The 62,337-nt window shown below is 41.5% G+C and overlaps 5 protein-coding genes and 1 pseudogene across 5 annotated transcripts; 4 read left to right on the top strand and 2 right to left on the bottom strand.

Annotated features, from left to right (window-relative positions):
* Positions 1 to 7,571: 7,571 nt before the first annotated feature.
* Positions 7,572 to 9,518, top strand: LOC137276701 (uncharacterized). The gene has a single exon (XM_067808325.1). The coding sequence runs from the start codon at positions 7,572 to 7,574 to the stop codon at positions 9,516 to 9,518; it is 1,947 nt and encodes a 648-aa protein (XP_067664426.1).
* An 8,414-nt stretch (positions 9,519 to 17,932) lies between these two features.
* LOC137276691 (uncharacterized) lies at positions 17,933 to 24,181 on the bottom strand. Its single transcript, XM_067808313.1, has 3 exons — positions 24,069 to 24,181; positions 23,794 to 23,852; positions 17,933 to 20,436 (listed from the first exon to the last, which is right to left on the bottom strand). The coding sequence occupies exons 1-3, from the start codon at positions 24,179 to 24,181 to the stop codon at positions 17,933 to 17,935; spliced, it is 2,676 nt and encodes an 891-aa protein (XP_067664414.1).
* Positions 24,182 to 26,831: 2,650 nt separating this feature from the next.
* On the bottom strand, positions 26,832 to 28,694 carry LOC137283675 (uncharacterized). Its single transcript, XM_067815325.1, has one exon. It carries the CDS (start codon positions 28,616 to 28,618, stop codon positions 27,164 to 27,166), a length of 1,455 nt encoding a protein of 484 aa, XP_067671426.1. The 5' UTR covers positions 28,619 to 28,694; the 3' UTR covers positions 26,832 to 27,163.
* Positions 28,695 to 32,143: 3,449 nt separating this feature from the next.
* LOC137298458 (uncharacterized) lies at positions 32,144 to 35,076 on the top strand (annotated as a pseudogene).
* A 7,780-nt stretch (positions 35,077 to 42,856) lies between these two features.
* LOC137283670 (uncharacterized) lies at positions 42,857 to 44,429 on the top strand. The gene has a single exon (XM_067815311.1). It carries the CDS (start codon positions 42,903 to 42,905, stop codon positions 44,136 to 44,138), a length of 1,236 nt encoding a protein of 411 aa, XP_067671412.1. The 5' UTR covers positions 42,857 to 42,902; the 3' UTR covers positions 44,139 to 44,429.
* Positions 44,430 to 44,865: 436 nt separating this feature from the next.
* LOC137298501 (uncharacterized) lies at positions 44,866 to 61,651 on the top strand. The gene is made up of 6 exons (XM_067830797.1): positions 44,866 to 44,937; positions 58,066 to 58,128; positions 59,370 to 59,518; positions 59,843 to 59,971; positions 60,500 to 60,537; positions 61,488 to 61,651. The coding sequence occupies exons 1-6, from the start codon at positions 44,912 to 44,914 to the stop codon at positions 61,596 to 61,598; spliced, it is 516 nt and encodes a 171-aa protein (XP_067686898.1). The 5' UTR covers positions 44,866 to 44,911; the 3' UTR covers positions 61,599 to 61,651.
* Positions 61,652 to 62,337: the final 686 nt, after the last annotated feature.

The following is a 62,337-nucleotide window of genomic DNA, read 5'->3' as shown; positions in this document are numbered from 1 at the left end:
ACTAGAATAGAATAAGTCCCCAAAGAGATTATATAGTGTTTCCGTGAACATGGAGATGTCTGATAAATTGCCTCCACACAATAACTGTCTGCAGCATGAACATACGTGTTAGTTTCATAACAAAAACATACCATTGTGAGGGAGTGAGGTAAGTGTTACACCGTACTCACACTCATGGATTACAGGCTCAAGGGGACAAGCATTTTTGAAGAATGGAGACTTCAAAGCGTCCTCGAGCTTTAACTATAATTGTTCAGGGCGAAAGTTTGTTTTATGGCATTGCACATCGTGGTCGAGTGAATTGCCTTTCTTAGACAGGTTTGTGATGTCATATCAATACAACATGGATATGTTTTTTTCACTCATAAAAACTTCAGACCACGAGCAATAGTGACTTTAGTTTTTCGCCACGCTCAGTAGTATTTCAGCTACATGGCGGCGGTCTGTTAATAATCGAGTCTGGACCAGACAATCAAGTGATCAACAGCATGAGCATTGATCTAAACAATTGGGATACGAGGACAAGTAAGTCAGCGTAATCACCCCATTTTGTTTGTCGAATCGCACGACAAGGATGGGTTACTGAAGATTTGTTCTCACCCGGATCGTCACGAGTAAACTAGAACAAAACGTTCTAGATTTAATAGACGTGTATTGATACTGCTTGAGCTTGTACAAAGGTGATATCTGGGTTATATAAGCCACCTCGGCATATCACCTATAGATTGATGTACTTTGGCACTGCTGGTCTGTCTCAAAGTCCCTGAACCCCATTCTTTCCCTGCTACCTAGCCCTCTTTGCAGTGCTAAAGCCTTAAATGAAACAAGTCTATAAACAAGTCCGTTTTTTAAAAATAACCCTTCATCTAGTAATCCAATCGATCTCAAACTTTGCAAGTGGATGTTTCGTCAGACGACCTAATCACATTGTAAATCACACACTTTAAACACTTGTATGAAAGAATTGTCAACAAAATAAACAGCAGAACGCAGACTGATTGCAAACTATAGATTCCTAAGGTTCGGGTATCTCTGGTCTCCCCTCGGCTCCTTTTCAGTTTGTATGGGTTTGTCTATCACTTTCAAAATTATGTATATTCAGAGACTAAGCGTTTGTCTATGACACTTGAGCAATGATACCAAGCTTATGTAAGCCATCTAGGCAAGTCAGCGATAGACAGATGTCCATTAACACTTCTTGAACTTGTATGGCCTTGGTTGACCAGCTTGTAGTTACATGTGAACCCGTAGTTAACATGTTAAAGAAATAGGCATGGTTTGTAATGCCACAAAAGTAGTAAAAATAAACCACAAAATGAATTTTGTGAAAATTACCCATGCAACAGACTTGTAATAGTCATAGTAAGCCATGTTACCAATATGGCTTGGTTAACCGTGCAACAAATATGGATTATTTAGCAATGATTCAGATATAGCTTTGCTAACCATTTTCCAGACGTGTAACAGACGTCGCTTAGCTATCCATGTAACAGACATTGTTGGTTAACCAGTTAACACAAGCAAAAATTAACCATGTATCAGCGATGACCTATCATCGAGAATTATTAGTTAACATAGATAGCATGGTTAACCAGTTAACAGAAGTGTATTTGTTAACTTTAGCAATGTCTGCAGGTGGAACAAGGCCGACTTGCTGACCAGTGGCTTTGTTAACCATATAACAGAATGACAAGCATCGCTTAGTTGATCGGTAACAGAATGGCAGGCATCGCTTAGCTGACCAGGTAACAGGATGGTTTAGTTAACACAGAAGGTTTAGTTGACCATGCATCAGCCATGACTAAAATGGCTTAGTTAACCAGTTAACAGAAATGTATTTGCTAACGTTAAAGATGTCAGCAGGTGGAACAAGACTGACCTGCCAACTAGTGGCGATATAACTCATTATCACAGGTGTCAAAAGGGCCACACTGGAACTGCCATTGTACTTTGCGCTATTTGGGACATTTTACATGGGTGAAGTACCCAATCTCCGTCAGGTTACTGTGAAGAAGTGATGCATAGTTGATGTGACACGACACGGAGGGGGTGTCAGGAGTAACAGATTCGACGTCTTCATCAACGTCTTCATCAGCTACATGGACAGACTCTATGACATTGCATCATCAAGTACTCGCAGAGACAGTATTTGAACTTAAGATGGCCCAAAGGCCATCGGATTCTTGTGGAGGCAGATACGGATGTCGGATGTGTGCATTATTCCATGCTGACTAAAAGTAAGTGATTTTATCGAAAACAGAGATTTCAGCTCCATCTGCACTCTGGGGCAAAGTATTTGTACATACGGTCTCATTCATTTCATATTGTAAGAGGTAAATATTAAGACCTCATATGCATTATGCTTTCACGAACATAAAGGCAACTGTATTTATGCTGCTTGAAAATTGGCATCGAGGGCTTCCGAAAGATACTGCCAGTCGAGTTTCAGATATATCGGTTGGCCTAAAAGCCAAATATTCAATCTACTGTTTTTCATAGTTATTACTGTTCCTCATAGTCTTACCATTCCTGGGTTTTGTGTAATTGCTCACCATTCTATTTAGGGCTGGATGAAGAGATCGATAAAAGGAAATATCGTCGATAGGAAAAAGTGTTAATGATTATCGATATGAAAACTGTGCAATCGATAATATCGGACATTAACTTTTGTGATCAACAAAACAAATCTCACACTATATACAAATAATAATAATGATAATATTCCATGCAAACACATTACAACTCACCAGTGGTGTGAAATATGTTCAGTTCTTACAGATATCTCATCAGACGACAAAGAGTTTTACCGATAATCGATCGATGTGTAATTAACGATTATCGATTGTTATTATTTTCATCGATAGCCAGTCCTAATTTCAATAGCCGTTTGTGGGCCAAGCTAGCACAGGCAAAATTGACGTAATGGTGTCATTCTTTAAGTCACTGTTCAACGTCGTTTCTCAAGTGTTATTATTACTCGCCCGTTGAAGATACTGCAGTGTAATATTTTCACTCCAATATTACACTAGTGTAAAAGCGCTTGACGTATGACGTCAAAATTGTTCAAAGTTGTGACGTCACAATGCTAATATTGATGTCGCGATTTTACTAGACCTTGCTTGACTTGAAAGCTGAGAGGCCTCACACTGTAGGCAATTTCGCCGCAGTTTCTGTCAGTTTTTGTTGGCGAGTAATAAACAGAATACTAAACTCGCTTCCGTGAAATACCATTTTCATTAAACTCGTTAAAGATTTAGTATCAAACTCGCTTTCGCTCGTTTGATACCAAATCATTAACTCGTTTAATAAAAATGGTATTACACGGAAGGTCGTTTAGTATCCTCTATTTATCTTTCATTACACGGGTCCGACTGTTGACAAGATGCCACACGCCAATCTATTTAGCAGCTAATAATGAACGAGACTACAACCGGGTGAATGAGAGAGAGGGTGTGATGAGGATAGATATGTGTAAAATTAATTTGGCTCGTTTAGATTAATATCTGATTTGTCCATCATGTTGGACGACCTATGCCCAACCCCTTCATGGTTGAGTGTTGATTAAAATGGGTACGATTGTCCTTGGTATTGCCTTTCTACCTGAAGCGCTTTTCAAAGTTGATCCACGCTGACGGGAGATGGTCTCTGGCTTGTTCTCTCCGTCCGGGAATTTCCCACAGATACTTTACACGTACGTCCATGTCGGGTCTATGTAGTTTACCATCTTGACGGAGGTGATCAGTCAAATATCGCAATCCAGTCGACCTAACCACACTCACCAACATGAATAAAGAGATTTAAAAAACAAACACACACACGATAAAAGTACACACTCACCAGCTCGGTTCACGTTATGTATGACGCTATTCCCCACTGACAATACCGCGCCCATAACAACTGTAGTCACGAATAGTTGCCCAGTGATCAGAATAACGGCCTGCCCGTCTGCCCGAGACTGACATCTTTCGTGTCGGGATGTCTGAAAAAGTCTCCGCCGGTGGGATTGCCTGACTGATAATTTTAAATACATCCCTTTTGAAAGCTACGTATGAATAACTTGCGAGAAGATATATTTGAGGAGGGTATCGCTCTAAACTGACGCTATTAAACTTTTTCCGAAAATGTATCAGTTTGATGATGTAAACCGATAAGCGGAAATTGCATGTTTAACGGGCTCTTTTCAGATGTCACAGGATGAGCATGTGACTGTGTATTTAATTTCATGCCTGTTGTTTTTAATTTGCTGAATTAATTCACATTTGAAACAATGGTACTTGTTTGATTTTGTAAAAAATATGCAATTCATGAGGCAAAAGTGCGGGCAGGCAACTTTCAAGACGGACAGGCAACATTTATTGGTCGCCTGCCCGACTGTCTGGTTGAGCTTGAAAATTATTTCGATTGCTGCTATCAATGTTTTCGTCCACGAACTCATCGAAGGCACAAGTGTCGTCTGTAAACACGGACGCACTGACGCACCGCCCGTGCCTAGTGTTGTCTTGGTCACCCCAGGTCATGCCGAGTTTGCTTCCTGTGGCCAGGGCGTTGGCTTTAAGGATGACAGGCTTTAAGGCGACGGCTGGATCTTAATAGGAGGTGTCCAACTTAGCTCTCTTGTTAATGTGTGATGAAGTCTATTTTGATAACGAGCAGAATTGAATTTATCGCCTAGTGCACTTCATGTAATGGGGTGGTGGGGTAGCCTAGTCATTAAAGCGTTCGCTTGTTACGACTAAGACCGTTGGTGGAATCCCCACATGGATTCAATGGGTGTAGAGAGAGAGAGAGAGAGAGAGAGAGAGAGAGAGAGAGGCGAGAGAGAGAGAAAGAGAGGACGAGAGAGAGTGAGAGAGAGGTCGTGTGTGTGGCACAGAGTGAGTGAGTGAGTTTAGTTTTACGCCGCACTCAGCAATATTACAGCTATATGGCGGCGGTCTGTAAATAATCGAGTCTGGACCAGACAATCCAGTGATCAACAACATGGGCAGCGATCTGCGCAATTGGGAACCGATGGCATGTGTCAACCAAGTCAGCGAGCCTGACAACTCGATCCCGTTCGTCGCCTCTTACGACAAGCATAGTTGCCTTTTATGGCAAGCATGGGTAGCTGAAGGCCTATTCTACCCCGGGACCTTCGCGGGTGTGTTGCACAGAGAGCGCGAGAGAGTTAGCCTGAGAGGGAGAGACAGAGAATGAGAGACAGAGAGACAGAGAGTCAGAGAGTGAATAGAAGTAACCGTTGTTCGTGTGCTCATGTATATGTCAAGTGTGGATTATTCACAAGATCAATAGCCAGGCGGCCAGACTCCCGAGACAGGTGTTGCCTTACTACAAAGGGGACTTGGTAATGGAAAACAATATCAAGATGTGATGGTTACTGGCAGCAATAATAGAACGTACACTTAGGGTAAGTTGCTGCGTTTCGTTAAAACTGTCTCGTGACGCGCTGCCGTACCCTGTCAATTAAATGTCACTTTCAATTATTTTCATTCATTCAGATATTATTTGCTTTCAAACGCTTACTGAGGCAATAAAATTAAGCTAATAAAATTACGCTAATTTAATTTCGCAATCTCACATAACGTTATGCACTTAACTATGAAACATATTTCGTTCTTCGTTACTTAATGTGAACCTAACCACATGGGAGGCAGTGAGGCCGGTGTCGACTGCCGTCCTTTTAACAAGCGTGAACTAATCGTGAGTTCGAATCTCAGTTAATCCTAGACACCAGCATCACTTTGGGCTTTCCTGCAATATAAGACTGACGCGTCGTACGAGTAGTAGTAGTAGTAGTAGTAGTAGTAGTAGTAGTAGTAGTAGTAGTAGGAAGAGGAGGACAGAAACAGCAGCAACAGCAGCAGTAGTAGTAGTAGTGGTAGTAGTAGTAGCAGCAGCAGCAGCAGTAGCAGCAGTAGTGAGTGACCGAGTGAGTTTAGTTTCACGCCGCACCCAAGCAGCAGCAGCAGCAGTAGTAGTAGTAGTAGTAGTAGTAGTGGTGGTGGTAGTAGTAGCAGTAATAATAGTAGTAGCCGTGGAAGTCGCAGCAGCAGTATTAGTAGCAGTAGCAGCAACAGTAGAAGTAGTAGTGGTAGTAGAAGTTTTAGTTATTTCAAAAAGTAATATAGCCCATAGGCCCAGGTTACTCATCGAGAATTACAGAGCGTGTTATAATGAAGGAGCGTGTTATAATGTCTCGGCAATGTAGTTAATACACCTATTTATAAATATTTTAAGATGCTTCAATGGATGATTGCATAAACATGCGTGAGTGAGTGAGTTGAGTTTTACGCCGTTTTTAGCAATATTCCAGCAATATAACAGCAGGGGACACCAGAAAAGGGCTTCACCCATTGTACCCTTGTGGGGAATAGAACCTGGGTCTTCACCGTGACGAGCGAATATAAAACTTGTGGATTGTTTTATATTCATATAAATTTTCTAAGAGAATGTACAAACATTGCAATGATGGATGTTACTAATAAGAAAGAAGCGATATTCATCTGTTGTATAAAGAGGCAACATTCATCTTTTGTATCTGGCAGTTTACAGATATTGCATAATCTGTCGTTTGTAGCTTCTCTGACCCGTGAGGATCCGGGTTACAATAGATCTTCAACAACCCATGTTTGTAGCAAGAGCCCACCTACAGGATCGGGTGGTCAGTGTCGCTGACTTGGTTGACACGCGTCATCGTATTCAAACTGTGCAGATCGATGCCCATGCTGTTGACCACTGGTATGCCTGGTTCAAACTCGATTATTCAAAGACCGCTGCCATATAGCTGGAACATTGTTGAGTGGGGCGTAAAAAAAAATTCACTCAATCATTTCTCCAATACACCTGACAGTTTCTATTCGTAGCTGAGCAGGAGCACGTCTATGTTTAGAATAATTGACTGTGGGGATATTTGATGTAACATCGCAAGAGTGATCACTATTAATTGTACAAAGTTCCAAGCACCAAACTCATTCACCTACTCACCCAGCCACCTAAACAGGTATATACTTAATACTATCATCTTCTCTTGACTCTTGGTAGAACAACAACCACAGAATCTTTCGTTATCCAACACTAATATGTGTAGTTATAGGATGTTATTTGTTATAATGTGCATGATGTAATTTGTCCGGAGTTTAATTGTCTTTGGTTTGTGAGTTCAACAACCATTCTTATGGGCAGTCTGTTTTGTTGAGTGCGTTGCGGGGGCGTTTCAATGACCTAGGCAAGGATTGCAGGATGGCGACCTCCACAACTGGGTGACATGTCCTATAATTTCTATAAAGACATTCAAAAGCTTATGGACATTTTCGTGTGGGATCGAATGGTCAGACTCGCTGATTTGGTACATTGCTATGTGCGGCTTTGAATAACAAACAAATCAAACAAAAAGAATATAATTTGTATATCCCTCAGGAGGCACAGTTGGTATAATTATATGATAAGGTCCTGCTTTTGGACTTTCATCTCAGTTTCGTTGTAATATAATTAAAGAACTCTGAAAAGAAGACATACAACAAATAAAAGTACTCATGCTTCTTATGTTACAGACTGACTCACTCTGTCATAGCATGGATGTCCGTCACACTTTCTTCCTGACTGCCATCCTTCTTGCAACGTACCACTTAAGCGATGGTGCCCTGGGAGAGAAGGCGAGATGTGACTTCCCAGACTTCCTCCAGACGCCGCCAACTAAATCCTGGCTGTTGAACCACAGCCACACAGTCGTCACTTATGATGTATCTGGGGGTGTTCTCACGGGCTTCGATTGCCGCAAGGACAACACAGAATGTTCCCAGTACAGCCGAGTGTGCTGGAATCGCTACAGCCACAACAGAGTCCTGGTGAAACATCTGGAATCCGACTTCCAGAACAAGTTTCTGTGCATCCAATTCATCCAAAGAAGCATCAGTGTCATTCAGATAAAGATATCTCACACTCAGACAGGACATGTTGGCAAGTACCTGTGCAACTTTGAGGATCTGGACCTGGACCCATGGCCCTGGATATCAGAAGAACACTTTTCCTCCTCATCCACTTCATGTCCCTTCATCGGTGGCTACAACTTTGATTTGTTCAAGTTTAGTGATCACCACAGGAAGAAGATACAAATGAAGTGCATCAGTGCCATCCCTCCTGTGCGTGTTGAAAGCGACTGCGAGCAGGGCGAAGGGATGACGTTTCAGTTTCGGAATTCGGCCTGTCTACACAGAGAAGGAAACTTTGACATGACCCAGAATACCAAATGCATGGCATCATGGTCACACGGGAAGGAACATTTTGGAATTCTTCGTAAGGATTCCGACAGATACTTCTGGTGTGTCAGGGTGAAATTCGGACAAGGGAATGAAGTTTCTAAGTTGATAGTGTTTCTGGATTTAATATGTGATCACACTCTGAACTTCACACTGACCCAACGCTACATCGAACTGGAGAAGCTAGAGAAGCGTAAAGTGTCCCATATGTGTACGGACGAATACTATGGCTGTGAGGTGATGAATGAGCTATGTACGGTTCTGTCTGACCTCTGTGCAAGAACTTGCGGAGGTTGTAATGCAAGCCACAAAGCAACTCCTTGTAACTTTCCAGAAAGAGTTCAAGGGACATGGCTACATTCTGAAAAGGACGAGAATAAGCATGTGGAAATATCCAAAAATGCTATAAAACTCCCCAAGTCAGGAGAATACGAATGTGTAACCTTCCAGGACTTTGTCAGACCTTTAAGAAGGGTCATACTGCGTCGTTTTGCAAACGGTTGCTATCCTAGATTCATGTGTATGCATTATAACTCCCCGTCACCATCCGTAATGAGGTTCAGATTGGGCAATTTGGACACGTGGCCTACCAAATTATCGGATGAATCAATTTGTGATGACAAGAACTTTATGACCTACCCCAGTGTCCGTAGCAGCATCAATACACCCTATTACCGACCTTATAAGAGCTTAATCAGACTTACGCCTGATCCTCGAGCCGTTACTTGCAATCTTCCAAGGATTCTACCCAGGGCTCTGACAGTCTATGACGACTATGGCATAACGTCCTGTCTTATACACGGGTCCTTTGCCTCTCCTAGAGAATTAGTGCTAGCAAAGACTCGCAATGGGTCTGTCCTTACTCCAATAAAATACACATGTCTTGGTTCTTTGACATTTATCGGAAGTTTCAAATCAATAATAACGATGACTCAGGGGAAAGAAGACGAATATCTATGTTGGATAATTGTTAATCGTAATTTTCTTCTTCAAGTGAAACCTTCATCGTGTAACACTCTAACGGCCAAGTTCATCATGGCTAGGAAAAAGACCTTCGAGGAAAAACTCATAAAGAGTTTCTATGTCACCTACTCCAAGTCAAGCCATGTCTGTGATGATTACTTTCATGAGCATTATGCGTACAAGCCACATTGGCGTGTTAATGTATTGCCGTATTCGGAGGAGAGCTCATCCGCCAATCGCCAAGTCCGAATGGCTAGTGTAACGATATGTGTATTTCTTATATTACGCGTTATTTCATGATTGGACACTTTGCAACAGATATCTGCAGTCAGGTATTTTCATAGCGAATGTGCTTATAACGGATACTGTCGTTTTGTGTCTATTTTAGTTAAAATGTTTATAACAAACTCCTTTTTAATTCGTGGATGAATTTGTTTGAATGAGTAATAACGCGTTTAGTTCTCTGCTTAGAATGTGTTTACTTTTACATTTCGGCTATTTAAATTTTTGGGTGGATTTTCAGACATATCAGTAAACGATGTTAACGATTTTAAAAGGACCTGTACACATTTTTTTAAATAGCAGAATCTGTTAAAGAAGGTACAAAACGTCAACGTTACAATAGAACGTGGTGCCGAATAATTAAGCCATTTGACTCTTTGTCTCACTGTCACCGCCATTACACATTATCATGAAAATACTTAGAGCTTACAGATATTTATACGATGTCCTCAGCAAGGATAATTCTTTATATATCACTTAGTGATACTGCATCCCACCTAGTGCTATCTCTATGTCATTGAGTTTGGCTTAGCCCTTGATCAGTTCCTTTTATTTACTATCCCACTTCACAAACCTAATTATCTTATCGATGGCTCTTATGACCTTCGGGAATGCTTATTTTATTATAAGTACAATTTGAATTTCATAACCACATCTTTTTCGTGGAACGTTTTGCCAGTACCCATTAGGAATTGGCATAAGCACTCCGTCGGGGAATACAAATTGTATTAGGATTCGTTGCTGTCTCTGTTCAGTCTATGGTCTAAGCGTTGTATATGTGCACAGTTCGTATATATGCATGATGGTGTCTCTTCGAGAATATAACATCTCCTTTTGTGGTACACTAAATAACCTTTCAGCAATGTATATAGTTTCATCCGTTTCACATCTTGCCATGTAAACTACAATCCCTGCAGAGTTGCAAGGCCTCTAACAGCACGCAATGGCCAGACATTGTGACTCACGTCCATCCTGTGCCAGTTGCAGTCAGATGTTGAGTGTAATGTCGTTCTGAGTGAGTATAGTTTTACGCCACTTTTATTTTTCCAGCAATATCATGGCGTGAGACACCTGAAATGGGCTTCAAACATGGCACCCATGTAGGAATCGAACCCTGGTCTTTAGCGTGACGAGAGGACATTTTAACCATTACGTTACCCCACTGCCTCAGTGCCTTTTCATTATTCAAGTTTTATCTCGGCGTGTCTGCTTTATATGGGAAGAAAACCCGGGGTGATGTTTATCACCCGAAGACGTTTATCACTTTGGTAAAACAAATGCACGGATGTTGTGTTGACCGAATTGGAACCATATTCAGAGCAAACCGGGAATCGAACTCGAGACTGCTCAAGGAACGCAATCCTGCACAAAGAATTCCATGACGTATAACAGGAACCATCTAATAAAACGGTCTCTGCTTATGGATTACGTTTGATAGTTATTCCTAGTTATAATGACGACAACCAAATTTAAAATTTAAAACTTCAACCAGTCTCGAATAGCCAGCGATACAGAATTACTGGACTCGCAAAGCGAAACAGCAGTGGAGTGAATGAGTGAGTTTAGTTTTACGTCGCACTCAGCAAAATAATCGAGTCTGGACCAGACAATCCAGTGACCAACAACATGAGCATCGATCTGCGCAATTGGGAACCGATGACATGAGTCAACCAAGTCAGCGAGTCTGACCACCCGATCCCGTTAGTCGCCTCTTAGGAAAAGCATAGTCGCCTGTTATGGGAAGCATGGGTTGCTGAAGGCCTGTTCTACCCCGGGACCTTCACGGGTCCAAACAGCCGTGGAAACAACTGAGAGCTTATACTCTGCGTTGACACAATGCGGTTACAAAGATAGGGTAACATGTCCTGCTGGTAGTATTTCCTACACGCCAAGAAAGCGTGACATGAAAGCAGCTATCACCATTGGATACAGACATTGGAATCAAACAAATAAAGGAGGAGAAATATTTTGTCCAAAAGTCTGACAACTGGCGCTTTCTCTTTGCTAAATCTTTAAATGTTTGACTCATTAAAACATATAATACAACGACATATTCACCAAATGCAGCAGTGTTGTTCAGTATAATGTGTTTCAGCCTTGTGGAAGAGACTCAGAAGCTCTTTCAGGTCTTAAGGAATATGGCACATTTGAGACATATCTATAAATAGCATTTAACTGTAAAATGTTCTATTAATACTTCCACTACTGCCCCTCCGTCCAATGCCATTTTTTCTGTTAGATCTAATAAATACATTTCTGTGTGGTGGTGAATGTAGCCCATCGCTAAGGTGTTCGCTCGTCACGTTGAAGACCTGGTTCGATTCCCCACACGGGTGCAATGTGAGACGCCCATTTCTGGTGTCCCTTTCGTAGTATTGCCGGAATATAATAATACTTCAACTCCACTTCCTTCTTCGGCCCGGGGGCCCTGTAATAGAGAGTCTGCCTATAAATCTGAAACATGCAGTTCTGGTCTTACTTGTGAATGATAATTTTCATTTGATTTCAAACTCTCATATGTCATTTGACATGTTCTTATAGAGTTGGGGAAAAGATAACTTCAAAGAGTAAAGCCCACGAAGATGTTTTACTTACAAAACAAAAACCTCAAAAGTTGCAAACAAGAGATGACCAAATATGTAGTGAAAAGCACACTTCAGGTTTATATATTTTCCTGCAGTTCTGGGTTTGGTGTCTACATTGCAAATCCTTTGACATGTGCATGTCCTTTCTGTGAAGCGCGTTATGTCGTCCGTGCTCATACACACTTGATGTGGTTCCAACAGCCTAGGCTTTGGTGAGCGGTAGGGTAACCTAGTGGTTAAAGCGTTCCCTAGCCACTCCGAATACCCGGGTTCTACTCCCGACACGGGTACAATGTGTGAAACCCATTTCTGGTGTCCCTAACCGTGAGATTGCTGAACTATTGCTAAAACGGCGTAAAACTAAACTCACACCCATGCCTTAAGTAAAGCTGTCCAAACGTTTCCAAATTTCCAAAGCTGTACAAATTCCTTTGTGACTTGTACTACGTATTCCCTTTTACATGAGTTTTTCTTGAAGAATGTTTAACTGTGAGGATGCATATAATTTATCAATGCGAAAACCACTGTGTTATAGCATGTACAAGGTCAGTTGACAGCTTAAATGTGCCCAACAATGCAAAGTGTAAATAATAAATTCTGTTCAAACGTATCTGAGATTGAACGAGGCCTACGACAGGAGCAGAATTCGTTGACATACAACAGATTGTACTGACACTGTCTCACCTTAATCCACGAAACTGATGGTCACAGCCAATGTTGATGTTGGTAGCTGAGTTGCTACACCACCCTATCGTTATGGGAGCGAAAGTTGTAACGACGTTTTGTGTCCACCATCGGCACCAAGACACCTGTGCAAGACACCTTTTTAATGTTCGTATATTCTTGGTGTATTCTGTGATCGTGATCACGTTGTGGAAGACGGAGTCTAGTTCATCATTAAAGACCGCAACAGAAACTTTTTTCTGATCCCAAACTTTTACAGACTTATAATCTGAGGAGTCAAGGAGACAGATGTTTGCAGTCTGAAGAACCTTACGTACCTCTGCAAGAGCTCCATCGTCATCGGCTTTAACATGAAATTTTCCCCTGTGATTCTGTCGACCGCCTACCTCTTGTCGATGCATCTGGATCCACCATCTCCCCCGTCAAGACTGTACCTGAATGTATCACTCAGCTTTCAAACGTTACTTCGTTTGCTGAGTTTCTTTGTCAAAACGACATGTCTTAACAATTCCATCACTGGCTTACGGGACTTTCAGTATGTTGTATTTAGTGAGTTCCGACAACAAACGAAACTTTTCCTCAGATCTTTCCATCAGCCAGTGGTGTCGAGACATGGTCTTCAATGATATTTTACGTTGTTTTGATCAGAACACGAATACTTTCACGTTTTAAAGCTTTTGCATTAGGATGAGGAATTAGCCCAGGAGCTATTCCTATTGGTCCACATATTCCTGCCACATATTTGCCCATACCGAGTAGCGATTATTGTTGATTATACACCAATACCTGCTACACCAAGCCCCATCCTAGTTACTTTAAGCATGCGATCAACACCTACAAGAACATTCCCATTATTTAATGCGAATCGTTCATCACTGCCCTTCTCTGGATGCTGTTATTAATTCACATGTTTGGTGTAAACGAAACTCATCGACACTTTATAACTTTTCAGATACTTTATCTAGTACGGGGTATAATCTCATGTTATAATATATTTTATACAAGAGTGTGTAAATAGTTCTCCCTCAACCCTTTCAGTCTCTGTTTCAACAGGTCTAGTCACATTCATATCAAAGGTAACTGAAGAATAGCCAATCAAAGACGTTGAACTTTCGAGTAGCTTAAAGTGCGTGACTGAATTTAGTTTTACACCACACTCACCAGTATTCTTGACCAGACAATTGAACAATTGGGATACGATGACATGTGCCAACTGATCCCGTAAGTCGCTTCTTACAACAATCATAGGTCACTGAAGGTAAATTCTTCACGGGTACCAAGAACTATAATTTCTAAATTATTCTTACCCATTTTGGGAAATTTTATTCTGACGTACATGAAATCTATACAACTAGTATGTGTCAGCCAAATAGTTATCAATTGGTATACATGCGCCTGACTGACTGATTCATGTCTCAGTTCAGGTTTAATCAAAGTCTGCTAGTTTCAGTCATCAGAAGTGTGCAATGTGACCGAACTGGTGGAAAATCTACTTAAATGCATACTTTGTCAGTCAGCCGTATCAAAAGGGACCAATCACTGGACACACACACACACACACACACACACACACACACACACACACACACACCACACCACACCACACCACACCACACCACACCACACCACACCACACCACACCACACCACACCACACCACACCACACCACACCACACCACACCACACCACACCACACCACACCACACCACACCACACACACACATTGTAAATATGAAAAAAAAATAATTGTATAAATTTCCAGCCAATTGACTCCTGAGTGAGAATTAGGAATGTCAGCTGACAACATCTCGGCAATACAGCAGTTGTTGAAAGAGCTGTTAGAGAAGACTTTGGATGAGAAAATCAGTGCTTTTGAATCCCAACACGAACAGTTTATGGCCGCTGCAATTTTGCATGGTTAAGCTTCGTGCAGCAGAACGTCGTGTGGTGACCGCTCTCGTCTTCATCTATGATGTTAGAACGTTACCCATCACATTCACGTTTTCCCAGCAGTATCTGTCTTTAAGTGGATTTATTTGAATCAGGTCTGACATTAAGTCCTCCTTGATTGTTTTGAACTTGAACTTCACGGTTAATATCGCCGCTCTCCTGTCTCCGAGTCTGCTTATTGAGGTTTGTTGTATCATCCAATGGATAACTTACATCCAGGAGAACCTCATGGTGCTGAACCAATTTTAATGGTCACAATGCCAAATGACACACAGAACATAAAAAACACTTTCTTTATTCTCGCATCCATATTCTCGGTTTTCTTCCGATGCTGCTGAGAACCTAAATGTCAGGGTCTTTTTTCCTTTCAACCTGTTGTGTGTTACCAGAAGAATATATTCTGATGCGCTCGTCCTATAACACGTCAATGTCAGGCAATCTACAAGTACTTGGTTTGATCTCATGGAATCCTTTCTTGCATCTGTTTCTCACCCATTAGTCGTATCCACCACTTCAACAGTCTGCTATCTGCAGAGATTCATTCTAATTGTGGTTATCTGTTATTTGTTATTAAAAAGACAACAAAGGCCTTGACATAAAGCTAAAAAGGAAGCGATTTATACGTCACCTACACTTCACGTTCACTCATGTTCCCATCCGCGAGTTCATTTCAGAAGCGGTTCATTTAAACACTGCCAAATATGAAATGAAATGTCAATCAGTAAACAAGCTCAACTGTAGCTCATGAAGCAACGCTCTCATCTCTGACCCATAACAGCAGCTACATCCTCCGTTGTACACTTTCTTGAACATGTTGTCTGTTCTGTTCTGAAGTACCGTTGATGAACCGAAACAGGTTCTTTATGTTAACACCCTTCGATTTAAGCTTTTCTATAACTTAAATGTTCTGAAGATGTTCTGTGGACAAATATTTGTTAAGCTGTCCACTCGCCACTACTCCATGACTTTCGTGCACAATGAAGTCAGCGCTACGGCTATCTTAAGCTTATGTTGGGAAATGGAAGTTATAATCATTGTAGCGCTAAAGTGTGGAAGTGGAAGTGTACCCAGGTACTTCTAAAACAATGCCACTAAACACTTGTGGATGAGGTCAGAGGGTAGTGGTTCAGCAAGCTAGCCACAGCACTCACCTCTAGTCCAGGAAATCAGGCACATTCAGTCATTGTCTGGTTATATTTTCTCGAAAGTTTTCTGATCGCGATATCAGGATAATGATTCAGCAGCCTGTTCATACTAAAGCAGAGGCACTCATCATGTCTGTGAAACCATTTCTGGTGTCCTACAGCGATTACAAAGACGTTATTAGATGATACATGGGACACCCAGTAGGTATGAATACATTACATGAAGTTAAACCAACTATTCGTAAAACCCTCTTGGTTGGAGTTCAGATTTGAGAAAGTCATTATACGACGTTGTCGTGTTGGTCACTCAAGACATAATCATGAATAGCTGCAAAAACTGGGAATCTTCAATGCTGTATCCCTTTTCACGGTAAAATTACAGACAATCCTGTTCCGCTTCCTTAGATATCAACGTGTCGGATATGTCTCCCCACATCATGACACTCTCACCACCATATCGGCCAACCCTGGAGACACTCAAAACCGTTCTTTTTGATGTAGATATCGAGAATACTACACTCGGTTTCGCTGGGTCAGATACCGTAGGGAGGACTCCTTTCTTGTAATTCGTATGTAATGAGACCGACTGTGACATTTTATTTATTACCTACGTTTTACATGCATGAAACTGGCAAAATAGCGTATCTTAAGTCTTTGGTTTCAAACCGAAACCGGTTTCAGAAAGACGTCGTGGAAGAATGTTCTACTGTTGTACACTTTTAATGACATCACTACGTCTGCCAAAATTACACGAAATAGCTGATCCTCTGAGTCATTTCACGAAAAAACTGATTTCACAATCTGATTGTAGCATATATACAGCAAGCTGTCGGGGAAAACTCGCTTTATTCGTGTTCGATACTAACTGTTCCTACACATTTCGTTCTCCTTTCAGCTGCGGGCTGCGGACTGCGGACTGCGGACTGCGGACTGCGGGCTGCATGATAAGCTAGTGGTTAAACTGTTCGCCCGTCATGGTGAATGTCCGTGTTTTCCCCCACATGGGCACAAAATGTGAAGCCTATATCTGGTACATCCTGCTGTGATATTGACGAATATTGCTAAAGGCGGCGTAATACTATACTCATTCGTTCATACCTTTGTCCGTATGCAATACAGTATATCATCTGAATGAATACAAAAAGGAGCACAATTCCTCAAAATTTGCTCTAAATGATGCATGTTTCAGATATTTAACATTTGTCTGAAAATATGGGCCACATGTGTGGTGCTGAAAAACCTAGAATCCATGATATGTGTAGGACTCATCCAAGGGACGCAACTCTGCACAGAATACTATTCGAAGAATCTGTTCTGTATTGACATCAGCTGCGAAGAGTGAACCAGTTCTTGGACCTATTCAGTGGATAATATCACTTAACACATGCATTTAAACAGACTCTTTGAAAGAAATACCGGATTACCGGAATTATGCCAGTCGTTTTTGTTTTCATAAACAGGCATCGTCATGCCTTGTCTGAACACAAGTGCATGCACGAACCTGTTGAAAGGGCTTCTCCGCCAAGTATCAGGTACTCAGTTGTGAAACCGTCAGACCCTGGAGATTTATTGCTTTTGTACTGCCCGTGCTCTTCTTAATTCCTGAAACTAATGGCGCCTTGAACATCCGGGTTGCAACTGGTCTCCAGTATCCCTTTCTTGTCGTAAAATGCGACTAAAGGGATATAGTGGTCAGGCTCGCTGGTTGATACACGTCATCGTGCCACAGGTCCTTGAGTCGATGCTCTTCATGTCAAACACTGGATTGTCTGGTCCAGACTTGCTTATTTACAGACCGCTGCCACTCACCTGGAATACTGCGGGGTATGGCGTTACACAACAAAGAACACCCAGCTCCAGTAACGCCCCAATCTACTATCAGTTGTTATGAGACAAGGGAAGTCTTTGGTGGTCATCGTGGTGGTGGGGTAGCCTAGTGGTTAAAGCAAACACTCCTCATGCTGATTCTACCTGTGGGTACGCCGTGACATTGCTGGAATACCATAAAAAGCGGCGTAAAACAAGAGTCATTCGCTTTGACGGTCAATAGTAAGAATGTCTGCAGTGTTTAGTGGTAGTTATTTCTTGGGGTAGGGACCAGGGCGAACACGAATAACAGACCTGTTGAGTTACGATCAAAATAGGACGTTCCCTTCTGTTTGGTTACAGTATCATAGGACGTCCAGGTCTCTTTCGTTAGAGCAGTATAGGACGTCCAGGTCTCTTTCTTTACAGCAACATAGGACGTCCAGGTTTCTTTCGTTACAGTAGCAAAGAACGTCCAGGTTTCTTTCGTTATAGTGGCATAGAACGTCCAAGTCTCTTTCGTTACAGTAGCATAGGACGTCCAGGTCTCTTTCGTTAGAGTGGCATAGGACGTCCGTGTCTCTTTCGTTACAGTAGCATAGGACGTCCAGGTCTCTTTCGTTACAGTAGCATAGAACGTCCGTGTCTCTTTCGTTACAGTAGTAAAGGACGTCCAGCTCTCTTTCGTTACAGTAGCATAGAACGTCCGTGTCTCTTTCGTTACAGTAGCAAAGGACGTCCAGGTTTCTTTCGTTAGAGTGGCATAGGACGTCCGTGTCTCTTTCGTTACAGTAGCATGGGACGTCCAGGTCTGTTTCGCTACAGTAGCATAGGACGTCCAGGTCTCTTTCTTTACAGTGGCATAGAATGTCCAGGTCTCTTTCGTTACAGTAGCATAGGACGTCCAGGTCTCTTTCGTTACAGTAGCAAAGGACGTCCAGGTCTCTTTCGTTACAGTAGCATAGAACGTCCGTGTCTCTTTCGTTACAGTAGCAAAGGACGTCCAGGTCTCTTTCTCTACAGTGGCATAGAATGTCCAGGTCTCTTTCGTTACAGTAGCATGGGACGTCCAGGTCTGTTTCGCTACAGTAGCATAGGACGTCCAGGTCTCTTTCGTTACAGTAGCATAGAACGTCCGTGTCTCTTTCGTTACAGTAGGAAAGGACGTCCAGGTCTCTTTCGTTACAGTAGCATAGAACGTCCGTGTCTCTTTCGTTACAGTAGCAAAGGACGTCCAGGTCTCTTTCGTTAGAGTGGCATAGGACGTCCGTGTCTCTTTCGTTACAGTAGCATAGGACGTCCAGGTCTCTTTCGTTAGAGTGGCATAGGACGTCCGTGTCTCTTTCGTTACAGTAGCATAGGACGTCCAGGTCTCTTTCGTTACAGTAGCATAGAACGTCCGTGTCTCTTTCGTTACAGTAGCAAAGGACGTCCAGGTCTCTTTCTTTACAGTGGCATAGAATGTCCAGGTCTCTTTCGTTACAGCAACATAGGACGTCCAGGTTTCTTTCGTTACAGTAGCAAAGAACGCCCAGGTTTCTTTCGTTATAGTGGCATAGAACGTCCAAGTCTCTTTCGTTACAGTAGCAAAGGACGTCCAGGTCTCTTTCGTTACAGTAGCATAGAACGTCCGTGTCTCTTTCGTTACAGTAGCAAAGGACGTCCAGGTCTCTTTCGTTAGAGTGGCATAGGACGTCCGTGTCTCTTTCGTTACAGTAGCATAGGACGTCCAGGTCTCTTTCGTTAGAGTGGCATAGGACGTCCGTGTCTCTTTCGTTACAGTAGCATGGGACGTCCAGGTCTCTTTCGTTACAGTAGCATAGAACGTCCGTGTCTCTTTCGTTACAGTAGCAAAGGACGTCCAGGTCTCTTTCTTTACAGTGGCATAGAATGTCCAGGTCTCTTTCGTTACAGCAACATAGGACGTCCAGGTTTCTTTCGTTACAGTAGCAAAGAACGCCCAGGTTTCTTTCGTTATAGTGGCATAGAACGTCCAAGTCTCTTTCGTTACAGTAGCATAGGACGTCCAGGTCTCTTTCGTTACAGTAGCAAAGGACGTCCAGGTCTCTTTCGTTACAGTAGCATAGAACGTCCGTGTCTCTTTCGTTACAGTAGCAAAGGACGTCCAGGTCTCTTTCTTTACAGTGGCATAGAATGTCCAGGTGTCTTTCGTTACAGTAGCATAGGACGTCCAGGTCTCTTTCGTTACAGTAGCAAAGGACGTCCAGGTCTCTTTCGTTACAGTAGCATAGAACGTCCGTGTCTCTTTCGTTACAGTAGCAAAGAACGTCCAGGTCTCTTTCTTTACAGTGGCATAGAATGTCCAGGTCTCTTTCGTTACAGTAGCATGGGACGTCCAGGTCTGTTTCGCTACAGTAGCATAGGACGTCCAGGTCTCTTTCTTTACAGTGGCATAGAATGTCCAGGTCTCTTTCGTTACAGTAGCATAGAACGTCCGTGTCTCTTTCGTTACAGTAGTAAAGGACGTCCAGGTCTCTTTCGTTACAGTAGCATAGAACGTCCGTGTCTCTTTCGTTACAGTAGCAAAGGACGTCCAGGTCTCTTTCGTTACAGTAGCATGGAACGTCCGTGTCTCTTTCGTTGCAGTAGCAAAGGACGTCCAGGTCTCTTTCGTTACAGTAGCATAGAACGTCCGTGTCTCTTTCGTTACAGTAGCAAAGGACGTCCAGGTCTCTTTCGTTACAGTAGCATAGAACGTCCGTGTCTCTTTCGTTACAGTAACAATGGACGTCCAGGTCCCGATTTCTGGAAACAAAATAAAGTCTGGGTTTTGACTTAATTCAGAGGTTTTACTCAAGACGGGAAAACGCATAAAATTGCATTTCCCAGAATGAACTGAAATCGATGTTAAACTCAAACATAGTAGGCAATTTGAGTTGGGTGGGTACGTTATTTAAGTTATTTGGGCCTTTGTATTCTAAAATGCAGTTGATCCTAAATTCAGCTGTTTCAGTTGCAAACCTCTGTTTCAGATTTTAGTGTTAACATACGTTTGTTTCGAGAATTCGGCGTCATGTCTTTTTGGTTACAATAACATAGAACTACCCGGTTTGTTTGGTTATGTAGTTTCCAGCAAAATAATGAGAGTTTTTCATTCAACGTCTTGATGTAATAATTGACATATTTCTTTTTGAAAATGTGCACTCATGTAGACATTGCAATGTTAAATCTTTCACAATAAGTCAGTAGTCAGTCACTCCACCATTTCGCTCCAAACACTCTTCAATCGCCCGAGGCATAGAATGTAAAAGGTTATCTATGAGTACCTCAGGCAGCGCGTACCATGTTTCATGAATTCTTTTAAAATCTGCTATGTCTTCCGGTTCCAACTTGGTTCAGGTCTGGTGAAGCGGCCGGAAAATCCACTAGCTGAATGCAGTTCCGATGAAGCCAATCGTGAGTGTGGGCGGGCGTCAAGCCAAAGTTCCCGATCCCGCCCCACACCATCACAAAAGGCAAGAATGTTTGGCACATCTTTTTTTCCATTTCGACACCACCTTTTCCTTGTAATTCGGAAAAACTGGAAATTCGATTAATCTGTAAATATCCACTATGAAAAGTCAGTGTCCCTATTACGTTCACACCACTCCCGTCTTTTCCGTTAGTGCTCTTGCGCCATCAACGGAACCTTTGTCGCCACTTTCTTCACGATTCCTGATTCGTTTTAACTCCACCTAACGGTCCATTCAGATGCTCAAGTACTCATTAAATCCATGGCATGCTCACCCAGTTGTTTAGCTGACCAGTTTGTATGCAATGCCGTCCATTGTGCGAGTCGTCATTACTATGGAGTTTACGAGGACGCCCCGATCCCGGCTTACTCTGAAAACTGTCAGCAGCTTGAAATCTGGCACTAAGTTCGCAAATGTTAGGAAGCCCCAGTATTTTCCTTAACTTCTGAACTGATTTACACCCTGCTTCGTATAAAACGAGTAGTCGATATTTCGCATTAGATTTCGACATGACGTCGGTAACTAGACGACCGTCTGCTACTGCGTCATCACGTGACCCGGGGCACTGACAGGGGCGATAATGTTAAGAACATCACACTGTTGTCAGAGGTGCAAAATATTACCCGGACAAGTTACGATTCCCTGCTCGACGATCAAAACGTCGGCTGGAGGCTCGGTCTGTTTGGCTACAGTAACAATGGGCGTCCTGATTTGTTTGGTTGCAGTAACATAATACGTCCTGGTCTGTGTAGCTACAATAACACAGGAGGACGTCCTAGTCTATTTGGTTACACTAGCATAGGATGACCTGGTCTGTTTGGTAACAGTACCATAGCACGTCCTCGTCTGCTTGGTTACAGTAACATAGGACGTCCTCGTCTGCTTGGTTACGGTAACAAATGGCGCCCTGGTCTTTTTGGTTACAGAAATACAGGACGTTTAGGTTGATTCGGTTACAACATTGGACGCCCTGGTGTATTTGATTACTGTAACACAGGATGTTCTATTTGGTTACAGTAACATTGGACGTCCTGGTCTTTTTGGTTACAGTAATACAGGACGTTTAGGTTGATTTGGTTACAACATTGGACGTCCTGGTGTATTTGATTACTGTAACACAGGATGAACTGTTCTATTTGGTTACGGTAACAAATGGTGTCCTGGTCTTTTTGGTTACAGTAATACAGGACGTTTAAGTTGATTTGGTTACAACATTGTACGCCCTGGTGTATTTGATTACTGTAACACAGGATGTTCTATTTGATTACTGTAACACAGGATGAACTGTTCTATTTGGTTACGGTAACCAATGACGTCCTGGTCTTTTTGGTTACAGTAATACAGGACGTTTAGGTTGATTTGGTTACAACATTGTACGTCCTGGTGTATTTGATTACTGTAACAAAGGATGAACTGTTCTATTTGGTTACAGTAACATAGGACGTCCTGGTCTTTTTGGTTACAGTAATACAGGACGTTTAGGTTGATTTGGTTACAACATTGGACGTTCTGGTCTAGTTGATTACTGTAACACAGGCCTGGACTATTTGGTTACAGTATCATAGGTTGTCATGGTCTATTTATTTTCAGTAACATTGGACGTCAAAAACGTGTTTAACATAATACTTCCCTGCGATTATGGTTACAGAAAGAATAGACATCACTACACATTTAGTTAAGGTAAAATAAGACGTCAGTTTGTATTTGGTAACCGTAACATAAGAGGAGATTGCGTATTTGTTTACCCTCGTATAGGGCTTAATTTTCCTCTTTGGTTACCGTAACATAAATTTAGTTCCAGTAATATATATCTCGTCACTGTACATTTAGTTCCAGAAACACAAGACGGTTACACACATTTCTGTACAATAATTCTCCCCGAACCAAATCGATGAGAGAAGTGTTTATTGGAAGATTGAAATACAAGATATATTAATTCTCTCCTGGAGTTTTTTTTCTAAATGTTTACCATGAACAGTTCATGGAAAATGCAGCAATGTTTTCATTGTTTTGTTTGTTCAATGCCCTATGTCTATATAACGTACATTCTTGTAGGACAAAATACTGATACCACAGACCGTTGCGTAGGTACCTGTTGCCCGTATCTATTGGTCCGGGCGTTTCGCCATGGCTTTGACAGGACGTATTTTATGTATTGCACAAATACAGTCGGTGGTGCCAGTCCAAAAGATACCAAAGTATGCTCAACAATGCCCATGAGTCACAGATCAAAACGTTGACGAATCCAGGCCAAGACATTGGAGTTAAATTTATGATCCGATGACACGTGAACTCTATGTGAATCTACGAACCACGTATGACAGTGGCCGAGTTTAGGTAGACTGTGATCAAGTACGATTCGCATTTGATGCCAAATCTATTCATCGCCATCCCCATCTTGATTATTAACTTCTCTTCTGTCTTTTCTGGCTTTTGCTATTTTCAAAGCCAGGTCTCTCCTCCCTATATGCTGCAAAGCTGACTCTATATCCTTTATGACGTCAGTATCATCCCTGGTCCCCCGGACACCTTGGCACCATGTCAGTAACAACAGAAACTCCTCCGACATGTCCTTCTTATTTGCTTCTCTCCTGATGATAGCGATTCTGTCTGTGGACATACCTAAGTCTATCATCACCTTTTGACATACCTCCATTGTAAGTAAGGATGACAACCTCATGAGACTCCTCTGTGAAAGCAGGGGATGGCCTGTGAAACAACCAGACAGTGCAGGAGTGAGGATTCGTTTTAATTAATTATTTCAGTAACATGAAATAACCCTGGATGAGTGTGAACGTACGTTGTTTTCATCAATAACCCAGTGATGCCAGGGATTTCTCAGAATGATGTTCTCATGTGTATTAATGTGAGCATTCAAACCCCGTCCTTCGGTGTGACGAGCAAACACTCTTACCACAATGCTACCTGTAGCCATATTTCAGCTGCCGCGTGGGGAAAGGGGGCGGGGACATCAGAATGAGTTTCAAATGGGAAATCAAGCCCAGGCTTTCGCCGTGATGAGCAGACTCTTTAACCATTGGGGTACCCTGCTATGTCAATACCATATTTCGTTTATTTTCCTTTTACACTGGGATACACATCTGATGTAAACCTGCAATACCGCATCATGGATCATCGTGTGTATGTGTGCGTGTTCATTTTATAGTAACGTCTGGATAATTAACAAAAATCAATTTCAGATCGTTTCGTAGCACACACATACATACATGTATGCATACATACACACACAAACACAGACACAGACACAGACACAGACACAGACACACACACAGACACACACACACACACACACACACACACACTGTATTTAGGTCCTCCGTCTAGCCCACTTTTCTCTTGACGCACTACTTGATCATTCGACAGTCTCGCTGCGTGTGATGTATTTTGGCTCTCGGCCAACATGTCCCTGGTGTGGGTTATCTTGTTTTGTACACAGTATGTATTTGGTGACATAGATCAAAAACAACAACAACAATAACAACAGCAAAGCAACACGTGTAACTTCACCTACCCATAGCCTACTCTTCATGTCCTATGTCAGTGTTTATACGGACCCTACTTCCTGGTTACCACGGGACCACGTGACAACAACACATGGTTGCTATGCTGCCATTGTGTACTCTGCACACGGGACGCCTCGGGTAAATGTGTGAACGACAATCATTAGTACGTGGAGCGTTGACGCTTTGCAACAGAAGCCATTCCGGAAAAGAAGTAGGCGTGTGTGATAAATTTAATGTATCAAATCGCACGTATTGTGTCATGTACAACGCAGGTGTTATCGTATGCACTAGCGAAATAAGGGAGAAACTTATCAGGCGTGAACAAATATGGAATCCCGCTTTCAAATCGGTTGAGAGAATTTTCAGGTGTAAGTCACCGCCGTAATTCCACTGTGTTGGACTAAAACTGATATTTAAAGTGATAGGCATGGACACTGAAAATTTGTCCACTTCTGTATTATGAGGCACATGGCGTTTCGGAAGATGTTCTTACTCTTTCGTGAGCTAATTTGAAAATGGAAGCGGGTTATCATCCTGAACTGTGTTCCACAGGAGATATCGTTTGTGTGAGATCAAACGATATCCTAGGAAATATCAGATTCAGTACAATGCCCGGACATCAGGAAGTTGATGACGTCACAATGCTATGACATCGTTGTACTGCAAGTCTAATGGTAGTACAGTGTTGAGAGATACACATTTTTCATTAAATATTGAAGTAATGAAGAATGATTTTTGATGATAAATAAGATCTCATCTTCGTGTCTACTGATATCAATTACATCAACGGTCATTGATAAAGTTAACAATAATTAAAAATAATTGTGACTCTATCAACTCGTGTTGATATAATTGATATCAGTAGATACTTGTATTAGATTCTTTATTCTGCATGTGAAAAAGCAACAGCGGTAACGTAACAATGGTGGGCACTTAACAAATACCAGATTGCTTCCATTGACTAAAAAGACTGAATATGGCCGTGTTCTAACCTTCATGGATTCATGGAATATCAGGGGCATTGAAGTAGCCTGGTGGTTAAAGTGTACACCCGTCACGCCGAAAGCTCGGGTTCGATTTCCCACATTGGGACCATATGTACATGTTGCCCGCCGTGATGTTGCTGGAATGTTGCTACAAGTGACATACATTCACTCACTCGCTCGCTCATTCACTCACTCGCTCACTCACCCTCCCACCCACCCATGAAATAACATCGCACGGAAATGAGTTTATATAGCGCCTGTTGAACGTCGGGAGGTGGAATCGTTTTAAAAAGCGACTGGAATTTCATATTGCTTCTTCATGAACTTTAATATCTAAGTGTGACTCTAGGGGACTTCTATCTCAAAACTCAAAAATTATTTCTTGCATATTTTGTTTTCTGCACTTTGTGTTGCATTTATTATAGATTTGTGGGCTTTTCTACGGCACTAAGATTAAAGGTAAAACAAAGTGGGGAATGGTGAGACTAGAACATGGTAAAACCAAATTGCTTGAGCTTGATAGAAAACATATGGAAAAATAACATATGAAAATAACTGAAGTTGTATCGTTTTCTTGGTGATTCTACATACTTTTGATCGCAACTCTTAGCTGACACAAACTACCTTCCTAATAGATGTTATAAACTACCTTCGTAGTAGATGACATAAACTACCTTCCCTAATAGATGACTTAAACTACCTTCCTTATAGATGACACAAACTACCTTCCTGATATACCCGTGAAGATCCGGGGTAAAACAGGTCTTCAGCAACCCATGCTTGCCATAAAACGTGACAATGCTTGTCGGAAGAGTCGTCTGACGAGATCGGGTGGTCAGGTTCGCTGATTTGGTTGACACATGTCATCGGTTCTCAGTTGTGCAGGTCAGTGGTCATGTTGTTGATCACTGGATTGTCTGGTCCAGGCACGATTACTTACAGATCTGGATGGAATATTGCTGAGTGTGGCTTAAACCTAAACTCACTCACTCACTAACCTAATTGATGACATAAGTTGCCTTACTAATTGATGAAATGCACTACCGTCCTGATAGATGACATAAATTACCTTCCTAATTAATGGCATGCACTACCGTCCTGATAGATGACAAAACTACATTTGTATTATTTACTGTGATCACATCAGTAATGTCCCGTGCAATGCATAACACCTATTATGACCATGATAATGCTTTATTGCGACTACTTCAGGAAAGGATAATCAGCCAGGCCTTGTTGCTATGAGGAATCACAATACAATCATTACAAAGTCAAAACGATAGTCAAGTTATACTTCAAGGAAGGTTCAAGGAAGATGAAATTGCAATGTTAATTTCAATTTGAATGTAATTCAGTCTTCTTTAAATGATAACATAATTTGTTGGACATAAGGACACGAGCTGTGTTTCGTATTTTACGAATATCTTCTCCAGAAATGTCCATACCATTAACAGTTGTAGTTAATCATGTGGATAGGAACATTTATGTTTCGGAGCTGTGCATCCAGGACTTAAGGAATCAAACACATGAGTAAAGAACTAGCGGCCTTCATTGATATTGACTGCATACGGTACTGTGCAATGTTATATGTCACGTTGACAAAACCAACGGTGCCAGTGTTGATCCAGTAATCACCATAGCTGCTGTAGTAAATGGCTCCTCTGTACAGTCTCATGTTCCAAGGGATAACGTCCAGTGAGGTGACCGCTGTACTCACATTGTTGGACACTGTCATCTTCATCAGCTTCTTCTCATTGTTGTAGTACACCACTCCCGCTGTCTGATCTACAGTCACAGAAAACATGTGGCTTCCTGTTGCTAATGTCGATAGCCCTTGACCATCATATGTTACCGTGAACATTTTCCCATCATTACATGCATATATCCTCTTTCTCCTTGTGTCGAGAGTAATTCCATTTGGCCAACTTCCATACTTGGATATGTCAATTACAGAATCGAAATTTCGTCCCCCTGTTGTCATACGACTGACTGTATACCGTGGGAACTCTGTTGTCATAAACACAATGTCCCGCTCCTCATCCACCGCCATGCCAAATGTCCGTACACCCTCTTTCAACATGGTCCCTTGACTTGTATCCAGGGCAGATGAAAATATTCTTTGAGGTCGGTACGTCCCGATTAGAAGTTTCCTTGCCTTTTCTGCATAGACCATGGATGCAATGTGCGTCATGTGGAGATATCGATAGACACCGATAGTATTACTGTGAATGTGTAGTTGACGAAACTGGTTCTTGGCATCAGACCAGAGAGGGGCAATCAGAATCCTTCGTTTCTTCTCTGGCCCTGGTGTCGGAATCAACGTTGTCGACAAAGGTGTCACTGAGGTTTCATGGACCTTTGGTGAGGTAGAGGCAAGAACCTCCTTAAGTTTTGATATCTGGGACTGACACGTTTCATTTACTTCCAGCAAATGTTCATGATCGGCCTTGAGATCAGCAGCAAATGTCTCACATCTACGTAGTTCATTTACCAGTCCTTGTTTATCCCTCTCAACGACGTCTCCTGATTTCTCACCATTCCAGACCTCCGTCTTCTCGATGGATTCCTGAAATACAACCATCCTGTCTTGCATGTCGTTGAGGGATTTTGAGACATGATGCATTTGTCTCTTCATCTGATGGTAACCCTGTTTCAGAGACCTCAATTCAGTCACAACGTGCCTTCTCAACATGCCTTGATGAGACTCTCCTAGAATCTCAGCCAAGGCGTTTCTCACTTCATCCCGTATGTTCTGCTTTACCTCAGCTCTCAATGATGTTTTGGCGATATCTGCGAGAGCTAGTATCTTTTGTTCTGTACGAAGCATGTCAGCCTTGTTATCAAGTAGTTCCTCCTCAAACTGTCCCAGTCGGTGTAGGATGGACATGATTCTCTCATCACTGGTACAGACAGAGAATAAAGAGGTGGAAATCAACAGCAGAAAAAGACATTTACACTCACTCATCTTTACGGTTGTACATGACCATACACATACTCTTGTCCTTTCTGAGGTTCAGCGTTACTACTGTTTACTCACCAAATGATATGTAATCTGATACCGATAGTCAGGGTTAAGGTACACCCATGCGTTCACAACGTGATGCATGTGTCACATGACCAGCATCAATTGGGTTAACGGACTTATCACTATTAATGCGCATCAGACGTACACGAGTCCAGATTTGGGCTGGTGGATTGACGGATTGGAGTGTGAGAGAAAGTGTGCGGTGGTGTATGTGTGTGTGTGTGTGTGTGTGTGTGTGTGTGTGTGTGTGTGTGTGTGTGTGTGTGTGTGTGTGTGTGTGTGTGCTCATGCATGTATATATGTACTACTGCCAATCATAAAACCACTAGGGTCTACCGGTAGTGAACACATTGTATCAATCCTGATATCCACTCTCATCCCTGGCAAAGATCACATATTAGGAGGAAATCAGGCAGTGTTATAACGCATCTCCAGGTTACGTAGTAAAAGAATTCAAGCCATCAACGTCATAAACAAAATCCAATTAAATGTCCTTATCAAAGTGACATTTTCACAAACTATATACTTCTTGTTTGTCTGACAATGTGTCCAGCAATTTGAGTACAGAGCTGACCACACTGGACGCCGTCCCCTGGAGACCGTACTATGATAGTAGAAGTGCTGGATACGTCAACAATGGTTCTGTCGGTGTTGTTGATTTAAACGTTATCCCATATATCCTAAAGTCATTACGCATGGGCAAGATTCGTGGTTTACTTATTCACTTGATTCCGTTAATCTTAAAGTATATCACCATCACAGGAGTATTGAAGCTTTCACGCGCCCTGCATACACGATTGATTGTTTTGCCTTCAGGGTAGGTCCTACAAATGCCCTCAGATTCCGCTTCATATGAATATCACAGATTTCCTCACGTACCTGGTTTCTTGTATAGCTCGTGCTTCCATAAGCGTGTCATTGCTATCGGATTTGAGCTTTTGATATACAATGGGCGTGAAAATTCCAAAATCAAGGAAATGTTCTGTTAGATTTTATACATTTTGTATAAGTATCATTTTCCTATTCATAATATGTATCTGTAACAACGAAAGGTCAGCGAAATGTGCAAGTAGGATATTGGCCTCGTATTTCCAGAGATGTTCTTTGTAAACACTGGCTCTACGTCATGTACCAACAGTTTTGTGTAAAATTGTGTTAATCGCATTCAGCAAATATTCAGCAATGGCTGGAATCTAAAATGTATGAATCCGTTTTGCATTATTTCATTATTTGATGTGATGTTCATTTGTATTCTTGTATTCTCTAATAGCTGGGAAAATGTTGGTGCGAGTAAAGTAACTCAGAATTCACTCGTTTTTGTGTCGTTGTCTTATGCATCCGTCACCAGACTTAATGATTTTTTTAAAATCTCTCTATTTTTTTGTTGCATTTATATATTGTTGCACATGTCTAGAATGTGTCTGTATAAATAAAATGTGATATCAAGACCAGAATTTAGAAAACTGGTTAAGATGTTCGCACATTTATTCTGTGTATTTCGTGAAGAAACGCCGTTTGTTTTGTACGTGATTGAGTTTTCACAATTAATTGTTTGCATACAATTTTCAAATGATTTATTGGTTCACAACTGGAGCAACTGCAGAGAGCCAAGACGTATATTCATGTTTGAATGGCTTTGTGCAATAAAAATGCATAATGTTTAGCCGTTTTGAAAGTCCTTTAAATCACAACCTGAAGCACCGCAGAAATGAAAACAGAATACCTTTATCTCCTAAATTACGTCACCATTTCCGCAATTTTGCGCTGTGCGTCGATAAACACTCAAATTTTTCATCGTTTTGTAACCCGAATTCGTGCAATGACCTCTCTCTATTCATATGATTGTTTATTATGCATTGTGTCACGTTGCGTCAAGAATAGTTTGGCGCTCGGCCAGAATATCCCTTGCGAGTGGTATCGTGTTTTCTTTCCATGCATGTGATGCCAAGGACTTGCAACATTAGCCGGACGATCACGAATGCAAACCGTCACCTTGGATCAGACGGCAGGTTTTTCTTATAACAATGACAGAGGTCTAATGAGGACGACAGTGACCACATCGGACGTCGTTCCATGGTGCATGAGGAAAACACCATCTACTACGGAATGTCTGGTCCAAGCCTAATTATTTACGGACCACTGCCAATGCTGAGTGCGGCGTTAAACAACAAACAAATTTAAACGCATTAAACAGTCGTAGCTTTCACTTCCCCCGATTATCATTTGAAATAAATGCTTTCTTTGTATGGTACTATTATAGTATTGAATATTGTATTTTGCGTTAATATCATTTGAGAACCAAGTTATAATCATGTATGGAGTTAGACAACGAGTGTTCAAGTTACGTGAAAGAAATTGCAAACAGGACGATCTTGTGCATCATTGTCTTAAGATACATATGTTAACAGGGCTGAGGTAATATTCAAACTTCACCGTACAACGTGACAGTGTGTTCCTGTTCATGTCACTGGCAACTGCCATATCAAAGTGGTTTCAACATGCAACGTACGTCACTTCAGAAACGGCAGCATAATTATGCGATGGTGGAAGTTGAACCAAGACATAACATTACTCTACCTGCATTCTCAAGGTTCATAGTCAATAACTACCAGATTTCAGACCGACAGACAACTAACGTTGATTACAGATTTCAATATCGTCGACCATGGGCGACAGCTGGTGCACATTACCGTTTCGTCAGAAACTCTCTTCCATCTAACAAGTTGTCAAAGTACCGCTCACATCTTTGAGAGGCATGTAGAAGTTGGGGTAGTAAGGAAAGATAACACTATACGGATGAACAGTTATAAAGAAGTTGTTAATCCATCTGTCATATAGGAGATGCTACCGGTGAGCGGACAGAGAATACGTAATCAGATACACAGAACACGGAACATACATGCCCGACGTCCACGAGTTATCCCACGACTGACGTGTTATAGCATGTCACTACTAAACGTCGTCAATGTCAAGAGCGGCAACTCTTAACCAAACGTCTTTGTAAAATCATTTCCCATGCATGCCAGACCAGGTCAGTTTCATGTGTCTTCGCACTAAAACGACACCATTTACCTCTGAAATTGATTTTATTACTAAATATATTACCATGTGGTTTATTTGTTAAAATACCATAGAGGAAGTTAAACAGTCAGTTAAAGCAATTGTGTTTTTGGACCACACGCTTCTGCAAGTGGAGTTTTGAGACAAGAAACAAGTACAAAATACTATTGGCCTGGCCTCAGACTGTTTTCAAATGCAGTTTACGATAATTATCTGTTCCCGTGGTGTGACACATAATAGCGCTACATCAGAGAGACAATGATAAGTCAGCGCTTTCTAATCCAGTTTATAACACAACACTAATTAGGTAGCGATAAGACAGCTTTTTATACTTGTACATACAATAAGCGATCGGCATCAGTGTACAGACTGTAGGAACGACGCACGCATTATTCAGTTCCAAAGATGACTGACTTCAGACACATTTCTTTGTTGATATTTTTTACTTCACTGATCTGTTGTTGTGGTTGTGAGGAGAGTTTAACGTCTGTCATACGGAGATTGAACCAGTTCGATAGGAAACTACATGATAACAAGAAGGAGATCCTTGGTATGGAAGAAAATGTATTGAACTTAATTGAGGTTTCAAAGACAGAAATGAGAGCTGAACTAAAGGAAAACCTACGAGAGCACGTGAGGGAAGCCATGTTCGAGATTCTGCAAGGAAATTCCCTTCAAGACATGGTAAAAAATGAGGTTATTTCTGAATTGAAACTCTTGAAAGGAGGCTACGATCAAATGAAGAGACAAATGCATCATTTCTCAAAATCACTTGAGGGTCTGCAGGACAAGGTGGATGCATTTGAACAACCTAGACCCCAGAAGGCAGGTATTTGGGATGGAAAGGACTCATATATGACGGCTGTGTTAGAGATAAACATAGACTGGAAGCAGAACTATATAACTGTAATGTTACTGCTGCCTATCTCCAGAGTGACATCAACCGGTTGCTGGCAGTGAATGAGACGTGTCAGTCTAAAATATCAAAACTGAAACAATCCCTTGCTGTTAATGCTTCTATCGGATCATTTGAGGGTGTTAATACTACATCCAGCTCACCTCTGCCAACGTCAGTGACGACGCCCAGACCAAATCAGTTGACAACATCAGTGACGACAGCCAAACCATCCATGTCGACAACTTCAGTAACGACGCCCAAACAACCTCAGTTGACAACGTCACGGAGGACAGTGAGACCGGCGGATGAGGAACTTAGGATCTTGACTGCTCCACTCTGGACATACACTAGCCAAAAGTTCCAACAGCTCAACATCCACAGTAACACCCTCAGCGTCTATCAAAATCTCACCGTGAGGCGTGTGTCATGTGTAGCCTACATAGCAAAGATACAGAAATTACTCATAGCATTAGACTACCCTCACAAGATCATGTCATCGACCCTGGATACTAGCTACTTGGCTGTGCTTAAACAAGGTGTACAGGCATATGGTATGGCAGTGGATGAGGAACGAGACATTGTGTTTATGACAACGGTAGCCCCACGATATGCAATCAGCCGCATGTCTACACAGGGGAAATACTTCACTTTGATTATTGTCCACTCTCGGGGTATGCCATCTGGAATTGCACTCGACAAAAAACGAAAGAAAATATATGCTTGCTATCGAAAGAAAATGTTCAGTGTGACATATGATGGTCAAGGCCTTACAACATTAGCCAGGGGAACATACATGTTTGCTGTGATCTTAGATCAGACAGCAGGCGTGCTGTATTATAACAATGAGAAGCAACTGATGAAGATGACTGTGCCCAATAATGTGAGTACAGAGGTGACCACGTTGAGCGTCATTCCCTCGAGCATGAGTCTGTACAGAGGTACCATCTACTACGGTAGTAGAAGTTCTGTAAGAGTTAACTCTGGTTCTGTCGGTGCTGTTGATTTAACCTTTAACACCACACCACATATCCTGCAGTCAATACGCATTGACAACATTCTCGGTTTACTTATTCAATTGATTCCCTAAATCCTGAAGTATAACTTCATCACAGGAATGTTGAAGCTATCATGCGCTCTGCATATATGCTTGATTATTATATTTATTATAAGTCTTCTGTGGAGGTCATACAAATAGTCTCTTAGATCCCCCTTGATATGAACATCGCAGATTTTCACAAGTTCCTAGTTTCTTGTATACCTCATGATTCCTTACGCGTGTCATTGCTATAGGATTTAAGTCTTCGATATAAACCGGACGTGAAAGCCCATTTAGGTTCTTAAATCAATTAAACCTTCTGTTAGGTTTTATACATTTTGTATAAGTATCATTTTCCTGTTTATAATATGTATTTGTACCCATAGAAGTTCAACGAAATGTGCAAGCAGGATATTGGCCACTGATTTCCAGAGGCGTCCCTGGTAAACATTGGTCCTACGTCATGTACCAAAAGTTTTGTGTAAAAGTATACTAATGTCATTCAACACCATTCAACAATGCCTGACATCTAAAATGTATGATTCCTGTTTGCATGGTTGCATCTTGATGTGATGTCCATTCAAATTCTTGTATCGCTCTAATAGCACCAAAGTTGTTGGTGCGGCATCAAGAAAGTCAGAATGCATTCGCCGTTTTTGTATGGTTTGTAAAAATATCCGCTGCAAATGTCTTATGCATTCTTCGCCGGACTTAATGTCTTTTAAATTTCTGTATTTTGTTGCATTCATACATAGTTGCACATGTTTAGAATGAATATAAGTACACGGGGTGTATAGGGGGAGATGTTTGTATGATTTATTCTGTGTATTTCGTAAAAAAACGTTTGTTGTATTTTCACGTGATATATTTCTCAGAATCAAATTGTTTGCATACAATTATTAATTATGTATTGGTTAACTATTGGACAACAGAGAGCCAAGAGGTATGTGTTTCTCAGTAAGTTCAATGGATAAACCAGCTATCTTGTTGACCCATTTTTCAAACTGTCTCTACATGGAACTCACATGATTGCAAAACCAAAACAGATGGTCAACTGTTTCGCCTCGGTTAATACAATAATCACACAAACTGCATATCCATTTTAAAAAGTAAAAAATTCATCAAATGAATGCTGACAAATAGCGTGTGGGTTTATACTACCTAACACGGGCTACAACAAGTGAGTATTCATTGCTTTATTTGTGAACACTTATGGGTCGACACTGTTTTGAGGATACGAACAGAACTTCATTGTTGCATAAGAAATTCATAAATTATATGTATAAGCATTTGTTATGTGCAAAAACTGTATGTACCTATTTACTTAAGTCAATTTTCACATCCTTGTAGCAATGGCAAAGTCTGGTTGTTTAGTTTAAGGATTCAAAAATAAACCAAATGTAACTTTTACTTCATGGACGTCCTATTAATTAATAATAATAATTTTAATTAAGTATCGAGATAAAGAAAAACAACACAGAAATGGGATCAATTTGGATCAGTCATTGTATCATCCAGGCACTAGAAATCCTGAGAAAGCCCACTCTACTTGGTTCTTTATTACAATCAGACAAGAACTACAGGGAATGTTTTCAAATAACGTCTTCTGATGGGCATGTACTCTTCATAAAGTGGCACTGTATAGGTTGAAATAATTAACCGTAATCGTGCAGAGCGAGGCTGGTCATCGTCTTTCACTAACACTAGCGTCTGGCTCGAACAGATAAGGCAGAGCGACACCGAGCGATTCTGTTCGAATTGTCCATGAGAACAAGTTGTAACTGGGAACGTAGGCAAAGCAGGAGCAAACGTAAATGACAGTAGATTCTAAGAACATATATTTGCAACGGTTGTCATGATTTCAGATTTATACAAACTTGTAAATGAGATGATTTACCCCCTGAAATGTACATGAATTGCACATCGGCTCTCATATCTATTCCTCACATTACGTCTCGGAGACGCGCCGCTCTAATTGGTTGAAATTTCGTTCGCTGGTAAGGATTGTGCACTTTTGCCAAACAGGGCGATTTAAGTTACTTAACGATCGAAATGAATAGTTTTAATGACGGGGTTTCATTTATAACGATGCATATTAGTGATTTATGTATTTGTACCCCATAGAGTGCATGTGATCGTTAATACATGTCAGTGGAAACACAGAAAAATATGGTGATTGTGACAAACTGTGTGTGTCACAAACAAAACTCACTGTCTGTTTTATTAACACCCATGTATCTGCCTGCCTGTCTGCTAACGACAATATGTAATATACGTATACAGTTTCAATCATTGACCACTTGCAGTTTGAACACATATCAGGCTATACATCATAAACAGAATAGACTGATTTATGACTCGTGCACCTGGGTTCTATCTCTGTCACATTATGTAATTACACAGACAGGCTGGTGTGATACTTGTACACATGATATGTCATGAAGTCTGTGGGTTGCAAACAAACTGCATCCATTTTCCACGGATGAATGGATCGGACGGGAAACGGTGCAAAATGACATTGTCAATATCAAGAAAACCAAGTTCTGTGGATAGTCACCATCCTTATTCCAATAGATGCGACGTTTTGTTGTGGGCACTAACACCGTTATGGGGAATATATACATAGCTGCAAGTGTGTATTGACAAGGCTGATATGTGGCAGGTGTATCTTAGTGTAATATATTATTTCATTCTTTCTGTTATTCTCTCCTTTTAGTCATGATATTAACAGTCACTTTCAGTGTTAAGCTTCACAGCTTGGCCTTATCAACTAACTGCCCATGCCATGACGCTTCTCGGCTGATTGGTCACACTAACTCCATGCTTAATTTGGGGTCGTCCCACTTGTCCGGTCAGGTAATCCTGTGTAATCGGATTAAATTTTGCGCTTGGGTTGCTGGCCCGTTATAGTCAGTTTCTGTAAGATGTTCAGATGCCAGGTAATTACTGAGTGAACACTTCCAGAGAAGTACACCAAGACTACGACCGGCGACAACTTCCTCCTGGCATCAGACGGCGACCGAGACAAGATGCTCATCTTCACGACCGACTCCAACCTGAGATTTCTGTCTGCAGCTGATATGGTGTATTGCGAGGGACATTTGACAAGTGTCCCGATGTCTTCACTCAGATGTACACCATGCATGTTTTAGTGGAGGGTCAAATGTGCCCGCATGTGTATATACTATTACCAAATAAGATGGAGAAGACATATGAACGTTTCTTCAGAATTGTGAAATCACGTGCTGAAGCTCTCCACCTCAACCTATCGCCGACCAACATCTTCATCGACTTTGAACGGGCAGCAACGAACGCGTTGAATACACTCTTCCCACAAAGTCTTCTGAAAGGGTGTCTCTTTCACTACACTCAAGCTCTTTGGATGTATGTCCAGAAATGCAATTTGGCGACTACGCTTGTCAGACGTTCCATAGCCCTTCCACATGTGCCAGTGGAACTGGTCAGTGATCTGTGGTGGTATGTCCTGGGGCACGCTGCCGAAAGTGACAATGTAGTTCACTGACTATGTCACTAGCTACTCGGTGGAGGGTGACCATGGTAACGAGACTTTGAACCACTTTGAGACTGTTGGACCTCGCACTACAAACCACGTGGATGGATGGCACAGGAAGATAAGTCTTCAAATTGCAGGAACCAGCCCCAATCTGTTTAAGGTCCTGGAGTTTTCAAAGCAGTAACAGGCCTTTGTCTAGATAACTATCTTGCAACTTCACGCTCGCGGCACACGTCAGATGAAAAAACGAAAATATCGTCAAATAGAGGAGGCACTGGACATGTATAAGAGACAATTTTTAGGCGGATACAAATCTTCTGTGCAATACCTCGATGCTGTGTCACATCTTACAGGATATTGATTGTATTACTATGTATCCCCATAGTGATATATTGTTATGAATGTCAGAATGAATGTCTTGTTATGGAGCGTTGTTTATTAAATACAGCATTAAAATGTGTTATCGTTTTAACTTGCTAACCCTTACAAAGATGTAACATCACATATATTGCTGCTACTTACCCGGTAACTTTCCAAAACAGACTATAGACGGTACATCAAAGATAAACCGTTAACCCCCCATCCGGGATTATCTGCCGGCACATCAAACAAACCGGACAAGTGGGACTAACCCGCACAATTTCACTCATTCTGAACTGACTCTTTGCCATATAAAGACAGCTTGGACAGACAAAGTGTGACATTAAGATACGCACCCGTGCATAATACCGGTGCTGTGTCCGATTGGTGCACACCCTTGTACCGCCCACTGGGTATGTGTACATGTTTATCTTATATCTGTGTTGCACATGTATTTAGTATCATCACGCAATGTATATGCCATTACTACGACCAATACGTACTGCGTTGTATGTATGTATGTATGTATGTATGTATGTATTATTATTACGATATGCGTTACTACATTATTCTTTTTATTTATCCCTATGTATTTACCCGTGTATGGAATGTTTTGTGTCTTGTATGAATTAGATGTGATGTATGTTATATATTGTATTCATTGCTACAGAGTGCCGCTTACCAATTATACTGTCCAGGCCGAAATAAACTCACACCCAGCAGAGTGTTGGCCGTTGTTTTGCCCACGTTGACCCGGCTATAGATATACATTAGTTTGCTGATTACTGGTTTGAGCAGAGCAGGTTGATGTACAGAGTAAGAGTGATTAAAGCAATATATTGAATGAGCTCATACAATAGATAAGTTGATGTACACTGAGATGGTTGAAGAGAGATGAAAAGTCATCTTTACACTTGAGTGGACACCCACCAGCTCTGACAGGATTCGGTCTCCCGGATGCATCGTTTCGAGGCAAGTCAAAACAAGGACAAAATATTTGCACTTTTGATTTGCGATTATACGCTTCTAATTTTTAAGTTCTGTTTTTTTTTCACAACCAACAATGTATATTATATGTCACGAATAAGTGATAATGGTGTTTGATTATGTTTTTTTTGTTTTGTTTTTTTTTTTGTTTCATGTGACCTTGAACTATTTCTGTATGTGAAGATCTCTAAAGTTGTCTACTATTCGTCTCACTCCTGGTACTATACTACTAGATATTTGTATAGCGCCGATATCCAGTTAGTTCAACTGCACAAGGGTGCTTTGTTTTTCCCTCGATCATTGGATGTCTGTCACAACGGCACATAGTATTTTCAGTCTCAACTTCCTGGAGATCTTACAACTCTCGCAGCTAGCCGGGCGCACAGAGTTTATTGTGGCTCTCTCATCCTAACGAGGTACCCATTCACAGCTGGGTGGACTGGGACAAATAGTCACAGTACTTTGTCCATGTTTACTGCACGTCGCTGTACCCACAACCGTGGCTGACCATTCGATCCATTTAGTAACATTCCACTACATTGATAAAAGGATCTGAGATACCCATCGCGTTCGTCGGTAGTTTAGTCATTACGAATTCAGTTTGCATATGAGATAGCAAGCATACACAAAGTACTGCGACTTCCAGCACCAAGGATACTCAGATGGTATACTCTAGCTGAAGATTTATAAACACCTAATCCACCAGATTGGCCCATGAGCAATCGCCTCTTGACATAAGACTCTAGACAAAGTTCATGTGATCATATTTCACAATCCAAAAAGTTACAGATCAACAGTAGTGCCAAGACCGAAATTCAAACAATTCCAAACCAAATTTGTGCAATGACACATACGCTGTCCACGCAGAGGGCTTGACCAGCCGATTGGTTGAACCGAGTCCATTCAACCACCCGTCTGGGTGAAGTCAGGGCCGAAGTGTGTGTGTTGGGCAATAGGAACATGGTTCCAGGTCATCAGTCACCAGGATCCCTTCTTCCACCGACACAGGGCCGCAACCCACGGCAAACGGGTTTGTGGACCAAATATGCCCCCGGGTCCACAACGGTTGGCGAGCACTTAGCGTTACCCAGCATCCACCACGAGGAGGTGGCTCGCCACGGATGCCTGTTCAAGAAAGTATTTTGACATCATGTGTCACAGTAAAAGATGAAAATATATATTGCTCATACAATGCATGCACCAAAATCACGCCCCGCCCCCCGCCCTATTTAGCACCCTCCACAGACACACACAGTCACACACACTCATCCTACATCCCTCACACCCATCCACATATATACACCCACCCCATCCCCTTACTAAGGGGTATTATTTAATCTCTGAAGTCCTTGAGGTTGACTAGAGCGGCAAGATGTTTAACTAACGCTGTGTGTTGTAGCATAAACACAGACTGCTGAACAGCAACGAGAAAGCAGAGTCTGATTTAACTCCAAGAGAAAACTATATCGTAATCAGTATTTATCTGACACTTAACACGCAATTCAAATCTCAGTCCCTGTTAAATGTCTTTATTATAGTTTTGAATAGTCTAATTAAAGGTATCACCTTCAGCTTCCCTTGTTCTTCATTAAAGATTAAAAATATCAATTTGTTTTTCACATTTGAATATCCCCTAATTCTATTTAATATATAGAATGATTGCAGCAAGTGAATTTAGTGTTTGGCGTGACAAGCGGACGCTTTATCCTGTAGGTTATCCCACCGCTCCCTTACATTTACAGAGAAATAACAAATAGTATATATCATCCACTGCAGGTTTTCTGCCCTCACCACAGGTGTCACGTAATGAATGTCGCTGCAGCATAGGGACATTGAAAACTGAAGTGATCTGTAAACCAAATTATACACCCACCACATGAAACTCGTCCAAAGCTAATCATGTAATAACAGTTTTGTATATTTAGACTAGACTATTCGTAGTTTTTATAAGTTATCACATCGTGTCTCGGGAAATACGGGGTTTTACCAGTCCCTCGTAAGGTTGTATACCCCTCGCCTCCGTATTTCCCTCCTTATCAGTCCCGAGTAAGGCTGTATTACAACCTTACGAGGGACTGATAAAACCCCGTATTTCCCGAGACACGATGTGATAGCGCATTTATCTAGCTGAATGTTTTCACTAAATCAAAACAAAACAGCACGCATCGAATCGACTTGCTGCCATGTTGACACCAGCTGATCGTTTGACCTCAATGCACCGCACGTTACTAAAGGCTTGTCGATGCACGCTTTTCTCACTTCTCGCGTCGTCACCGAGGCGTAGCGGGATGATATGACTTTCGCAGCGGGAGTATAAAAGTCGTATACTCCCGCTGGCGGATCGTGATGGATGTACATGGTATTTGATCAGAGTCATGTTGACCAATCAAAACTCGACATTCTTACATGAGGCTAGATAATTTGTATTGTCCATTTCATGCCATCCTGAAGTTTTCTTCCGACGCGAAATATACTGAGTCAAAAAGAAACGTCATAAAATGTAATTTTTAAAAATAATGAATACTTTTTCTCTGATGATTCATCTATGTGTCCGAAATGAGATCCCTATCTTTCGACGTTAGCAAAGTCCACTCAAACCCATCCATTCGTCGTGCAAATGACGTTAGTGCCAAATCAGGTTTTGCACATGCAGTCGATCACGTGATCTTCGCATAGAAAGTTTCTTCAACACTTTTAAACCACAATTCTAACCACATACTTTCAGTGCCACCATTGTCAAATGTGCAAACGTGAACGTGCACTTGGCATGCTGCAAGCGGGAAGATCGGTTATTGACGTCGCAAGAGCAATGGGATGCAGCCGTTGTACTGTGTATGACTTGCGAGGTCGTCTGCAAAAAATGTCACTTGCACCACTTCTGATCGCCCAAGGTCGGGTCATCCACGTGTGACGTCACAAGCAGAAGACCGTCAAATCGTCCTACGTCACTTACGTGACAGATTTCTACCGGCTACACGAACCAGGGCTAAGATGTTTAGGGGTCGACTACCCCTACAGACCATTCGGAATTGGTTGCGGGCTGCCAATCTCTATTCTCGACGTGAGTATTGTGGGCCAATATTGACGCCGTTTCATCAACGTCAACGTTGGCTTTGGGCCCAGCGTCACCTCCGATGGACCCGGAGAGACTGGAATCGAGTTGTCTTTAGCGATGAATCCAGGTTTACCCTCAGATTCGCAGACTGCAGGCGGACGGCAGGCACAATGACGTCGTGAACGGTATGCCCTATGTTGGTGTACAGGAAGTCGACAGATTCAGGGGCTGAAGTTGCATGGTGTAGGGTGCTTTCTGTGGGAACTATCATTCCGGTGGAAACCTCAGATGCTGCTTACCGCATGGCGGTTCATGGCCCAGGGCTACAGTTCCAGCATGGCAATGCTCGGCCGCATACCGCGATGTTGACACGAAATTTCCTTCAAAACGCTGGAATCAACGTCATGGACCGGTCATCGAGGTCCCCTGACCTTAATCCAATAGAGCACGTTCGGGATGCACTTGGGAGAAGGCTTCGTGGTCTTAGGAACCAACCTCAGAATTTGCAGCAGGAACTTGGCGCTGCCTTGCAAGAGCAATGGTGCAGAATCCCCAACCACGTGTTCACAAGCATCAGGCGGTCGATGAGGAGACGGTGTTTGGCAGTGGTGAATGCACGGGGCGGCCATACACAATAATGAACTGAGAAATTTCGAATTTTTATTCGTGTGACTTGACTTCTGTTTACCCATGTTTTTGAACTGATTGTGGCACTGTCAGTGTATCGAGTACATCACACAGATCTCAGCAATGAAGTAATAACAATTTAACCATCTCACCACCTCTTGTTCTTTTATTGTGCCCTGAAGAAAGAATGTGAAGTTTGTTTTTGACTAAGTATACTTACATTCCACACCAGGTCAGTTTCACCTGTCTTCGTCTACATGAATACTCGATTTCCTTCCGCACCAAAACGACTCGATTCACATCAGAAATTAATTTCAAAACTATCAGCAAGTAGGTTATTGGTTAAAATACCACAGGGGAAGTTAAACAGTCAGTTAAAGCATTTGTGTTTTTGGACCACCCGCTCCTGCAAGTGGAGTTTGGAGACAAGAAACAAGCACAAAATACTGATGGCCTGGCCTCAGACTGTTTTCAAATGCAGTTTACGATAATTATCTGTTCCCGTGGAGTGACACATAATAGCGCTACATCAGAGAGACAATGATAAGTTAGCGCTTTCTAACCCAGTTTATAACACAACACTAATTAGGTAGCGATAACACAGCTTTTTATACTCGTACATACAATAAGCGATCGGCTCCAGTGTACAGACTGTAGGAACGACGCACGCATTGTTCAGTTCCAAAGATGACTGACTTCAGAGACATTTCTTTGTTGATGTTTTTTACTTCACTGATCTGTTGTTGTGGTTGTGAGGAGAGTTTAACGTCTGTCATACAGAGATTGAACCAGTTCGATAGGAAACTACATGATAACAAGAAGGAGATCCTTGGTATGGAAGAAAATGTATTGAACCTAATTGAGGTTTCAAAGACAGAAATGAGAACTGCGCTGAAGGAAAACATACAAGTGCATGTGAGGGAAGCCATGGTTCAGGTACTAAAAGGAGATGCGCTGCAAGACCTGGTATCAAGTGAGGTTGTCTCTGAATTGAGGCAACTGCAAAAGGGCTACCGTGAGATGGAAATACAGTCGCGTAATTTCTCCAAATTACTCAAGGACTTGCAGGATAACATGGTTATACTTCAACAACCCAAGTATGCTGATGTTTGGAGTGGAAGGGATTCGTGTGAAAACGAGAGACGTAGGATCCTGGTTGCTCCACTCTGGTCATACACTAACCAACAGTTCCGTCAACTCAACATCCACACTAACTCCCTCAGTGTCTATCAACATCTCACAATGAAGGGTGTGTCATCGGTTGTCTACATAGCGAGGACACGGAAGCTCCTCATAGGATTGGACCACCCCGATAAGTTAGTGTCATCTCCTCTGGACGCAAGCTACACGGCTGTAGTTAGAGAGGGTATACGGACATTTGGCATGGCAGTGGATGAGGAACGAGACATTGTGTTTTTGACGACGGAAGTCCCACGACATACAATCAGCCGCATGTCTACGGAAGGGAAAGACTTCACTGCCATAACCGACTTATCCGGGTATGGGAAATGGCCAGTCGGAATTACACTCGACAAGAAACGAAAGAAAATATATGCCTGTAATGGAGTGAAAATGTTCACAGTAAATTATGATGGTCAAGGACTTGCAACATTAGCTAGAGGATCATTCATGTATGCTGTGATTTTCGCTCAGACAGCAGGTGTGCTGTATTATAACAATGAGAAGACACTGATGAAGATGACTGTGTCCAGTAATGTGAGTACAGAGGTGACCACACTGAGCGCCATTCCCTGGAGCATGAGACTGTATAGGGGCACCATCTACTACGGTGGTTTCAGTCCTGTAAACGTTAACTCCGGTAGTGTAGGGTCTGTTGATGTAACCTTTAACACCGTACCGTATATCCTGAAGTCCATTCACATGGCCAAGATTCGGGGTTTACATATTCAGTTTATTCCCTAAATCCTAGAACATCTCAACCTCATCACAGAAATATTGAAGCCCTGCAGATTTGATTTTCAAATAGATTTCCAGTATCATGCATTGTTAATGGTTCTATGGAATATGACGCATATCACGTCTAATTTAAGGTTTAAGATATAAATTGACACGAAACTTTCATTTACTTACACAGAAACATTCCTTTAGATTTAATCCGTTCATATAGTAATTTTATAGTGATGTGTGCATGAGGAACCTTTCTGTATTAATAAAGCGCATTGGAAACACTAAACGTTGACTAAAATGTGTGAAATATAAGATATTTGCTTTTTTCCTCGGGGGATCTTTATAAACACTGGTTAACAAGGTACAGCATGTATTTCAGTTTCCATGTATTTTGAATTATATCTGATGTGACGTAAGCATTCATTCACTCAATTCTGTCTTACTCAGCAATCACTGTGCATGTAAGTAGTAATAGTTAAACCAGAGAGCGGAAGGTCGAGAGTTAAAATATGGCACTTGTTGGTTTATGTCTGGCGCTCGGCATTAATGTTTATAGGAAGGACAGGTTGGCCCACTGTCATTATCATGTGTCTGAGTGGGATATTCGTGCTTAACTGGTGCATGGTATCTCAGTGAGCTAGAACTATAAAACCAGCTAGTCTGGGCTGGTACAAGCACGCACGCGTGTCGTCATATGAGCGAAATAATCTTATGTTGTGACGTCAAATCCTATTTCACACCACCTCGCATTCACCATTAAACCAGACTGCAAGTGGTTGACATGTGCAATGGAATACAAGAATCCAATTTCATTGTAAGTACCTTATACTTCTCACAGTCATCGATTACTATCTCCGCCTGCTTTCAGGCATACATGAGGTTGTGTGGAGAAATACTCCACCCAGAGGTACCCATGAAGGCCCAGGTTAGAATATTGGCCTGCAGTAACCCATGCTTGTCCTGAGAGGAGACTAACGGGATCGGGTCTTCGGTTGAAAATTGCGCAGATCGATGCTCATGCTGTTGATCACTTTATTGTCTGCTCCAGTTCCGATTATTAACAGACAACCACCATGTAACTGGAATACTGGCTAGTACGGTGTAATACTAATACAAAACCATTCAATCACGACTCGGCCCGATAATCTCACTGCTTCGTGGTATAGTGCAGATTTATCGCAACGTATACCCTGGAGATATCGAGGATGGATGGGAAACAGTTTACTTTCTGGTAGCTGATTTCCGATGAGAAGCGTATATTCAAGAACCAGTTCTGCCTCCTAACCATGTTTCACTGTCACAGTCGCACAGTCGATCACCGTTGTGTCGAACTCTCGTCACTCGATATCTCGCATGTGTCGGTATAACATCTCGATCCCGGCAGAATCCTTCATAATTTATCATTATTCCAGTTCGATACGGATCTCACGATATTTTGGAGAACAACATTTTGGAGAAGACCCAGAGCCAGGAGAGTGACGACATCAACACTAATGCTCAAACTCAAAACAATCAAAGTGGATTTAATGTCAGATCTGATTCAAATATTTCCACTTTAAAGACAGACACTCCTGGGAAAGCGTCTGGGGGACTGAATGTGAGATCTGAAGCAAATGATATCACTTTACAGCCAGTATCCTCTGGGGAAACTTCTGACTGTGATGGGCATCACTGTGACATCATTCAACACCTTGTTACTGCACCTTCGGTCGCACATACCGCTTCTGAACCCATGCCATAGTGGAGTATCATCTGAACCAGGGGATTCCTTTAATTGTGTCTTTCCGACGCCGCGTTCCAGAGACGAAAGCTGTGGAGCCAGTGGTTGTGAAAGTCAGAAAGCGTTTAGTGAATCTACATCTGGGATTTTCACATGGGACGTAACTCCCATAGCCAACAATAGAGGAGATTCTAGTGGCAGAACGAATCCAAGCATGTGTGGCAAACCTGCCAAGGGTTTTGAAAGATGGAGGGCGTTAAGTTACGCCTGAGAAAAAGTAACCATGGTCAATAACAGTGGAGATGCTAATGGTCGGACGGGTCCTGTAGCTAATAACTGTGATGAGCGCAAACGTACGAGAAGACAATGCGGAACGTACACCTGCACAAGTTCTTCCCGACATTCATTTAATGCCAAGGGCTAAACCACGACGCCTACTTTATCTCAGGAAAAGCAAATGGTCAGAAGAAGCGCTCATTTGGGAACAACACACCCCACTGACATCCAAAGAGGAGACGAGAAACGTCTTGTCAAATTACCTCCACTGTCAGCCAAAGAACAAAGAGGACCTTCCAAAATATCTCTCTCAGTTACAAATGGTGAGCGTTAGTCATTACTTTATTGTTTTGCCGACAATAAGTGCACAAAATACAATTTTAAATTATGTGAAGGTTAACATTGCAAAGTTGTAGCGGTCATGAATTGGCCTGGCTGGAATTCGCGTGCTGGAATTCTTAGGCCACTAAGGGTACCTACATTGACGTATTTTGTTCAGATATGAACGTGTTCAGCCCCAAAATAGGGGCCACAGATTTCGTGTGGGGATTCGAACCAAGGACCTTCGAGCCTTATATGGTAAGGATGTGAGATGACTCTTGTACAGATATATTTTTCGATGTATTAGAAGTACATCGATCTGTTTCATATTTTCAGTGTTTATGTGTTTACATATATTCGTGTATATGTGAGGGTTGACCTTTCCAGCCAATCGGCTCCTGAATGAGAGCAGTCTACTGGGGCTGAGTCATGCACTGGCAACACCAGAATGGCAACAGGTCACTACAATTGTTGGAAGAGCTGAAAGAGACAACTGCGACCCTCGCTTCAAGCATATACTAACGTGGAACCAAAAAGCACTCGGATAAACCAAATCTAATGAGTGACATGGAGGAGTCATTGAGACATAATGATCGACGTGACGTAGCAGAAACGATCAGACGGGTGCGTCAAGAGTGAGTGAGTGAGTTTAGTTTTACGCCGCACTCAGCAATATTCCAGCTATATGGCGGCGGTCTGTAAATAATCGAGTCTGGACCAGACAATCCAGTGACCAATAACATCAGCATCGATCTGCGCTATTGGGAACCGGTGACATGTGTCAACCAAGTCAGCGAGCCTGACCGCCCGATCCCATTAGTCGCTTCTTACGACAAGCATAGTCACCTTTTATTTCAAGTATGGGTTGCTGAAGGCCTACTCTACTCCGGGACCTTCATGGGTCGGATGCGTCAAGACGGACGACCATTCACGAAGGACGATTTCACACCAAACTAGCATATATTCAGTATTTCCCTTTCTAAACATTGTCTTGTGTTTAGTATTCCCATAAAGTCACACCAAGAAGTGTCTTTCCGTACAGATGACAGCTTCAATACCATTTGGTAAAGTAAAGAGAAAGAGATCATTGGATATTCTGGGGAAAACAGACTTGTGATAAGGGGATGGTGTTGCCAATGGAGGTTGAAAAATTGCTTGTATAATTAATTATACCGGTTTGTGTAAACATTTGGGAAAGGCAAGCCACAAAATTGACACACTGGGTATTCTTCTTTGAAAGCAATGATCAAAACCCTTAGTTACAATAAAAGTACAATATTAATCTTAATGCCCCAACTCCCTCATTCCTATCTCCGAATATTGAATGATAGGTCCCTTATGGGTGTTACTGAATGACAAAGTACGCAGTTTGCTTAGGTAGATTTGCCACAAGCTCGTTCACACTTTAACACTCTGAGGACTGGAATAATATGATTAAACTTGGACCCGTTTTTGAAACTTGAATGAGACATGCATCATGTAACCAAGCCATATGTGACATGCTCATAATGTTGATCACTGGCGTCATATAGCTGGAATATTGCTGAGTGCAGTGTACAACTAAACTCACTCATTCACTATAGTTTGTGCTTTAAAGGTCTCTACGTCATGTACCAAAAGGTTTGTGTAAAAGTATACTAATGTAATTTAATCCCATTCAACAATGCCTGACATCTAAAATGTATGATTCCTGTTTGCATGGTAGCATCTTGATGTGATGTCCATTCAAATTCTTGTATCGCTCTAACAGCACCAAAGTTGTTGGTGCGGCATCAAGAAAGTCAGAATGCATTCGCCGTTTTTGTATGGTTTGTAAAAATACCCGCTGCGTATGTATTATGCATTCTTCGCCGGACTTAATGGCTTTTAATTTTCTGTATTTTGTTGCATGCATGCATAGTTGCACATGTATAGAATGAATGTGTCTATATAGATACACGGGGTGTATAGGGGAAGATGTTTGTATAATTTATTCAGTGTATTTCATAAAGAAACGTTTATTGTATTTTAACGTGATATATTTCTCAGAATCAATAATGTTAATCATTGGCGTTTTGGGTCCAGACCAATGAATCCCAGTTTCCCATACTTTCCAACTGCGCACCCTGATAGGGCTACAGTAAAGGTCAGGATAGTGTTTTATGTGTTATAGTGTCTAATTCAGGACAGCCACCAAGGTTTCACAAAACTGCTTCAGCGTATTTGACTGGATCAGGTTTAATAATCGTTGATATTTGCATGACTGGATATCTTAAACCTGAATCAAACGAGATTGACAGAAAACCATTTAAGTACATAATAACATGGGGTTATACCCCGCAATTATAAAGCATCTGAGAAGACTTGAAGTATCGGTGGATTTCGTTTACACCTAATGTGAGAAAGTAAACGCCCACAAGAGAAGGAACATGATTCAAGACTCTGATTGTGTAAAGGGAATCACTTCGCTGTGAATGCTATGGGCGGCGCTGATCATATGGTTTTGGTAACTACTGGTTTTGGTAGCATGGACTCAAACTCAAGTGATTCCTGTGATTTTGGCTAGCGATTACTTCTAATTGGTACTCAGCAGTTGTTGAGGAATATTTGCCGTCTCAATCCCCCAAAGGTTCCTCACCAATGAAGAGAAGATGTGCCTCACATGCATATGAACAATGACTCTGTGACCCTGTCTGCTCTATAATGCCAATATATGTCCACCCAAGAGGAATCCTTCCGGCGACAGGATCACCCGGTTGACCTGGGATGTCTTCATACGACCGATCAATCTGCAGGTAATCAATTCCTTTGTATGAGATAGGTCGTTGTCAGGTAGGAATGCCGTAGAAACAAGAGGTTCCATGTCTTCCAAATAAGTATAAGTATAACGTGGCCTTCCAAAGATCCTTCCACAGGCACATGACAAAGTAATCTCTGAATATGAGAAAACGGGGTACAATTCCAAAGTATCACGGAAAGAATCTGATGAATCTCAATGAATCCCAATTTCCCACACTTTCCAACTGTGAACCCTGATACGGCTACAACAACGGTCAGGATAGTGTTTGATGTGTTATAGTGTCTAACTGAGGACAGCCACCATTCAAATAGTACTAAGAAATATAAACTATGTAACCAAGCCATATGTCACTTATCTCTTATTATTTAATCTGCATTCATAATCTCTATCACCGCTGCAGTGTACATTGTCTTGTCAGCCTTTGTCATGTCATGCCATGTCTTGTGGAAGCAACAAAAGAAGTGTGAACTCAACTCTGTCTTAATTTTCATCAATGTACACTTCATCTAAATTCTAAGCTAATTCCCATCGACCACATACGAACGAGCTGAACTGGTGTTAAAATCCGGCTTTTTAGTAACTTTTTAGCTTACTATCGATCATGACACCGTGTGCCTACCGTTAACATCATGTATCAAAGTTTTATATCTACCCGATGAGATTGCACGCATCTTGATCACCATGGATCCTCAACGCCGCCATCTTGAATGGAGCATCGAAAAGCAACCACCCAATAGACAACATACAGTTAAGCATGAAACGAGATGCCACAGATCAAGCAACTACATGCGTCTCTCCTTCAGAGATCTGATCACAGCCATCAATATGGAGATTCTGTATTCATAAAAATACATCACGGACATCACCGAGATGGACATTGTGTACAAGACAGATCATCAGAACTTACTTATTTTATGTGCACTTGAATCAACTCACTTCAGTATATACAATGTGTTAGTGTTTATACGTGCAGACCTGGAACGTCAGACCTGGACCATGAACTGCTATGAATAGCAAAAGCTCTGGAACGAGGACCTGATCCCTGTATGCTGCCGCATTAAGGTTTCCCTGGATGACAGGGACGGTTAGCTGTGGTGCCAGTTTGAAGGACACGTGTCTGGAAGATTTTGGATGGTCTGTCGACTGCATCCCATAACCCTCGCAGCATCAGTGGCGGATGTTCCCGTAATGAGTATGCCAATGGCACGTTCACACTGAATGTTTGACAGTCGTGGCATTTCAAATTAACGAATAATTAACCATAAAACCTTGTTTTTCAGAGATGACACTCTACTCTACTACCATGAGATCAACTGCACGTCTATCGATAGGTCATGTGACTTGTGGCACGTGGAAACATGATGTTAGCGTGCAGTGCTCTCGCACGTGCTACATAGGCCCGACCAGTAGAATGAATGTGTGACGCAATGCCCTTGACGATGCATTTAACCATAATCACAACAAGAACTCCTTCATTTGATATTTGTTTATCATATAATGTGGCGGCCATCTTGGATTTTCTTCTGCAAATTGAATATATTTTCGAGCAGATTGCCTCATCCAATCTAGAGATGATTAAAGACAGATATCGAGACTGCCTCTGATTCTTTCTTGTTTTGATATCAAAATACATCAAACATTATCAAACCTTAGCTGTTTCGTTTTAAAACTGGCGGCCATATTTGATTTTGGAAAAAAAATCATATTTGCTAAAAAGCATAAACAATAACTTCATCAACATATTCAGACACAAATAAGTTGAAAATCACGATGAATTTCTGTTATTAGGAGCTAAAACCAAACGCGTGTAGAGTAAAATTGTTTAACCACTAGGCTAATCCCTATGCCCGAGCTTTGTGATGAACTACTATTTTTTTCCAAGCAAACCAAAACAATGAAACATACATTTTACATTCATTTTTCCACAAAAAACGGAATAATTATCGAATCTTTTTCAACGTAATGTTGCAACTGGTATGATGACATCGATGTCATTGACTGATCAATGAAGCAAATGATAAAAACATCCAAGCGAAAGTTTAAATCTGTTTTATTAACATAAGCAGATAATTACAAGTAGCCCCAATATATTCGGCATTAAAAAAATCTCACTGTTTATTTTCAATAGCACTTCATGAAGCTTTAACTCAAGATTTTAAGCATGTATATTCGACCGTCGTGATAAAACAACCTACCTCGACTGTTCCCTGAAGCTACTGTAGGGCGATCCTGGGTGGATTTGTTTCTTTGAGCAAACGTCGGCATTGTGCATTGAAATGTTCGTCGCCAAACCGAACCTGTCTCTCAAAGCGAGGCTCTATAGGAACGACCCTTCCGACGAGTCTGCACAATTAAATGCTTGGATTTCTTGCCATCAAAGTGGGGCATTACCTTGTACAGCCACAACCATTGATGGTTCATAAATGTGAAACATGATCATATGTTTGTACAACGACAAGGATATGTTGCACAGCCACGGACACACACACCCCAGTATTCGCCTATATAGCAAACACCGATCAGTCTCTTAATAAAAACAATAGGCGCGTTCAATCAAATACCCAAATACCCACATCACGTAGTCAAATGCAAACGTACATATGTCTTCATGAGATCACAAACACAGACTCATTCAAACACATACTCGCATCACGCAGTCAATACATAGGTTACAAATGTAATCATGAGATCATGGCGGTGGTCTGAAATCCAGATAATCAAGTGATCAACAGCATGAACATGGATCTAAGCAATGGGGATACGATGACATGTGTCAGCCAAGTTAACAAACCTCACAAACCGACCCCGTTAGTCGTTTCTTACGACAAGCATGGGTTTTGTATGATCAGTTCCAACAAGAAGGGGCGGTAGGGTAGCCTAGTGGTTAAAGCGTTCGCTCGTCACGCCGAAGACCCGGGTTCGATTCCCCACATGGGTACAATGTGTGAGGCCCATTTTCTGGTGTCCCCCGCCGTGATATCGCTGGAATATTGCTAAAAGCGGCGTAAAACCAAACTCACTCACTCCAACAAAGATCTTCGGGGATCCAAGTCTAAGCTAAGTCCAGGCCCTAATGACAACCTCAGTGTACAGAAACGCTGTGAAAGAGTCCTAGGAAGATACAATATCATTACGAAACTGCGCCATACGTACACGTGACCCATAACGTCTATACCTATTGGCTCCGAGCCGTCACGTGATTTTTATTTGTTTTGGGGTTCTTTTCTTGGTGCACTCACCTGTAGTCTAGCTTCTATTACGACTGCTTGAAAAATTGTAACAAATAGTTTAATAGTGTAATCTTGTGCTTCATATTTGAAGTCACATGTTGCATTACTTACTTTTATTGGCTTCACGAATACCAATCAAATACATATTTATGAACACACACACACTTTGCACGCGTGCGCATCGATATACGCACACGCACTCATACACACCCACAAACACGCACACTCATACATTCAGATCGATACAATTTTGTAGGTTTATTTACATCTTTAGACAGTTGAAAGTCACAGAATACTCAAAAAATATATATTCCTTATATATCTTTATGGATGACAATAATTTTTATACTAAATTATAGAGTGACGTTACGGTATAGATATATTATATTATAGAGTCACGTTACGGTATAGATATATTATATTATAGAGTCACGTTACGGTATAGATTCTTCTAGAATGTCGGTCAAACAGTACAGTTTGATTGAGAGTTACCCCCGATAGTTACCCTCACCAGACAAACAAAATCCTTTAAGTCAACATGCTTAAGTTTAAAAAACCTTTTGAAAAACCTGCATACCCTCCACGACACCCTCACCTGAGAAAACGCCCTGTATTTACTTCGAACTGGGACGTAGTCACAAGCTGTACAGTCAGGGGCGCATTCGTAATCATAAGCCGGTACAGTCAACAGGTTCGTTCCTTTTCGTATTTTAATACCGTACCTTATCTTCAGTACTCTCTCATCAGAGGAGCTGGAGTAGTTAAAGTGTAACCCCTATTAGGACTTGTATATTGTATATATACCATGTATATAAAGCTTCTCACTATTTGCTTGTATTCACATTTAGCTAGATAACGATGTAAGAATCTGCATCGAAACGTCGCGCAACGCAATAATCCATAAAGCTGTATGTTTCATTTTTGACTCACCAACTTCTAGAATGCCCATTAAATACGTAGGACTTTGCAGACCGATGGTATGGAACACCCTCTCTCACTGTTGATCAAAGGTTTGTACCGATTCCGATGGCTTGCAAACATTTTCCTTTCGTGAAATTTTGAATCATGGTGCTAGGATTTCAACTTTGTCGCGCCGGATTAGGAAACAGGGGTCTTGGTTGGTGATCTGGCTCATCTGTGTTCTCTATTGACTGTTGCGGTTGTGCTCTTTACTACGGGTCTCTTCTAAGCGGGAGCGCGAGTCACCGCATTGACATTTGATTTTGGTGATTACCATTTTTAAGGGTAGGTAAGGGCCATGAGCTTTGGAGATGGTTCTGAGAGACTGAAAGCTAGTGAAAATTGTGCCGATGCCTGCTTTGTGGTTTAGTTGCTTGGTTTTGTTGCTGTTGTTGGGTTTTGTTGTTGTTGTTGTTTAGTGTCGATCAGCAACATTCCAGCAATATTCTAATTCCAGCGGTGGTCTGTAAATGATCGAGGCAACCCAGTGATCAACAGCATGAGCATTTATCTAAGCCATAGGAATACGATGTGATGTGTCAATCAAGTCATTGGCCTTTGCCATCCGATCCCGTTAGTCGCCTCTGAAGATCTGAATAGGTTGCTGAAGGCCATGCACAGGAACTGTTATTGCACTCAAAACGGTATCATCGGAAAGCGACAATAATTATAGCGGAATAGTAGCCGGAACATTTTACAATTTGCGTGATATAGTTACAGAATTAACAGAGGTTTTTCACAACAGATATCTTTTTACAAGTAAACAGTGATTTAAATTTTAACAAATTTGATCTTTTTGAAGGAAGCCGGTATACACACTGATCCCTCTTTTTAAAAATATATACATTAAAAATATAATTGAATTCATCACACACGTTATTCATACAATAAAATTTATATTTTCATTCACTTCCATCCTCTATCCATCTTCATTCTTCAACTGGTGGAATGAAGTACGACAATGGAGTAAGGGGATAAGTTTGTTTGAAGATAGGGACGTTAGATAATTATCAAATTATAAATGAGATTTTAAAAGACAATATATTTGACCCTTTATTAATTTCTTACATCTGAGCTCCATGTTCGAAAAGCATTGGCATTTTAAACTGAATGAGCCGTATTTATTATCCAAGAAAGATGAAACAGGAGATAGTGAAAGTTAAACATAACTTAATGATCAGTGTTATTAAACCTGATTAAACCTGATTTCCTTATCCATGAAGTCCAGCCATAACCGTAAATACATTCATTGTGGAGATTATATACAGCCATAACCGTAAATACATTCATTGTGGGGATTATATACAGCCATAACCGTAAATATATTCATTGTGGAGATTATATACAGCCATAACTTTAAATACATTCATTGTGGAGATTATATACAGCCATAACCGTAAATACATTCATTGTGGAGATTATATACAGCCATAACCGTAAATACATTTATTTTGGAGATTATATACAGCCGAATAAACGACGGAAGGTGACTTAAATGATTTTTTTGTAAATGATTTAGGCCCAAATGTTAACATTCTAGTTTCAACATCAACAGAACGTGGGGCCATACCCAATTCACCATAAAACATATACAGTTGGGCACTTATCTTCACAGGTAATAATTTTCTCATAAAACATATGTGTACATTTTCAACTTGTTTTAAATTAACATATACGAAAGTTTAACAATAGTACGACACGATTGGTTTCACGATTGAAAGAGAAATAGTTGGTGTTGTATTTATAAGTTTAACATTTGACAAAATACATGGATTCAGTAGCTTGTAGATTTGATAAAGATCCCATTTTCTCCTGGTCATCTTTCCTTGATCTATCTCTAGGAAATATTACGTCAGAAGACACACTGAATTTAACCACGACCATTGTAATTGAAATGACAGTTAGAGTATGCTAAACATATGCAAAGATATCTGTTCACTTTAGGACAGGGATTTGTGTATGTGTATTAAGTGTATTCTTATACTTATTATACATTATATTTATATTATACATGTAACGTGTAGATTAAGTATGTACTTAGTACGTACACACCTACACTAATTCCTATACCTAGCTGACTGCACTGTACATGTACATGTACTTTGTAAATTGTGGTAATAATGATGATAAACAGAAATAAATCCCATTTTCCACCAAAAACAACTCAAAGATATTTATACGAAAGGTACATAATGAAGAAAACGATCTTACTCATATCATTATCACAACCAGAAAATGATCGTCTCTTATATGTTTATGCATATATTTCCAAATTTTGCTATATATCTGAAAATGAGTTTGAACTGTGTCATCGGCATATAAAAGAACTAAATGTTTAGAGGAAACAAATAACATGACAGTGAATGCTTGAGTTGATAATTAACAGGTGACAATCTCTGGACATTAAAATGCTTCTAAATCATTTTAGAAAAGGGAAACAATAAAACTGGAGATACAGTTTCACCCTGTCTGACTCCGACTAAACCAGGAAGACAATCTGATTGAATACCTGTTATATTAACAATAATTTTATAACTTGATACATAGATCTTGTACTTGTACATAGATCTTACACCTGTTAAACATTTGTCATCTAAACTTTTTTTCAAATAATTTACTCCATAATGCTGCCCTGCATACAATAAAGGAGAACAGTTTCTTGGTCTGTAATTTTGTGGATAATACTTGCCACCTTTACGTTTATAAATATAAATTCCTTCGAGCAATTGCTCTATATAGATATCATACTGTAAAACTCAGTCAAACAACTTGACAAAAACAGTTAATAATGCACTGAGTACTGTTTATATTTTCATTAATTATAACACGACCACTGGCTTTATGATCTTGCAAATTAGAAATAGCAAACGGAATTTCTTCACATGAACTTGCACTCTTCAGAAAGGAGTTTCATTATGTTTAGTGTCTACAAGTTGTTCAGTGTGACCTGATCAAGTGAATACTAATGCATTGCGTAACCGTGTCATAACTGGTTGGGTCTATTATTGTGAGAGGGGTGCGCCTTTGTCAGATGACTGCCAACATGTCCGAACATCCAAGACAAGGTCGATGTTTAACATCGTCTGCTCCCACATTTAATGAAATTAACTCGATCTGCCGTTTGTATCAATTGACCTACCAGATATGCATATGTAGAGTAGCATAGGTCAAGCTGAACAGGCTGTACGCCCAACTGGACCACTGAAGGTCTCGGGGTAGAACAGGCCTTCAGCAGCCCATGCTTGCCATAAAAGGCGACTGTGCTTTTCGTTAGAAGCGACTAACTTGATCGGGTGGTCAGGCTCGCTGGCTTGGTTGACACATGTCGTCGGTTCCCAATTGCGCAGATGGATGCTCATGTTGTTGATCACTGGATTGTCTGGTCCAGACTCGATTATTTACAGTCCGCCGCCATATAGCTGGAATATTGCTGAGTGTGGCGTAAAACTAAACTCACTCACCCACGTCCAACTTATCGGTGAGATCACCAGGTTCTTTAGCGGGCAAATCAAAAGTTAACTTTTTCAAATATGAATAAAGTTCCTCAAGTGGTGGTAGATCTTTATCTATTTTGCCGTCCCTCAGTAGTTTCCAGAATGAGTCATCTTTCCTTAATTTTGATAGGTTGCCCAGTAAATCATTCCTATGAAAGTTATGAAAAACTATGTAATTCAGCCATTGTTTTAATATGATTTATTTGCCTTGATAAGTCTTGACGTTGGTTGTTTTAAAACCTAAAACATTTTTAGCACAACCAATAAAACATTGCTGATATCAGAAATAAGATTTGTTAAAGATACATGATCGCCTGTTGTACAATTAATATCAGTTTCACTTTGATGACAGTCAATTGCATAATGAAATTGAGAAGCTCGTCGTTTGTCCCAGAGGCGGTGAAGCCCGTGTTGTCATTTTTTTGTTTTGATTGACAGTTCGTAATGTTTTCATCACACATGCTAACACTCAGTTTCAAGGCACATCGAGCCTTTGAGAGTACAGGGTCAAAATCGAGTGAAATGTGTTAGCCAGTAAGCTATAACATTTGCATATAGTTTGACCAATATATTTGCCATTGCCGAAACGACCCTTAATGATAAAATGATCATTATTCCTGCAAATATTTACAAGCTTATGGCCATGTTTCTTTATTCTACCGTTGTCAGCTGAAAGGATATTGATGTCGTATCCAAGAGTAGAAAACACAAATATAACTATTTCATTAAACGTCTGGAATACCAATGTTATTACACATAGATGATGAAATTTAAGTAACATCGGTAAGAGTCCTTATTCTAGAATTAAGAATAAAGAGTATAAGTCGTGACACTGCTAGTTAATCTTGTTCAGTTGATAAAGCAAGTTTTTACTGTTATTTTTCACATTTAACTGACGATGCTCTGTAGAATTCAAACAGTGTTTGCATCCCCGCCTACAGCGTGACAACAAAAATATAAATAAAATTTAAGTAAAAATAAAAGTACTTTAATTTTAAAAATCACATTCAATGTAGATTCCTAGGATTCGCAGTGTTTGTCAATATCAGGGTTGATGAAATGTTTCCCCCCATGTTTTCCCCCAGAAATGCACAATCGCAGATTGCGTCAAATGATGATAAACTGGGAGGTCATTACATCAGTTATTCTGGTTTGTTTGCAGGATGATAAGTCTCCAACTCACTGTGTTCACCCTCCTCTTCTGTGGGACCTGCGGATTTTCGGGGTATGTCAGGATATTTGTCCAAGCCGTACAATATGTTGTGATGCTGATTATTCCTATCATGCTGTTGGCATCATCGATACACCAGACACCCGGGGTCGGGGTTAGAGCAGACCCTGGAAAAGTGGTTACTGCAATCGTGTAATAGGACAGGGCTAAGCCAACCGGGTGGTCTTGATTGTCTGTCTTCAGTCTTTGCTAATAGTATCAGTCAGTGGGTTGACTGGTCAGTAAAGCTTTACTTCTGTTGAAAACGAACACTCGCTGACTCACACACTTAGCCCTCTCACTCATTTACTCGTTCAAATTCACTCACCACCTCAACCAGCCAACCCACCCACTCACTGACTCAACACACCAGCTTACCCACCCACTCACTGGCTCAACCAACCAGCTTACACACTCACTCACTGACTCAAACAACCGACCTATTTACTTACTGGGTCAACCAACCAGCTTACACACTCACTCACTGACTCAACCAACCAGCTTACCCACGCACTCCCTCACTCAACTAACCAACCTACTCACTCACTCACTCACACACACACTTAGCCCTTTCACCCATTCACTGACTCAACCAACCCGCTCACCCACTGACTCAACCCACCAGCTTACCCACCCACTCAGTCACTGATTCAACCAACTAACCTACTCACACACACACTTAGCCCTTTCACTCATTCACTCACTCAAATTCACTAACTGACTCAACCAACCCACCCAACCAACCAGCCTACCCACCCACTCACTCACTCACCCACCCACCCACTCACCCACCCACTCACCCACTCACCCACTCACCCACCCACTCACTCACTCACTCACTCACTCACTCACTCACTCACTCACTCACTCACTCACTCACTCACTCACCCACCCACTCACCCACCCACTCACTCACTCACTCACTCACTCACCCACCCACCCACTCACTCACTCACTCACCCACCCACCCACTCACCCACCCACTCACCCACTGACTCACTCACTCACCCACTCACTCACTCACTCACTCACTCACTCACTCACTCACTCACTCACTCACTCACTCACTCACTCACCCACTCACTCACTCACTCACTCACTCACTCACCCACTCACCCACCCACTCACTCACCCACTCACTCACTCACTCACTCACTCACCCACCCACCCACCCACTCACTCACCCACCCACCCACCCACCCACTCACTCACCCACTCAATCACTCACTCACTCACTCACTCACTCACTGTTTAAGGTACTGGTTCAACATGTTCAACCACTGCAACCCTCCCGAACAGATGCTAGGAAAGTTCTGTGCTACTTTGCTGGACAACGACGTTAACGGCGACGGCAGAGTGGACGGTAAAGACATCGGCTATGACTTGCTTTTCTACAACTATGACGGTGAGTTATTTAACGACAGGCTGCATGATGTCCAGTTAAGGGGCTAGGGTCGTTATACAATAAAGTTTGCTCAGACAGAAATGGTGAAAAAATAGAATATGACGAAATATAGTAGTCCTCTTGAATCTCTAGAAGTTAAAATGTTTTGCTGTGTAAATAGGTTTGGGGTATTTTTACACAGTCATATCTTTATCAGGGACTTTATTATTAGCGGGGCGGTGAGGTAGACTATTTCTGATATCTCCCACACGAAGTTGAGGACGATTGTGGTTGTGGTGATAGAGATGATGTATCTTGTATCAGCTGTTTCAATTTAACCTACAGGTGACCTTTGCACCTCACAAAGTTGGGAATTCATAACCCGGTTCACGTGTCGGTACGGTTACTCCCAGGAGTACGCTCGCTTCGTGAACGCCATGCTCGGCGGCGGAGGAGTTGACTTCAGCCGATTCAGTAAGATATGGCTTTATTTTGTGTTTAAACTGGTTTTAACTGGTGGAAACTGGCGTACAGTTTAAGAATCGCGGTACACCTACCTAGACGATTCACAGTATAACAGTCTGTCTGTCTGTTTGCTTGTCGGAAAGACCCGTGAAGATCTATGTTAGAGTGGATATTCATCAAGGCTTGTTGTAAAAGGCGACTAAAAGGTGATCAGCGTCGTTGATCTACCTGAAAAATGTCATCGTACCCCAGTTGTGTTGCGTAGATCACTGTTCTTAAAGTCAATCATTAGATTGTCTTTTCCAAACTCGGTTATTAACAGACCGTTTGCATATAGCTGGAACATTGCTGAGAACAAACAAAGTATAGTGGGCTTCGGATGGAGACAAATGTGGATCTGCTTGAGTGTCTATCATCTCGCCACGACGCCACGAGTCGCTCATTAAAATTTTGTTTATGATTATGATCATGATTATGACAAGTGCTTGAATTAGCGATGCGAAATGATATTCACTTTCTTTCTTTTCTCCTTTTCAGATATATCCAGTGACGCCTTCCTGACGATGCAATACACGGTAAGTATATGAACAGTCCGGATGCATCGATGGTCAATATTGTCAATGCATCTGTATCGAAGCAAGTTATTTCTTACTATTCGCGAACACCTGAAAGCTTCACTATTCGATAGTGTTTCTTAAACAAATATTGTGATATAGTCGAAACAACACAAGCTACACCGCTCGGGCGAAACAAATCATGGGTGTGGAAAGGGGCGTCTCCCTTTATTTGTTTGTTCAGAACGAACTGGTATTGCCATAATTAAGTAAAAAGTCAGAAAGAAATGGTGCTGGCGCAATCAAGATGTTGTTAGAAAGAACTAAAATTTGATGTATTCAAGTTGTTGGGAGCAAGAACTCATACAGGCTTAATTAAGTTATGAAGGACTAATATTGGCGTACTCAAGTTCGTGTTATGGACTAATATTGGCGAACTCAAGTTCTTGTTATGGACTAATATTGACGTATTTAAGTTGTTGTCGTTGTTGTTGTTGCAGTTGTTGTTGCTGCTGTTGCTGTTCAAGTTGTTAGAATGAACTAGTATTGGTGTTTTCTGGTTGTTGTTAAAAAAACTTACATTGCCGTGTTCAAGTTGTTGTTAGAACTGATATTCGCGCAAGTTGTTGTCATGAAGGACTAATATTGGTGCATTCAAGTTGTTTTCATGAAGGACTAATATTGGAGTATTCAAGTTGCTGTTATGAAGGTCTAATATTGGAGTATTCAGGTTGTTGCTGTTGTTGCTGCTGCTCTTCAAGTTGTTAGAAAGAACTAGTATTGGCGTATCTTGCTCAGAGTGCATATCATTATTACACCAAGCTGCCTTTGAAGCACTAGAAGGCTATAGTGACATCACGTATCCCACCGGGTACCCGTTTTTCTGCTGGTGATCACTTGTGAGAGCCTTAACACACCACATACTTCCCAACGGCATTGGCTGACCAATTCCCCCATTCTCCTGTTCACAGCGTTTCAAGAATGCCTACTGCGGTGACCCGAAGAACAGAGAGAACCCCGTCGATCGCATCCAGTGTGCCGAGGTGGACCGACTTAAGGCAGAAGACGTCAAGTGTGCATAATAAGATTTTCCATTGTAATGACTAAACATCTATAAAGTTGTTTGCAATATCAAGTGTTTGTGCTGCATGAGATAAAGCGCGGTGGGGTCGCCAAGTGGTGAAAGCGTTCGCTCGTCACGCCGAAGACCAGGTTCATTCCCAGTATGGGTACCATATGAGAAGCCCATTTCTGTCCTCCGGCGTGATATAGTTGCAATACTGCTCAAAGCGGCGCAAAGATGAACTCACTTACTCGCTTACTGATTAAACCAACCTGGCTAACATCCTACACCTTTGTGGCTCATTGGGGTTGAAAACATTGTTAAAGTCACCTTCCACGAATGAAATGGAACAGAATGTTTGTTACACCGGAATAAACACGCAAAAACGCTCTCATCACGGAAACACATCGCCAAACACAAATCTTGTTTCAAGAGCGACTACTGTACTAACAACTATGGTCATAAGGAAGTGCATGTGGTGCTGCACTCTCAAAATATTCCTTATTTTCATATCCGTATTGGCTGACACCGAAACATCTCACATTTTTTTAAATCGCAAATCGAAAATGAAGTCCTCTACTCTTCTCAAGGGCTCAAAAATCCCATCGCCCGACGCCGAGCCGTTCTTCATTTCGGGCAATCAAATAATGATATCTCAGTTGTTCGTGGTCTACTAGATAATTTCTGCTTGCGGTTATAAAAAGCAAATGAACATGGATTTCATTTCATACCTGCTCAAAATGCTGCTGGTAAATTTA

Source organism: Haliotis asinina, chromosome 1 (genome assembly GCF_037392515.1).
Source record: "Haliotis asinina isolate JCU_RB_2024 chromosome 1, JCU_Hal_asi_v2, whole genome shotgun sequence".
Lineage (NCBI taxonomy): Eukaryota > Metazoa > Mollusca > Gastropoda > Lepetellida > Haliotidae > Haliotis > Haliotis asinina.
This window is presented reverse-complemented; position numbering and strand designations above follow the sequence as displayed.

Excerpts from the sequence above, each read along its gene's own strand:
- LOC137276701 (XM_067808325.1), top strand. The coding sequence starts at position 7,572 with ATGGATGTCCGTCACACTTTCTTCCTGACTGCCATCCTTCTTGCAACG.
- LOC137276691 (XM_067808313.1), bottom strand. The coding sequence starts at position 24,181 with ATGGTTAAAGAGTCTGCTCATCACGGCGAAAGCCTGGGCTTGATTTCC. Across the intron at positions 23,853-24,068 it reads CAGCTGAAATATGGCTACAG|GCCATCCCCTGCTTTCACAG; the intron begins GTAGCATTGTGG and ends GTTGTTTCACAG. Across the intron at positions 20,437-23,793 it reads CATCCTTACTTACAATGGAG|AAATCGGGACCTGGACGTCC; the intron begins GTATGTCAAAAG and ends TTTTGTTTCCAG.
- LOC137283675 (XM_067815325.1), bottom strand. The coding sequence starts at position 28,618 with ATGAGTGAGTGTAAATGTCTTTTTCTGCTGTTGATTTCCACCTCTTTA.
- LOC137283670 (XM_067815311.1), top strand. The coding sequence starts at position 42,903 with ATGACTGACTTCAGAGACATTTCTTTGTTGATGTTTTTTACTTCACTG.
- LOC137298501 (XM_067830797.1), top strand. The coding sequence starts at position 44,912 with ATGGAATACAAGAATCCAATTTCATT. Across the intron at positions 44,938-58,065 it reads TACAAGAATCCAATTTCATT|GATGATAAGTCTCCAACTCA; the intron begins GTAAGTACCTTA and ends GTTTGTTTGCAG. Across the intron at positions 59,972-60,499 it reads AGTTGACTTCAGCCGATTCA|ATATATCCAGTGACGCCTTC; the intron begins GTAAGATATGGC and ends TCTCCTTTTCAG.